The following is a 72,089-nucleotide window of genomic DNA, read 5'->3' as shown; positions in this document are numbered from 1 at the left end:
AGGTTAAAAATAAGAGGATGGAAAAAAGATACAAAGTATAAGAAATCAGGAATGTCTATATTAATATCAGAGAGAGTAGATTTCAGAATAAGGAATATTATCAGGGATGAAGAGAGACATTTCATAAAGTAGATCAGTCCATTAAGAAAACATAACAATACAAAATGTATAATGAACCCAATAGCAAAGTTTCACAATTCATGAAGCAAAAACTTATAGAAATGAAAGGAAAAACAAACCCATGTAATTGGCTATTTCAACACTTCTTTCTTAGTAGTTGATAGAACAAGTAGACAGAAAATCAGAAAGGGTATAGAAGACTTGAGCAACACTACTGACCAACTACACCTATTGACATTTATAGAACCCTTCATACAGCAATAGAAAATTTTGACTTTTTAGATGTTTTTAGAATGTCTTCAAGGAAAATGAAGACAATAATGTATTAAGATGTCTCATCTGGAAAGACTACAAACCTGAAATTAAAAAATAAATAAATAAAACCCCACATACATCTGAATTGAAGACAATATTTCTCAAATTTGGCTGAATATTAGAATCAGCTGGGAAACTTTTTAAAACTTGATGCCTAGAACATATCTCAGACCAATTAAATCAGAATCAAATAAGAGAAGTGGTGACTGCAAGAGCCTTTGGACTTGTTCTAGACCAAATTGTTAGATAGTAAAGTTTCTCTTGGGAGGCCTCGACTTTCCTTTTTTCTTGCTTAACCCCTTTCATGAAGGCTTTCTCTCACTGCATCTCATCCCATTAGGTCATAAAAGTTAGTGGGATTGGCCACAGTGTAGGAGAGCACAGGTGCACAGGTGACTACCAACCATCTGTGAACTAATACAATGGCTGCACCCCAAAAGGATGCATGAAAATTGACAGGGACCAGAAGAGAATAAGATAACAGCTGAGGTATTAAAGGCAATCTAATTGTGGCCAATTTGCTTCCCTTTTTAAAATATTTTTACTTCTGTTACAATGTTGTAACTAAAGATTAAAATAAAGTAAAATTTTAAAAGCCCACCCTTATTTTGGATTATAACTTCTATCCATAATATCCACTGAGGTCCTCTTGAGCCCTAAAAACAAAGCCTGATATCCTCTCGGCTGTGGTCTGAATATTTGTTTGCCCGCCCAAAATGCACTTGTCGAAATCCTAACTTCCAAAGATTCTGATGGGGCCTTTGGGAGATGCTCAAGTCACAAGGCTGGAACCCTAGTGAATGGGATTAGTGTCTTATAAAAAAGGCTCGAGGGGCTTCCCTGGTGGCGCAGTGGTTGAGAATCCGCCTGCCGATGCAGGGGACGCGGGTTTGTGCCCCAGTCCGGGAAGATCCCACATGCTGCGGAGCGGCTGGGTCCGTGAGCCATGGGCGCTGAGCCTGCGCATCCGGAGCCTGTGCTCCGCCACGGGAGAAGCCACAACAGTGAGAGGCCCGCGTACCGCACAAAAAAAAAAAAAAGAAAAAAAAGGCTCGAGAGACCCCTAGCCACTTTCACCTGTGAGGATAAGGTCAGGATACCAAGAGAAGTCTGTAACCTGGAAGGAGGCCCTCACACAACCATGCTGGCACCATGATCCTGGACTTCCCAGACTCCAGAATTGTGAGATGGAAGTTTCTGTCGTTTGTTGCCACCCAGTCTGTGGTATTCTGTTTACAGCAACCTGAATAGACTAAGACACTCTCCCTTGTCAGAACACTTTACATCTGTTAATTCTGCTTTGTTTCTGCCATTTGAAGGAGAATTTTCTAGGTAAAAGCCTCCTACTTTTATGTTTTTAAGTGTAATTTATTAATATAAAAATATCATGTTACTAATTATTCTTCATATACTGTAAATTCTTCAAGTAAATTTTTATAGCTTCCTACCACATCGTGGTTTGCTTCTGAGCCCCTGTTGTTGGACATTTAAGTTACTTCCATTTTTCACTCACAAATAAAATGCCAGTGAACATTTGTTGATAAATTTGTGGGTTCATTTCTGATTATTTCCTCCAGATACTAGGCCACTTGTCTGGAAGACCATGTTATCAGTACCCTGGATGACATCAGCATTTGGGGCAGCAACCTGAACACACTGCTTATTCATATCAAGCTTTCAGCCAACCCAGAGAGCCCTCTTTTCACACACTTGTTGCTGTTTAACCACATCTCCTCTACCCAGAGCCCAACACATTTTGTTATCAACCCATTCATTCTGAGCCTATCAAAATTAAGTTTTTATTTCCTAGTTTCCAAAGCAGTACAAGTTGAATGTAGGAAATGGGGAAAAACAGACAAGCTCACAGATACCAATAAAAAATATTTGCCACAGACATAGAAAACAAATGTATGGTTACCAAAGGCCAGGGGAGGGGAGGGATTAATTAGGAGTAATGGATTAACAGATACATACACGCCAAAAAAAATTTTTTTTTGCTAGTCCACAGCCAAAAAAATTTTTTTTCACAGAATTAAGACCACACAGTTTTTCTAGTTGCCTGGAATCCACACCTTATTAGAAGGAGGCTCTGTTGAGATATCTCCTCCTGCACATCTCCTACCCACTCCGATGCCTCACAAAGTAGGACTCACTTCATGACTCACTCCAGAAGCCTGGGTGCTATCAGCCTTGCCTACTCTAGAACTTCCTGGCTTTCTCCCAATTCAGAAGGTTCACAGCCTTTTGGGGATGCCTTACATGCCACCTCCCTAGGTCCATTCCCAGCCTATATTTCATGTCTAGCTGCCTCCTTAATGTGGAATCATCAGAGGAATGAGCTCTATTTCTGGCAATACTGAATGAGGCAGCCCTTGTTAGGCAGCTATTAATGTCAATGCAACTTCTAAGTTCAGCAAATATTTATTATGGGCTTGCTCTATGCCCAGCTTCAAGCTGAGACACCCTAATTCACTGAAGCACAAAAAGCTCCTTCCTTCAAAGAGCTCAGAAGATGGGGTAGAAACATCCCTCAGGGAGTAATTCACATACCCGAGTGTCAATATCCCTAGCAGAGCGCTTATTTTATCTTTGGACTTATGTATTTAAGAGTCTGTATCCCCCACCAAACATAGTGCCCCAATTCCTCGCTGGGTGCCCAGGATCAACGCAGTACTGAACAAAGTAGACCATCAGCAAATGCTCACAGAAGGTACAGTTTTCATCTGTATGTGATTGCCACAGGGAAAACTGCTTTTAAAATAACAAATACCACACACTTTAAAATCTGCCACTACACTATACATCTTAGAAAATATAGTCTTTAAGCTTAAAACAGTTTGTCATTATTGTAATTAATATTATTCCAATTTCTTGAACAATATTTTAATACCTTTAATTTTTCTATTTGAAAAAAAAGTTTCAATATTTTCTTCTTTGCATTTTTGTTGTCTAATACATGGTGAATATTTAGGTGCTTACATGATCTAAAAATGTATGTTTTCCTATTGTGTACCACAGGTTCATTATATACCAACTAGGTCAAATTTATTACATTGTTTTTCAAAATAAAGAATTTTTGATATTAAAAAAAAATCTGCCACTAACTCTTTTGAAATAGTCATTAAGGATAGTGGGGAGGAGAAAATGAAAATTATTTTGATATCTCAAGGCTAAAATGTCATTCCCACTATTTTACAACTTTGCAACCACATTATGGATTTCCCCGAAAAGTACTTGTATCTGGGTGGTGAAACCCATGGGAGGAAAATGTAAATGCCAAGAAATCTGGGCAATGTCTCCACATCAGATTGCAGAAGAGAAAGAATAAAAGCTCACAAGTGTTAATCTAACCCCAAACTGACAAAATTAATGTAGGCTTTCTGGAAAGTCTGGGCTGAGTAAGTTCTAGTGCTTGGAAAAAATAGGTAAACAGTCCCTTCTTCTGGTCATTATCTTCTGAAGTGCACGAGACATTAAATAAACAGTCATATTATGTTCAAAATACTTCTAAGATGAAAAAGACTGTCAGCCAAGCATTTGCAGAAGATAATGGCAAAGAAAAGGCAACGTTGTAGAACTAAGACATCCGGAAAATAAAAATCATTTAGCAGGCTTTCAGAACTGACAGGTTTTGAAGAAGGCAGGTTTCTTCCTACCTAAATTTTTTTTAAGAAAAAAATGTTTTAAAAAATAATGTTTTGTTGTTTAGTTATTTATTTTGGTGGCTTAAGGGCCGGAAAGGATTTTGGACATGCTTAAGCCCAACTCGGCCTTTTCCCCACTGACAGGTGAAGAAACTGAGGCCCTGAGGACTTTTCAAAGTCAAGAGCAGAACAGAGCCTGGGGTCTCAGTATGGAACTCCGGTACCCCTGATCACAACAAACAAATGCACCCTCATCCCCTGAACTTGATGCAGGAGGCCGTGCTCAAAGGGTTCAGGGGCTTTTAAAAAACCAGACAATACAACAAGTAAACGCACTAGACTGGATCCTGAATTGGAGGCAAATTCTATAAAGCACTTTACTGAGATAATTTTTTAAATTTCATTATCAATAATAGTATTTAATAAATGTTACAGTTCCAAAATTTGCTAACTCCCATGGTTACATAAGAAAATGTCCTTGTTCTTAGGAAATACGACCTGAAGTATTAGCAGTAAAGTGGCATACAAAGGGTGGAGCTTTTTTTTTTTTTTAATATTTAATTTCATTTATTTATTTATTTGGCTGCGTAGGGTCTTAGTTGCGGCACACGGGATCTTTCGTCGTGGTGCGCGGGCTTCTCTCCACTTGTGGCTCATAGGCTCTAGAGCGCGCAGGCTTAGTATCCCCACTACATGCGGGGCCTTAGTTCCCTGAACAGGGATTGAACCTGAGTCCTCTGCATTGGAAGGCGGATTCTTAACCACTGGACCACCAGGGAAGTCCCAGCTGGAGCTTACTCTTGAATGGTTCAGAAAAAACACATTTTTTAAAGAGTCAGAAATAAAACAAATTTGGCAAAATATTAACAATCGGTGAAACTGTGTGAGGGGTATAAGGCATTCTTCATACGAGTCTTGCAACTCTTCTGTAAGTTGAAAGTTTTTCAAAATAAAAGGTTGAAAACATTTTAAAAACTAGATATTCTGTATATTTATTCTGGTCCACTGAGCAAAAGTACTTGGTGACTCCATCTAGACTGGGCCTGCTCTGAAGGGGAAGGTGACAAGCATCTACCTGGCACAGATTTCAGGACACAGAGTCTCCATCAGACAGAATGCTGAGCCACTGAGTAGGCCAAGCACTCCATTCGAGTCAAGATCAACTGGAAACAGCAGAGGCAGAGCCGTGAGGCAGGTGAGTCACTTTAGGGCACAAGCTCTGGGACCAGACAAGCTTACAGTTCTTGCTTTGTCGCTCACTGGCTTTGTGACTGAGGGCAAGGAGCTCAACTTCTCTGCATCTCAGCATCTCCAGTAAATGGTGCTAACAATACCTACTTCACAGAGCGATAGTAAGGATTAGATTGTGCAATGCATACAAACCTCTAAGCCTGGCACAAATACATGTCATGATCAAAGTATGGCTGCCAGAAAACATCTTATTCACTCATTCATTCATTTGTCCCTTCACTCAAATTCAATAAGAGCCGTGCCAGGCACAGGGTGTCCAGCAATGTGCGTAACCGTTTCCTCCCTCAGAGGGTTTACATTCTAGGAGAAGCTGGCAGGTAAATAGACAATTACACGAAAAGTGTGACCAGGGATGTGAATGGCCAGCGTGAGAGGAGGTTTAGCGCTGCGTGGGAACACTGGGATAGGCACCTAAGCCAACCTGAGGGGGCCAAGGAGGAGCTGCCATCTCAGCTGAGATACGGAGGATGGGTAGGAGTTAGACAGGCAAAGGGGGGTCAGAGGGAAGGACATTCCAGTCGGTGGGAGCAGAAAATATAAAGAGAGACAGGTTGCAGAAGCTTTCAGAAAACAGCAGCCCAGGTATGTATCAGCAGAGGTGCCAGTGATGCTAGAGATAGCATGTAGTGAGACATGTTTCTTGGTGATGAGGTTAAACAGAAACGTTAGAGCCACAGAGAGATCCTCCAAGTGTTAAGGAGCTGGGGTTTGTCCTGAAGAAACTTCTGATAGAAGATAAGCAGAGGACAGATGAAAAATCATGCTGGCTGCAACCCACTCCTCTAAGACCAAGGCTGTGCATGAAGCTCTGGCTGGAGATGATGATGATGATGGTGATAAGAACTAGGCTAGATTCCAGAAGAATCTAGAGAGAGCATAAAAGGATTTGGTACTTGCCTGAGGATAATTTAGAAGAGGGAGGAGTCTAGGAAAACTTGGGTTTCTAAGTCACGAGGGATATTTCCTTGGCTGGACAGTGTCCCCATTAACTGAAACAGGAACTATGTGGAAGGTGGTATACGACACACGGGGAAGGAATGTTCTTCTGCTACTAGAAATTGCTAAGTTTAACAGTCATATGGGGTGGGGTAGGGTGCATCTGGGTGGGATGGGAGGGATAGAGAGAAGGTGGGGCAGGAGAGTATAATCTAAAGGGGTCAAACGTGACATAGAGATAAAGTTCCCGCTGCTCACAGTTTTGCCAAGGGCCAGGTTGACAAATTCAACATCTTGAGAACTTGTAATCCTCCCACTAAGAATTATGTGGAGAAATAGCTGACAACTGAAAAAATTTTAAGATGCATACATTCTATGAGCCAGCAATTCCACTTCTAGAAACCTGTCCTGCAACTCTACTGGCATTTGTGAACACAAGATGAACATACAAAGTCTTCCAATGGGGAATTAATAAGTCAACCATGGTACAGCCTTCCTATGGAATACAAATAGCTATTAAAAGAATGAGGTAGTAGGGGTAAATCTACATGGGAAGTGGAAAAAACTCTGAAATGTATTGAATAAAAAAGCAGACATAAGCAGTAGAACATCCCCTCTAATATTATCCCATTTCTGTTTACTAAAACAGTCATGTGGGTTTGGGAGCCAGGACTGTATTAGGTATGTGTGTGTGTAGGTGCATGCAGTATAAAGAAATGGAAAGATATATATTGAACAGTTAACATCCCAGGCATGAGAGTAGAATAGGGGAGAGAAGGTTAGGGGTAGGATAAAAGAGAACCTGTAATTGCATTCACATGTTCTGTTTTGTTTGAATTTCTTTTACAATAAACATGTCTTCACATTACATGTGTATATATTTTTATTTTTATTTTTTTTTTGTGTGTGTGTATATATTTTTAAACCATCTAAAAGTTGGAGGAGGACTTTGGGAGATGTAAAGAGAGATCATTCAATAAATATTCTTTCAGTTTTTACCGTGCATCAGGCACTAATTAGACACTGGGGATACCGCAGTGAACAACAATAGCAGTGGTACTTCCCACATAGATCTTATAGTCTAGCAGTGAAGGCAGACCATTAAACATGGTTATAATAAGGAATGACAACACCTTGACCAAGAGTGGTTAGGTCTTATTGGGGTACATAGGAGCCCTAAAAGAAATCAAGGGTGGCTTCCTGGAGGGGGTGCCATCTAAACTGAGACCTGGAAGATTAGCAGGAGTTAGGAGAGAGAGTTTCCAGCAGATGATACTGCAGAAGTCACCGAAGCTGAAGAGACTGTTGGTGAGCAGCTGGGTAGAGCTGGGACCTAGTGAGAGAGGCAGAGTGAGACACGAGGCTGAGGTTTAAAGCAGGTCTAGGTTATGAAAGGGCAAGTGTGCGCCAGGCCATAGCATTTGGATTTTATCTTCACTGTGCCAAGCACTGACAAGTTTTAAGCAAGGCAGTGAAATCTGCAGGTTTGCCCTTCAGAAAGATCACTCTGTCAGCAGCTCTTCTCAATTGTGTACTCAGACATACGGATGGGATCAGTTGGAGGGAAAAAGGTAGAAGATTCAGGATCCCTGGTTTAAAAGAGAGACTGTAGAAGAGCAAGTCTGGCTGCTCTAGACCAGTTGAATTAATACAGGCAAGCAAAGCAAGTGACAGAGGTGGGAAGCAAGCAGCTGACCATCTAATAGAGAAGGAAAGCAGATAATCAGTAAGTACAAATAACCATATTAAATATTAAGGGTGAGGTAAATGCTAGAAGTCTAAACACTAACCCTGCAGCTTGGAGAAAGGAGTAGCTGATGGCGAGTGTGGGATCAAAAAGGATCCTGGACGAGGTGGTGTTTGAAATGGGTGGTGAAGGATGCATAGAACCTTCAAGAAGCAAAAGTACACAGTAGCGTATTTTGTTAGAGGGAACTGCGTGGACACAGACAGAAAGACAGAAAAGTCCAGAAAGAAGTTCCGCGGAGCTGGAGGGCATTGGTGCTTGTGAGTATGTCATGGGAAAGCAAGATGGAAAAGTGAGTTGGGATCTGATATCGATGACAATACTAGCTCACAGGAATGGCGCTTGTGCCAAGCTCTGTTTCTCATGACCCCTGGCATAACATGTATGTGCTTCCTTGTCTATTGTCTGAATCTGCACTAGAGTGAAAGTTCCATGAGGGTCAGTCTCATTTACCACTATCCCCCAACGCCCACTTCAGAGGCTGGCTTCTAGTAAGTGCTCAACCAGTATTTGTTGAATGAGTACGTGAATGAGTACATGTAAAGTGGGAGAAATAATATGTAAAGCCCTTCATACAGGAGATTGCATAAAATACCAAGGTATTTAATAAATTGTAACTACTATTCATAGTTATATGAATAATAGCTATTGTAACTATTACTCATAGTTATATGAATAATAGTTACAATAATAGTCATTATTATCATCATGCCTTGGGAAGAATTAGAAGAAAATTCAATTCTTCCAATTGGGTTAGGGAGGTTGGCCAATTATCTTGTCAAAACATCTTGATTAAAATATTTCATTACTCCTGAAAGTTCTTTGACTATACCGTAAACTTAAAATCTTTAGCAAGGTTTTCAAAGTCTTTCATTCTTTAATTCCAGCCTAATTCTAAGAAGTTCAAGGTTCACTCACTAGAGGCTATTCTTCTTCCCTGATCACTACCCCCATATAGCCAACAGTTTCATTCCTCTCAGTTCACTGGCAAACTCTAAAGCCTTGGGTGGTGGTGGGGGAGATGGATATTAACATAAAGGCGTTAAATAAATAATAATAACAATATCCAGCGTTGGCCCGTTCCCCAGAACTATGCTAAAGCAAATTACTCATTAACAACCTACCCGTAGGCATTATTCTTGTTCCCACTCCCCTGGGTGAGTAATTTACCCAAGGTTGTGTGGTTCCTAGTAGGGGACCTGGGACTTGAACTGCCCCGAAGTCCACGTGATTAACCTCTCTACCATTTTCTCTGTTCTGGCAGCAGAGTTTCAAAGAAAGGCAGTGAATCCAAAATTTGGATTTTATTCTGAGTCAGGCTGTAGCTTGGAGGGAGGATCCTGACTCTATTCAGGGATTGGCTCCCAGTCACATGTCTCCCTATGTTTAGGGAGACAAGTCAAGAGGAAACAGGGAAGTTAGCTGGAACCTGATCCCAGGAAATTGTCTTTTACTTGGAAAGAAATGGAGAAACAAAGGGAGTTTGAGCAAAGTGACACAGCTGGTTAAGTATCTGTGTGACACCTCTGAGAAAGCACTACTCAAGGTACTCAGCAATATAATAATAGTTGTTTACCGGCTGAACGCGATTAGTCCTGCCCACAGGGAGTTTACGGTCTAGTGAGGGTAAAGCACACACACACACTTGGGCACAAAGTGAGGAGAGCCTGACAGGCGCCCAACCAGCCTCGAAACGTGTCAAGTTCCCGTTAGTAGGCAGGAAGGTGACGTGACGGGCTTGGAGACCCGGAGCTGAAGGATCTGTGATTCAGTTCCCAGCCCGCAGGCTTTCGTCCTTTTGCTAAGTACTAATTGAAGGTAATGCCTAAGGCCTTTATCACCTCCTCACCAGAAATCTGCATTCCCATTCATATTAATTACTCCCTGGAACAAGAAATCTCTAGTTCAAAATATTCCCCTCAAACCAAGCTAGCCTTTTGCATTAAATTAATCCTAACTACCTCAAGCCGGCCTCCCCCAGATTCTGGCTGCTCTAATGTAATTTGTCATATGCAAAATGTTGAAAAAAAGAGGAAATCTCCAAGGCGTTGCCTGGGTATAAAACCTGAACTGGAGAAATGGTCTTTTTTTTTTTTTTTTTTTTTTTAATACTTATTTCTATATTTATTTGGTTGCACCAGGTCTTAGTTGTGGCAGGCGGGCTCCTTAGTTGCAGTTCGTCGTCTCCTTAGTTGTAGCATGTGAACTCTTAGTTGTGGCATGCATATGGGGTCTAGTTCCTTAACCAGGGGTTGAAATTGGGCCCCTTGCATTTGAAGAGCAGTCTTAACCATTGCGCTACCAGGGAAGTCCTGTCTTTTTTTTTTGGTCAGGCCATGTGGCTTCCAGGATCTTAGTTCCCAGACCAGGGATTGAATCTGGGCCCTGGCAGCGAAAGTGCCAAGTCCTAACCACTGGACCGCCAGGGAATTCCCTCTTGTTTTTTCTTTTAATATAAGAAATCACTCTTGGGACTTCCCTGGTGGCGCAGTGGTTAAGAATCTACCTGCCAATGCAGGGGACACAGGTTCGAGCCCTGGTCTGGGAAGATCCCACATGCCACGGAGCAACTAAGCTCGTGTGCCACAACTACTGAGTCTGTGCTCTAGAGCCCGTGCGCCACAACTACTGAGCCCACATGCCTAGAGCCCGTGCTCCACAACAGAGAAGCCACCATAATGAGGAGCCTGCGCACCGCAACAAAGAGTAGCCCCCGCTCGCCACAACTAGAGAAATGCCGTGTGCAGCAACAAAGACCCAATGCAGCCAAAAAGAAATAAATAAATTTATTTATTTAAAAAAAAAAGAAATCACTCTTTAAGAACATATGCTTCACTAGTTTTATTTTTCACATGATTACAAAAGTTATAAATGCAATGAACAACTGTAAACAGTATTACAGAGACTAAATCCTCCATAACCCCACCTGTGAAAGATAACCACAGTTAGCAATGTGGTTATGTTATCACCTCCAATTTCTGATTAACTTTTAGACTACTAGATAAGAAATAGATAGGCAGATAGATAATATTAATCCACACATACATAAACAAATAAGCAATATATGCTGTTTTGCATCTTTTTTGGAGCTTTTATTTATTAAAGTATAGATGATGTACAATATTAAATTAGTTTCAGGTGTACAACATAGTGATTCGACGTTTAAATACATTATGAAATGACCACCACAATAAATCTAGCAACCGTCTGTCACCAATCATTATAATATTATTGACTGTATCACTTATGCTGTATATTACATCCCCGTGGCACATCACTGCTTACCCTTTTTGTCCCCCAGGAAAAATAAAGACAGAAACAGCTATATCATTTACAGCGCATAGATTCAGATCGTGGAAATATTAGTCAGAATCCAGACATCAGACTCCGAATGAACTGTGGAAGATTGATAAAGGCCTTTAGTTTTAGGCAGGAGATTGAAGAAGCAAAAGACCTTGATCGATGGAGAAATGTTTTTCTATGGGAAAGGATAATGTTCTAGTTTGGAAAGATTAATTTGGAAATCTCTAGTGTTCAGCTGGAAATTTTACAGTGCTTTAAAAACTTATCTTGGGGCCACTACATCGAATACATTGTTATCAGACAAAATAAGTACTTTTGTGGTTAGGTAAGGCAGCATGAGAAACTCTGAAGGACAGCTTTTCTCTGGGAAATCACACTTGCTTCAAACACAAGAGCTGGTGGCTCTGTGCCACCAATACTCAACAGTCACATAGACACTCCTGCACCTAGAGGACCAAAACAGCAGAGAGGAGGGTGCAACACGTTGGTCAATCCAGATGAAAGATCTGGGACTTGGGTGATGGCTCAGGCACTGGCTGGCTGTGCAACCCCGGGCAAGCGACTTAACATAGCTACACCTCCGTCCCCTTCCTTATAAAGTGAAGGCATCCATAGGATGCTTTCCAAGGTATTTTTCAGCTCTGTAAACTGTCAGATTGTGAGTAAGCTAAAAGTTACTAATTCTCAGTGCTGGGGTGTATCAGATCGACCTGGAGAGCCAGTAAAGAGCACTGAGGGTAGGACCTGGCCCTGGGATGTTTATCAAGTTCCTGGGCGATTGTCATACTCACCAAAGTTTGAGAACCACTGAGTTAGGGAAAGGATGAGAGTCAGACCAGAGTTTTCTAAAAACATGTAGCTATTGTGAGAATTAGTGGGATGATACAGTAAGGTGTTAAGTGGTACTAAAATATTTTTTTTATCATAAGGGCCTTATTTATTGAATGACTTTACTTCTGGGAAGGATAAATTCTTAATTGGTCTTAATAGGTCCTTGTTGACTGGTAAAAATGTCTCCTGCATTGGGAAAACCCCCCGCAGTGGACACTTTGCCCATCTGGCCCTTAGCAATCCCTCTTAGGTGCTACTGTTTCCTTTTTTCAGATGTGTTTTAGGTCTCTCCATTGCTGAGAACACTAATACCAACTCTTCCAACATGTGTCTTACTTTGAAGCTTTCAAAGCACTTGCAGATTCATTTCATTTGATTTCTCACTCCTCCAGTGAGGTAGTGGGACAAGTATCACTACATCTGTTTGATGCTGCCAATTTCCCCGGGCCCCCAAATGCTTTGTTAGAGACACTGGACAATGTGCCCATTTAGAGTAAGGGAGGATGTTTTGTTCCCTGTTGTATTCTAATCAGCTAGAATAGATATACTCACATATATCTCAAAAGAGTAGATGTTCAGGAGAATCAAATATAAATACTAATTTTTGCTACTCTGATTTCCTAAAGATGCTATATTTTGATCTCAGTAAGGACTATCTCTTGTTCATCTCCACCAGAACTTAAACTCTGAGAAGGCAGAGATTTTTGTCTGGTCTTTTGATTGCTATAAACCAAATGCCTAGAACACTGTTTGGCACATACTAAACATACAGTAATTTTCTAAAATAAACAAACACATTTTATTGTTAATGCCTAAACTAGACCAGATATATGCTTACTAAGTACGTGATGAATGAAATACTATGAGAGAAAAAAAACTTAAATATTAAAGCTAATAAAATCAAATTATCTCATCTCTAATAGAATAATTATTGAATAAACATCCACTAGAAACTACTAAACCATCAATAAATGACTATGTGCTGTTTGATTTTTAAGCATATACACTGTATATGTATTTCTATGATAAAAAAATCAATTTAAAAATTACATGTATGTTTTTTCACAAGATAAGTGAAAAGGCAGCTTTGCAATATGATTAGAACTAAGTAAAATAAAATCCATGAATGCTAAAAAAGACTAGGAATCTTGATTATGTCAAGATAAATGAGTTAACGGCCGATTTTCATGTTCTTTTCTTATCCATATTTTCTGAATTTTCTATACTACACATGCATTGTTCTTGTAATAAGGAGAAAAAAGAGAAAATAGAAGAATAGATGGCAGGAAATATATTAAAATTCTAACAATGTAGTGTGGTGCTGAAAGTATGGGTTATACTTTTAAAAATTATTTTCTCTTCTTTCAATGTTTTTAAATTACTTATTCAACAAAAACAAAATTATTATAAGAAACTTGCAAAAATCTAATTTGCTATGCAGTCTGAGATACACTCTGCAAAGTCAAATATTTGTCAGTAACTTGAAGCACACACCGAACGTCAAATTTGGAAAAAGGAAACTTTTACAGGTTATCAGTAAAAGTCATAGTTGTGGCTTCCCTGAAAATCCCAGGAACTTTTAGCTATGGGCACCCAAATATGCCCAGAGTGCTGATGGTGGGGTGGTGAGCTGGGGTGGGAGGAATGGGGGAGCGTCTGTGGAATCCTTAATATTCCCATAGACCTTCTATGGCAGGAATGATTGATGGATGATATATAATTAATTTCACTTGACAAGCATAAAGGAAAAATTTCCCTGAGCCACTGTAACCTGAGCTAATGAAACCCTATTTAACCAAGGGTGTGTATTTAGACTGGATCTTACCTTAGTGACTTAGCCATTAGTAGGAATTCACTGTTTACCTTTAGGATTCTTATCAGTACTTAGGCTCTGTTTGCATGTGATTTTCACCTGATTGCTCAACGTTATATGATTTGGGAAGAAATGAAAACTTTGCAAGATCACAAAAAGCTAATCTCAACTATCTAATCAGCTTAAAACTTTATGATTTTCTCTTCTCTTTCAGCATGCATTATGGCTTTCTCTGAAAAGATTCTGTGAACAAACAAGACACCTGTTTCAGGTCTTGTAAAATACCAGATCCTTCCAATTCCTTTAAGGCTTTTAGAGATGCAGGCCATGTTATCAGACATAAACACCCTGCCCCAATTGCTTCTCCAATCCCACTGGGGCAACACCTTTGAGAATCTCCCCTGGGGTCTGCTCTCCATGAGACTCCCTCTACAGAAAGTTCCAGAAAAAAAAAAAAGATGAGCTCTAAGAGCTCATAAAGAACTTTTGGGAACCCACAACTGGTTAACCCTGGACAGGTAACCAGGAGATCTGGATTCTGGTGGTACTTTACCCTGTCGTATGACCTTGGACAAATCGCCCAACTTTTAGAACCTCCATTTCCTATTTGTACAAGGAAAGAATTGAAGTAGATAACCTCTAAAATCTTTTTCAGTTCTAAAATTCTCTGACTCAAAAGAAATCCCCCATGAAGGTCAGTGGCAGGAAGGCCCAAGGTGGACTGATGGACCCTACTTCACAGTAAGACAAATGGGAACCTAACGCAGGGTCTAAGTCACAGGGAAAACGTAAGGTATTCCCATCTGGCTCTACTCTTGGAAAACTGGGAAGTAAGAGTGTAGATGCAACACTCCTTAAGCAGTCCTCGGAATAAAAGTCCTGGATGCATCGTGTGAGTTGGCATTTGTCTCTCTCTTGGATGGTTGGAGCTGTGTTTTTATTTCTATGGCAAAGAAACAAGCTCATAGCTGTGCCATGCGGAAGTGTTCATGAATAATTAGGGGACAGTGACAGCTGAACACCAAAACGATTGGTTCTGTGAGCCCTTGGATTTGGGCAGCCTTGAGAACCCTCTACACGGAGACCTAGTCTAGGGCTGATTTAATGTCATCCAGCGCCTGGGGCGAGCTACAAGCTCCGGCACTGCCTTCACTTATCCCCACCCAAATGTCTAGCCTCTGCTGGGTGTGCTCACAGTGGCTGGCACAGATCCGTGGCGGGGGAGGAGGGTGTGCTCTGGGAGCAGCTTTCTCCCCCACTCCCCGCCCAGGAACCATGTGACGGCCTGCGAAGTTCTCCAGGCTGAAGAGGTTTTTTGATGTCTGCTTAGCCCTACACATCCCACCTTTGGTAGGTGCCTACATCACTTCCTTAGTCTTCCTTCGGAGCTCTGGCTCCTTGCCTTCTGCACTCTTGCTGCCACTTCAGGTTCCTCAGAACTCAGAGGGAAGCCCTGGAGTCAAGCCCTGTTACCCCTTCTCACGTCCTCCCTGCATCTGGTCTCACTTCCACATCAGTACTCGGTCAGTCTTCCCAAAGCATCACAGGATATCACTTACCAGTTCAAAAATCCAGTATCACCTATTTCCTAGCAAACTAAATCCAAATTTCTTATTCTAACCTTCAATGTTCTATTACCAAATTCTCTCTAGTATAAGCCAGGCATTCCAACTTAAATGGAAAATCCCCACAAAGCAGCCCAGACATACACATCTGCACATTTTGCCCACTCTACACACACACACACACACACACACACACACACACACACACACTCCACCTTTGTAGAGCTCACTCATCCTGCAAAGTCTAGCTTACATGACTCCTTTTTGGGGAAGCCTACCTAGCATCTCTCAACCTAAAATCTTCTGAACTCCCTTAACTTTCTGATTCACAGCTATTTGGAGACATTCAACACTTTCTAGTTAAAATCATAGTATGCTTTTTAAGGAACAAAGAATCACTAACAATTACAACCTTTTAATCTTTGTATATCTATAGCAGAATATATGCTACATAGAAGGTTCTCAATGAATGCTCAATGAACCAAGAGTAGAGGTCACCCAGATACTGCAAGCTAATTATTACACACCTCTGGGTTGCTAAGGTGAAAAGCAGTTGTGAGTACCAGAAATTGGAATCCATAAGTTGGAAATACAGTAGCCCCCCTTATCCACAGGATATATGTCCCAAGACCTCCAGAGGACGCCTGAAACTGCAGATAGTACTGAACCCTATATACTCTTGTTTTTTTCTATACATACATACCTATGATAAAGTTTAATTTATAAATTAGGCACAGAAAGAGATGAACAATAACTAATAATAAAATAGAAGTATAACAGTATACTGAAATAAAAGTTATGTGAATATAGACTCTTTCTCAAAATATCTTATTGTACAAATTTAATGTCTGCTCCATCTTAACTAAACACTTGTCATGCACTGTGACAGTAAGTTTTGCAATTTGAGGTGTGACAGCAAAACTAGCAGGAACTTCTTTTTCCCTCATAATTTCACAGACAGAATATTCATTCTTACTGTAGATCTTAGCAAACTCAACATACAGTTTTTTTCTTTCCTTATTAAGTCAAGGACTTTCACCTTTTCACCTACAGCAAGCACTTTACGGCTTCTCTTTGGCAGAACCCAACTGCCAGCATCTCTATTCTTTCACTTTGGGGCCTTTATAAAGTAAAATAAGGGTGCCTTGAACACAAGCAGTGCGGTATCTCCATAGTCGATCTGATAACCGAGATGTGGCTGCTAAGTGACTAACAGACAGGATATACTGGATAGAGGGATGATTCACGTCCTGGGTGGATGGAGCAGGATAGCGAGAAATTTTATCATGCTACTCAGAACAGCCCACAATTTAAAACTTAGAAATTGTTTATTTCTGGAATTTTCCATCTAATGTTTTTGGACTGCAGATGCTCACAGGTAATGGAAACTGAGGAATGGCAAACCGCTTATAAGGGAGACTACTGTACATGCTTCTTTCTCTTAAAGTTTCCAATGAAGGATAAACTGTTTTTCACAAATCAAGATGGTATATCTCAGCCACTTTTTTCTGTCACAGATTCTTACAAAATACTAAGAAAACTGATTTACCCTCTCCCCATAAAAAGGTACATATACACTTCCAGACACATATTCATGTACAGTTTTAAAATTTTTTATTTGGTAATAATTTCAAACTTATAAAAAGTTGAAAAAAATAAATATGTTATAGAAATATCCATATACTGTTTATCTAAATTCACCTGTTAACACCGTTTGCTTTATCATTTGATCCCTCTAGCTCATTCATTCTTGCTGCGTGTGTGTGTGTGTGTGTGTGTGTGTATAAATGAAATTTTTTCTAAACAATTTGAGGATTGGTTACGTACATCAAAGCCCTTTACCCCTAAATACTTCAGTGTGTGTTTCCTAAAACTACAGATATTCTCTTATGTAATCACAGTACAGTTTCCACTTTGTAAATTTGTATGTTTTAATCTAATTCACCTTCCCTATTCCAACTGTGTCAGTTGCTCTAATATTACCCTGTATAGCATTGTTTTTCCCTCCGGTACAGGATCCATTCTTGGGTCAGGTATTGCATTTAATTGCCATGTCTCATTAACCTCATTTAATCTGGAATATTTCCACAACCTTTCTTTGTCTTATTTTGATATTGACATTTTTGAAAAGTAAAGATCCTTCACCTTTTTAAAAAAATTAAATAGAACATTCTTTGTTTGGGGTTTGTCTGAGGTTTCTTCCTGGTTAGATCGAGGCTTTGCATTCTTGGGTGGCAAACTGCGTAGGGGATGCCGTGTCCTTCACTGGGAATATCCATCCATTCCTCATTGGTGAGGTTCATTTTGACCATCCAGAAAAGGTGTTGCCCAATTTCTCCACTGTATATTTGCTGTGCTTTGTTCTCTCTTGCAACTATAACAATCTGTGAGGAGACACTTCAAGATAATGCAAAGACCCTGCTCTCCATCGAATTTCCTTTAGGAATAACTTGAAGGCATCCACAGACCTCTGAGGGCCATCTGTGCACTCAGAGTTAAGAACAAAAGTTATGAGTTTGCTGTTTTTCTCTGGCAGGGGCAGTGACTTTGCATAAGGTCAATCACACATATGTTCCTAGCACTAGGTGGACACTGGAATAAGAAAAACTCCACCTCTTGGGACTTCTCTGGTGGTGCAGTGGTTAAGAATCCACCTGCCAATGCAGGAGACAAGAGTTCGAGCCCTGGTCCGGGAAGATCCCACATACCATGGAGCAACCAAGCCCGTGCACCACAACTACTGAGCCTGCGCTCTAGAGCCCGCGAGCTACAGCTACTGAGCCCACATGCCACAACTACTGAAGCCCCCGCGCCTAGAGCCGGTGTTCTGCAACAAGAGAAGCCACTGCAATAAGAAGCCTGCACACCGCAACGAAGAGTAGCGCCCGCTGGTCCAACTAAAGAAAGCCCAGGTGCAACAACAAAGATCCAATGCAGCCAAAAATAAATAAATAAATAAATTTATTTTTTTAAAAAAACAAAAACTCCACCTCTTTCCAGCCTTGCAATTTTTCACCCAGGTTGCTGTGAGCATTAAATGAGATTGGAATAGAGGGTTCCTAACTGAGTCCCCAGCATATGGCCTGTATTTAATCAGTGTTAGTCCCCTTTCCCTCCTTATGAATAAGTTAATGCTACTGAGGTAGAGTAATTTGTGCCCAAGAATCCAAAGGAAAGCAACGTCCTGTGAGAGGCACTCAGCCACAGTCTTTTTTGAGATCAGTATGAGTGGGACCTTGGGCAAACTTCTTAACCTCTCTGTGCATCAGTCCCTGCATCTGTAAACAGGAATAATAACACAACCTAACGTGTAATGTTGTTAGGGTTAAATGAATTAACACATGTAGAGTGCCAGGCACGGAGTAGGCACTGTGTAAATGTTAGCTCTTACAGGTAGATGTAAGCTCCATGAGGGCAAGGATTTTGTACCTTAATATATACCTGCCTAGAAGACAGCCCTGCACATAGTAAACAATGACACCCCCAAGAAATGACTCAGAAATGCTAAGAAATCAGAAAGGGCCTTGGATTCTCCTGTTGATGTATAGTTTCCTACTTGGCTTGCCATTGCCTGCAGCTGGCTGAGAGAACTTGTCAGACCCTGGGTAGGACAAAACTCTGAAGAATACTTTGCTCTTACCGACTCATGGCAGACAATTTCTTAGTTGGAAGCTTTGTTTGGTTTTGTTTTGATTTTTTGACTTCTTCAATTCCTTTATTTCTTATTTAATTTAATTTAATTTAATTTATTTATTTATGGCTGCATTGGGTCTTTATATATATATATATATATAAAAATTTATTTATTTATTTATTTATTTGGGCTGCATTGGGTCTTCGTTGCTGCGCTCGGGCTTTCTCTAATTGTGGCGAGCGGGTGCTACTCTTCATCACGGTGCGCAGGCTTCTCATTGTGGTGGCTTCTCTTGTTGTGGAGCAGGGGCTCTAGGCATACAGGCTTCAGTAGTTGTGGCATGCAGGCTCTAGAGCACAGGCTCTGTAGTTGTGGTGCACAGGCTTAGTTGCTCCGCGGCATGTGGGATCTTCCCGGACCAGGGCTTGAACTTGTGTCCCCTGCATTGGCAGGAGGATTCTTAACCGCTGCACTACCAGGGAAGTCCGGAAGCTTTGTTCTCTTATCACAGGACAGGAAAGCAAAGGCCAGAAGCAGGTGCAGCCAACCAGGGCAGGCTGAACAGTCTGGTTGGCAGAAAACTACCCCCAGTCCTCACCTCCAGTAGAAAAAGGGAAATAACTACACTGTAGGCCTGCCTAGTGCACTGCCTCCTTTCAAAACACTTTGTTCTCTGGTTTAAACAACTTAACTGCAAAGTAGGGATTCCCAAGCAGTAGGTGACTACGGGAGGTTGTGGTTAGCAAGTGCATATTGAGTGCAAGCATTGTCTGTAGACTGAATAAACAGTGTGTCTTTCAAAGGTGAGCTACATCCTCAGCAGGCTTGAAGGTGGTGATTAGGATATCTGAAAGCACAGTTTCCCATCCCTCATCAAAATTGTTGAAAATGCAGATTACAAGGCCTCACTTCCAAACAGCTAAATCAGCATTGGTGGGGGAAGGGTGGCTGGAAGTGGCGATGAGGGTGAAATGGAGATGGCGGGAGGTGGAAGAGTGGCGGTGGTGAGGTGTAACAAAGCAGGAATCTGCCTTTTATAAAAATTAATTAATGAAGTTTACTTTTTAGACCAGTTTTAGGTTCAGAGCAAAACTGAGCAGAAAGTACAGAGTTCCCAAATACCTTCTGTCCCCACACACACTCACAACCTCTCCCACTACCAACATTCTCCGCCACAGTAGTCCATTTGTTACAAATAATGAACCTACCTTGACACATCATTATCACCCAAAGTCCATAGCTCACATTATGGTTCACTCTTGATGCTGTACATTCTGTGAGTTTGGCCAAATGTGTCATGATGTTTATCCACCATTATAGTATCATATAGAGTAGTTTCACTGCCGTAAAAATCCTCTGTGCTCCACCTATTCATCCCTCCCTCCTCTCTAACTTCTACAACCATTGATATTTTTAGTATCTCCATAGTTTTGCCTTTTCCAGAATGTCAGATAGTTATTTATAAGCCCGTGCACCACATCTACTGAGCCTATGCTCTAGAGCCTGCATGCCACAACTACTGAAGCCTGTATGCCTAGAGCCCCTGCTCCACAACAAGAGAAACCACCACAATGAGAAGCCTGCGCACCGCGATGAAGAGTAGCCCCCGCTCGCCACAACTAGAGAAAGCCCGAGCACAGCAACGAAGACCCAATGCAGCCAAAATAAATAAATAAATAAATAAAATTAATTTATATATATATATATATATAAAGACCCAATGCAGCCATAAATAAATAAATTAAATTAAATTAAATAAGAAATAAAGGAATTGAAGAAGTCAAAATCATACAGTATGTAGTCTTTTCAGATTGGCTTCTTTTACTTACTAATACGCCTTTAAGATTCCTCCATGTCTTTTCATGGCTTGATAGCTCGTTTCTTTTCAGTACTGAATAGTGTTCCACTGTCTGGATGTACCACAGTTTGTTTATCCTTTCACCTACTGAAGAACATCTTGGTGGCTTCCAGGTTTTGGCAGTTATAAAGCTGCTATAAACACCTCTATGTAGGTCTTTGTGAGAACATAAGTTTCAACTCATTTGGGTAAATACCCAAGGAGCGTGATTGCTAGATTGTATGGTAAAAGTATGTTTAGTTTTGTAAAAAACTGCCAAGCTGCCTTCCAAAGTGGCTGTACCATTTTGCATTCCTATCAGCAGTGAATGAGAGTTCTGTTGCTCCACATCCCTGCCAGCATTTAGTGGCGTTAGTGTTTTCGATTTTGGCATTCTAATATGTAGACAGAGGTATCTCATTGTTTTTCGTATTTTTAAAATGTATTTTAATTTTATTTATTTTTATTTTTGGCTGCATTGGGTCTTCATTGCTGTGTGTGGGCTTTCTCTAGTTGTGGCGAGCGGGGACTACTCTTCCTTGCAGTGCATGGGCTTCTCGTTGCAGTGGCTTTTCTTGTTGTGGAGCACGGGCTCTAGGCACGTGGGCTTCAGCAGTTGTGGCACGTGGGTGCAGTAGTTGTGGCTCGTGGGCTCTAGAGCACAGGCTCAATAGTGTGGCGCATAGGCTTAGTTGCTCTGCGGCCTGTGGGATCTTCCCGGACCAGGGCTCGAACCCGTGTCCCCTGCATTGGCAGGTGGATTCTTAACCATTGTGCCACCAGGGAAGCCCTTGTTGTTTTAACTTGCAATTCCCTAATGGCATATAATGCAGAGCATCTTTTCATAAGCTTACTTACCATCTGTTTATTTTCTTTGATGAGGTGTCTGTCCAGGTCTTTTGCCCATTTTTTATTTCAGTTGTTCATTTTCTTATTGTTGGGTTTTAAGAGTTCTTTGCATATTTTGAATAACAGTCCTTTATCAGATGTGTCTTTTGTAAACATTTGCTCCCAGTTTGTGGCTTGTCTTCTCATTCTCTTGAGGAATCTGCCTTTTTAACCAGCTCATTCATATATGCAATAAAGTTCATGCTCTGTGCTCTCTGCTCAAACTGAAGAGTGAGGAAATCTTTCCTTCAGCCATCAAAGCATAACAATGCACTTTAATAATTTTGCTTTTAAGCACAATTCCATAAACACTCAAAGTTATAAGTGTATGATGAATGTAATTCAAATGTGCATTTGGGAACATCCCCAAATGTATCTTTAATAGTTTTGGGGGTTTTTTTGCTTTTTTGTTTTTTCGGTACTCGGGCCTCTCACTGTTGCAGCCCCTCCTGTTGCAGAGCACAGGCTCCGGACGCACAGGCTCAGTAGCCATGGCTCACAGGCCCAGCCACTCCGTGGCACGTGGGACCCTCCCAGACCAGGGCATGAACCCGTGTGCCCTGCATTGGCAGGCGGACTCTCAACCACTGCGCCACCAGGGAAGCCCTCTTTAATAGTTTGTAATCCAGTTTTATGAAGAAGTCAAGAGACCTGGGTTCTAAAAGGAATTTGGCTACTAATTAGCTATATGACCTTGGATGAGTCTCTGTCCACCTCTAGACTCCAGCTTCCTTACATATAAAATGAAGGGGATGAATTAGATGAGCTTTAAATTTCCCTCTGGCCCCGTGGTTCTGTCTATTCCATCAAAGCCAAGGCAAGGAGCATATTACTATCAATGAAACTTCTGAGTAAACATGGGTGGGCACATATTAATGAGAAATGCCTTTGACTTGGCATCCCCTAGACTGTGGGTAACAGTCTTCAAAGTCAGGATTTAATGCAGATTTGACTAATGCATAGATGAAACAAGGTTAGTGTCCCCACAAAAGTGCCACTGTGGTCGGTAAAACAAACCCAAATTGATAATGGCTAAATTTAAATGAGAAACTCTGTGTGTACATATACACAATTACATATAGGGCAGAACATAGGAAATTTCAGACTCAACAGAGTTTGTGAATGCAAAGAGAAACAAAAATAGAAACCATCAAATAGCCAGATGGCTGAGCTTTCTATTTTTAAATATATCATGAGTTCTGTGGGAGTATGTCAATGAGTAGCACTAAGAAAAATGTGGTAACCTTGAGCGTTTCTGTTTTCTAAACAAAACAATATCACACAGGGTGTCAAATAGCAAAGAAATTATATAATGAAATGAAAGAAATGAATGCTTTTAAGTTCATGAAGCCCAGCCTTTAATATTACACCATGATTCAAAGCACTAATCAAATGTTTTTCCTACTTGAAGCGGCGAGTTATTTACAGTGACTGTAATATTTCCAAGGAATACCTAAATTAGTAGGTAAAGTTACCTTTTTTTCCTGCTCTCAAATTTCTACACTCAACTTCTTTTCAAATGTCCTCATATAGTCATGGCGTAGCCACAAAACGTGACAGAATAAACACATCCACAGGTCATCGATGAGCCGAACTCTGTGAAACATCTAAGAAAATGTGTTTGGAAAAGGTCTGCACAGTTTAGAAGAATTTTAGAGTAACTCACGAATCAGCTAGCGCAGTCAACAGATTACTCACTTAAGAATGATATAATTACTTTCAGTTTGCTTAAAGCCAGGGAAAAGTTGACACAGCGATTAAAGGAAAATGGGTGAAAAAAATAGAGTTACTTTATGCCGACTAAATTCATGCTGTTCCAAGGAGTAGGCCCAAGGCTTATTTGAGGAAAGATTATCTTGACAAATTGGATAAACATTTTCTGCATGACAGGACGCTGATGGAGAGTCTGTTCTGCAAGCACACCTGGTGGTGGTTTGCTTAGTGTTTGACCAAGGTGTTCAGCTTGCCCGAGTTCTCCCAGGGGCTTTGTTTACCGTTTGGCAGGTAGAGGCAGAGCCGAGGTAGGCCTTGGTAACGGTTGTTGGGCTCTGCAGATGTCTTACTGCACCCCGGCCCCACCCCCATCTCCCCATTTGGGCTAAAACAACTCTTGACTAGACCAGTCCACAAAAGCCAACACCAGACTTTAACAAACAGTCCATGCTTAAGGAGACCTGCAGTCTAATGTTCCCGAGGCAAATAAAAATGGCAAATGCAAACAAATGCACCAACACCCACTCTCCCTCTTTGGCTTCCTTCCATAGTCAACTGGGATGGAGAGGTCAGGTCCCACATAGGGCATTGCTATGGATGCAAATTTTCCAGCACACAAGTCATCCCAGTACCAGGATGGAGAAGGTGTGAGTTCCACTCAAAGCCATGCTTATCTGGGCCCAAGTGACTATAGATATGGGAGGTTGGTGGCCTCTTCTAAGGCCTTTGCGAGGACTCTCATGTCTCAAGTTACCTAAATATCTGTAGGCAGAACTCCAATTGTCTTTGCTATGGCTTGACATCCTTGAGAAGCCTTCACTTTCTGGAGACAGTAATTTGCAGAATGACTTCCTAGGCTTGGCCATTCAGTACTTACTAGTGCTGCTTTATCATTCAGGGAAGCACTAATTTGGGGAGTAGCATTCCCAGAGAGGTCATTAGACAGTGTAGGGGATCCCACTGCATTCAGGCCCCTCAAAGGGAAATGAATGAACAGCCCCACTTCTAGAATGAGTTTGCATTTTGCTAGGTCAATTTGGTTCATCCAAAATTGCTTTGTGTCAACTAATTTATGTCAATTTGTAGCCCATCCAGTGGTTCCAAGCATAATGGCCTCATATTACCATGTAGGATATGCTGGTTAGAAATGACATTAGGGGGCTTCCCTGGTGGCACAGTGGTTGAGAATCTGCCTGCCGATGCAGGGGACATGGGTTCGTGCCCTGGTCTGGGAAGATCCTACATGCCGCGGAGCGGCTGGGCCCGTGAACCATGGCCGCTGAGCCTGCGCGTCTGGAGCCTGTGCTCTGCAACGGGAGAGGCCACAACAGTGAGAGGCCCATGTACCACAAAAAAAAAAAAAAAAAGAAAGAAAAAGAAAGAAATGACATTAGGGGTAACAGTGGTTTTAATTTGCTGAGTCTGTAAATCCTTGGGAAGTCAACCCCAGGTGCCAGGACTTGAAGCACCATTGAGCTCCATCCTCAAGCAGCGTTCACTTTGCAGTCCTAAAGCTAAAACTTGAGTTTTATAGATCACAATCCATAATCCCCTCAATAACATGAATGCACCTCATTTCTTTCCCAACCTTCTGCTTCATCTCTCTGTCCATTTCCTTAAATTTTAAACAAGTAATTTTTTAAACAAACCAAATAAAGTAAAATAAAATCCTGGGGAAAAGCCAGAACAATGAAAAGTGTTTAATTCAAAATTATCCAACATTTAATATGTGTCTACATTCCCTATCTTGTATAATCCTTACCTTAAAGTAAGTATTATTCACCTGTCCCTTAAAGATGTGAGATCTCAGGACTTCCCTGGTGGCACAGTGCTTGGGAATCTGCCTGCCAATGCAGGGGAGGCGGGTTCGGGCCCTGGTCCAGGAGGATCCTGCATGCCGCGGAGCAGCTGAGCCCGTGCGCCACAACAGCTGAGCTTGTGCTCTAGAGCCCACGAGCCACAACTACTGAAGCCCACGTGCCCTAGTACCGCAACAAGAGAGACCACCGCAGTGAGAAGCCTGCACACCACAACGAAGAGTGGCCCCTGCTCGCCGCGGCTGGAGAGGGTCCACACACAGCAGTGAAGACCCAACACAGCCAAAAATAAAAACAAATAAATAAATTTAAAAAGATGTGAGATCTCAAGTCTAGAAGACATTATGTGACAAGTTCATGTTCACACAGCTAAAATGTCCAGAAGCCAGGAATGAATTTCAGTGACTTTCTGCCTGACTCAGTCAAAGTGCTCAGTTTATAAGACTCCAACTCCCATGTCTTTTAAAGATTGATCAAGTCAAAGCTGATGATTTTTTTCTGCTAGTAATTTAGGGTACAACAAAAACAAAACATTTTTAATGATATATGTTAATTATACCTTATTTTCTAAGCCTCACATCTGAAATAAATTTTACAATGTATTTTTCTGGTAGAGTTTTGGGTTTTGTTTGTTTGTTTGTTTTTCCTAATGGGAGATGTTTTGGTGTGATTTGGAGCTGAGTTGAAATCTAGGTTCTCACTCTGATGAATTCATGAATTCATCACTTAACCTCTGGTGGCCTCAGTTTCTGAATCTGCAAGCTGGGAATAAAGATACTTACCTCCAAGGAGTGTTAAGCTTTACTACATATTACTTATTCTGCTCTATCTCCTTAGACATTATCTGTCTCCCTCAGTAGACTATGAACTCATTTTAAGCATGAACTTTGTCCTCATCATCTATGTATCCTCCATTCATTTCATCAGATTGTGCATAAATTATTTGTTGAGTCAATAAATGATTTATGTGAGGGCACTTGTCACATAGTAGGACCCCAGTAATTGTTCATTTATTTTCCCTTTGGCCTTATTTCTTATTGAGAACTGAAAATCTGTCTACCATAGAAGACAGGAAATTGTTCAAGTAATTAACTGTAGGCACTGTAGACGAAAATGGAAGAGATATGCAACTGAGATCCTTTGTCATGGAGCAAAGGATTCTCTCCAGGTGACCCATGGGAGCAGAGGCAGGTATATGAACAGGCTGCACTGCAACCTGCTTGCCACAAGGCCGGGTCACATAAAGGGAGACTCAGTGTCCAAATTATCAGAGAATTAAGAGAACACAACCAATTATCTTGTGTGTTTCAGAAACTATGAAGAAGCAGCGAAGAATTGGTCTCGTCATTCACCAGGCATTGGGTTCCAGTGTAATTCATCTGGTTGCAGCCTCTCCACCTCTGTTAAAGTATCAAGACCGCATAGGCACAAAAGAAGCCAAAGGAACATGGTTTAAGGTAAAATGTCTGTACACATTTTATACATGAGTAATACAGGGAACCCCATTCCTTGCTGATATCAGTCTGGGTCCCAAAGCAGGTCTGATTTCAGAGTGTGCTAAAGCATTTGCCTGCAGCCTTGGATTGTTCTGATAGAAGGTACTAAGAGGAGACATACAAATTGGGGAAAGAATACTAATCTTTTGTATTTTTTGTTTTTGGGGGTTGTTTTTGGCCGCGCTGCATGGCTTGCTTGATCTTAGTTCCCTGACCAGGAATCGAACCTGAGCCCCAGCAGTGAAAGGGCCAAGTCCGAACCACTGGACCTCCAGGGAATTCCAAGAATACTAATCTTGAGGGAACAAAATGCCAATAATCACATGATTATACCAGTGGATACAGAAAAATCATTTGACAAAATTCAACACCCACTTTTGATTTTTAAAAAACGTTTCAGAAAAAGAGGATTAGAGGGAAGCTTCCTCAACTTGACAAAGAACATCTACAAAGAACATACAGGTAACATTATACTTAATGGAAAAAGACTAAACGTTTTTCTTCGAAGATGGGGAACAAGAGAAGGATGATTACTCTTACCACTCTTATTCAGTATAGTGCTAGAAGTGTTACTCAGAGCCAAGAGTCAAGAAATGAAAATAAAAGACATACAGATAAGAAAGGAAAAGGTAAAATCATCCCTATTTGAAGAGGACGTGACTGTCTTCATTGAAAAGCAAAAAAACCCACCAAAAAAACCCTCCTAGAACTAATAATTGAGTTCAGCAAGATTACAGGACATAAGATAAACTACAAAAATTAATTGTATTTCTTTGTACTAGCAACAGACATATGGACAAGAAAAAAGAAATATTTATATGTCAAGCTAACAAAATATGTATAAGATTTGTATACTGAAGCTTACAAAACAAATCAAAGATTATCTAAACAAATGAAGAGACATATCATGCTGATGGATTGAAAAGACTCAACATAGTAAAGATGTTGATTCTCCTCAAATTGATTTATGGGCTTAACACACTTCCTATCAAAATCCCAGCAAGATATTTTTGTAGATATAAACAAGATTATTCTAGAATTTATACGGAGAGGTAATTTGCTGGACAGTTACCATGTGCCAAACACTGTGCCAGGTAATTTATAAAGGCACGCTGTCAAGGCCTCCCCTTGTTAATACCAGTTTATCATCATTTTTTAAAAATAAATAAATTTATTTATTTATTGCAGCGAGCAGGGGCTACTCTTCACTGCGGTGCGCGGGCTTCTCATTGTGGTGGCTTCTCTTGTTGCGGAGCATGGGCTCTAGGCCTGACGGCTTCAGCAGTTGCAGCACACAGGTTCAGTAGTTGCAGCACACAAGCCCTAGAGTGTGCGGGCTTCAGTAGTTGTGGCTTGCAGGCTCTAGAGCACAAGCTCAGTAGTTGTGGCACATGGGCTTTGTTGCTCCACGGCATGTGGGATCTTCCTGGACCAGGGATCAAACCCGTGTCCCCAGCATTGGCAGGTGGATTCTTAACCACTGCACCACAGAGAAGTCTGTTAATACCAGTTAAAAGAAAAAAAAAAGGACAAAAATGTTCACTTACTTCAACTCCCTGTGACTTTTGTACATGCCAAGTGGCAGAAGTCTCATCAACCCAGCCCCTAATTGTAAGAGGGTTCAGCATCACGAAGCAGTAAAAGCAGTAGATCTTGTGTTAGAATACTCAGCCAACTAGCTAAAGGCACATCATTCAATCTTTCTGTTTCCTCATCTCTAAAACAAGGAGAGTGACATTATAGAGCTATTGTGAGGCTCAAATGAGATAATGAAGGAAAAAGTACTTAAAATTTATATAATTGTTATTTGTTATTAATAAATCAAAAATAACAAAACAGGATAATTAAAGGCTCTGGTGACGTCTAAGTTTGTTAAGAGCTCAAGATTCCCTGGAATCTCATTCTGTTGGCATTTCTTCTCTCTCTCTTTCTCAAACACACACACACACACACCACTCAACGCACATTACTTTCACTGCTATGGCTTCTCTTCTTTACCATCATTTCTTACCAAAAGAAAACAAAAATCTTAGTAGATGAAAACAAATCTTGGTTTACTTGGCTCATGCAGGTGAATAAATGTAAAATAAGTTGTGGCCCATGAGCCACAACTACTGAGCCTGCATGTCTGGAGCCTGTGCTCCACAACAAGAGAGGCCACGATAGTGAGAGGCCCACGCACCGCGATGAAGAGTGGCCCCTGCTTGCCACAACTAGAGAAAGCCCTCTCACAAAAACAAAGACCCAACACAGCAAAAATTAATTAATTAATTAATTAATTTTTTAAAAAACTGATAAGACTTTGCAATTGATTGAACATGGGGATAGAGGCAGAAATGAAGCAAAGGAAGTAGTCCATAGTGTCTCCTAAGTTTCTGTCTTGGATAACCAGGCAGGTAAGGTGAGGGTAGCGGTTGGGGGTTCGTTTGAGAGCATTTGCATTTGGAGCACTAGATTGGGTCAAGGAAATGGCCATGATCCATCCATTCAGGTGTGCCTGGGGTGATAAAGGGAGCGAAGTAAACAAGAGGAGTACCTCAGAGGTTTCTTCCCATCAAAATAGTTGGTGAGTGACAGCTAGCTTGGGTTTATTTACAGAAGAAATACTCAAATACTAGAATCCACACAGACACTGACGGTAAATACCAAGAAAGCCAAAATCTTAAGGCTTGCCCCCAGAATGCTATCATTCCATCATTCAAACACATCAGCATTCAAGAGACCAGCAAAAAGGAGACAGTGACAGTTCCAACTCAGAACGGCCAAAAGCAGAATAAGGATGCCAGTGTGCTTGCTGTGCTCTCGCCTCACACCTGCCCCTCAAGAGCCGAGAACAGTTGCACACAGGCCACTGCCCTCCTACTTTCTCATCTGAATAAGGAACAAGGAAATACCACATATACGATGTGACGGTGCCAGCAGAGAAGCCTCAGAGTCACTTGTGTAAAATAAACACAACCCTGTTCTGTTAGGTCCATGTGGTCCTGTAACCCTTGCGACTTTCTGCCCCCTAACTTCTTCCTCCTCCCATCACCCTCCATCTCCCTTAGAGCCCTGGACCCTATTCCTCTTGTTGCCACTCTGTCACCGGTTGGGTTGCTTATTGTGTTTCTATTTGAGGATTACAGAGGCAAAGGTCCCTTAAAAAAAACTCTGTTCCTCTTATTGCAGGTGCCCCTTACCTATCAAATAACTTTCATTTGCCCCCATGCTCCAAACAACTCTGTGCTTTCCCTGTGCTGTTTGCAGTCTTAGTCACAGTCCCATGGAAGGATTAGGTGCAAATGTCACTCTGCCGTTTCCTTCAGTAGATTGTGCAAGTGTAAGCTGGATTGTGTAAGTGAATATTAGCTCTTTCCCTCCAGTGCTAGTACATCAAGCCGTGTTTGAGGTCTTTTTTTTGTTTGTTTTTTCTTCCTTGCAGAGGGATAGAATGAGCAAGCAAGGAGTCGTAACTTTCTTTCCCTTGGCAGGCAGGAGTAGTGAACTGAGAAGCCTGCCAAACTGCCAGCCCACATATGGAAAGTGTCCAACAACCTAGGGAGATTCAGGATGGCCACTAACTGTTCTGGCAGGTTTACTGGAAATGATTTCTTTACGAAGAACATCCTTTAAGGGGGGCCCCTTTCAATGCAGTTGTGACAGTAAGACCTCCCTTGCACTAGAGGGAGCAGTGCAAAGAACACTTTTCCTAGAGATTAGTAATTGGTAAACTGGACAGGTGGCAACTTTCTCTGTGGTAGCCCAGCAGATCTAACTCAACTTTGTTTAGTCTCATCACTGTTGTAAACCCAGATTCCACTGCTCCTTCAGAACTGTGTGGACCAGAGATCTCAAATTTTGCCTGGGAACAAGTGCTCGTTTGCCATCTGATTGACCTGTGGGTTAGCAGTAAGTATAGAAACTGGGAGTTAGCCTTTAGAAACATTTATAATAATTCAACAGGGTAGTTTGGTACCTAATAATTCAAAAATTTAAAAACAAAAAAAAATTTGTTTTTTTTTAATATCGTTTTTCTAATAATTCATTTTTATTTTATTTTATAAAAGTATAAATCAGGGCTTCCCTGGTGGTGCAGTGGTTGAGAGTCCGCCTGCCGATGCAGGGGACACGGGTTCGTGCCCCGGTCCGGGAAGATCCCACATGCCGCGGAGCGGCTGGGCCCGTGAGCCATGGCCGTTGAGCCTGTGCGTCTGGAGCCTGTGCTCCGCAACGGGAGAGGCCACGGCGGTGAGAGGCCCGCGTACCGCAAAAAAGAAAAAAAAAAAAACTTCAGTGACACATTAAAAAAATATAGGAATCAAGATTTTAAAGGACTTCCCTGGTGGTCCAGTGGTTAAGACTCTGTGCTTCCAATGCACGAGGCGTGGGTTTGATCCCTGGGGAACTAAGATCCCACATGTCACATGGCCAAAAAAAAAAAGGATTTTAAATGTTTTTCCCTCAAAGGAGACTATCAAGAGAGGGAAAAGAACCCACAGAATTGGAGAAATTATTTGCAAATCATTTATCTGATAAGGGTCCAGTATTCAGAATAGATACAGAACATTTATATATAACTCAACAACAAAAAGACAAACAATCTAATTTAAAAATGGGCAAAGGACTTGAGTAGACATTTCTCCAAAGAAGAGATACAAATGGCCAACAGGTGTATTAAAAGACACTCACCATCATTAGTCATTAGAGAAATGCAAATCAACCACGATAAAATACCACTTCACACCCACTAGGATGGTCATAATTTTAAAAAGAAGGAAAGAAAGAGAGAGAAGAAGAGAGATGACCCAGAAATTCCACTCCAAAGTATATGTCCAAAAGCATATAAAAACAAAAACTTGTACACAAATGTTCATAGCATCTCTAGTCATAATAACTGACATAATCCAAATGTCCATCAACTGATGAATAGGTAGACAAAAAGTGGTAAATCCATAATATGGAATATTATTCAGCCATAAAAGGAATGGAGTACTGATGCATGCTACAACAGGATGAACCTTGAAAACATTATGCTAAGTGAAAGAAGTTGGATACAAAAAGCCACACATTGTATGATTCCATTTATACAAAATATCCAGAATAGGAATAGAAGAAGAGCTAACCATTGAGCTCTCACCACATGTCAGTTACTGTGCAAACACCTTTTGCATGCATAAACTTATTTCATCTTTATAAAAACTGTATGAGGTATGTACAGTTATTACCTCCAATTTTACATATTAAAAAATTGAGGCACAAACCTAGGATTTAAATCTGAAGAGTTGAGTTATAGAGTATACTCTTATAACCACTATATAACCATAAGTAAAGACATTCAGATTTTAATTAAAAAAAAAAACCACGAAAACTTAGTGCTGGTTAATCATGTCTTGCCATTAAACTTGTGCTGACCACACAAGTCACCAGTCTGCAACCACTGTCAGGACGAAGACTTTTCTCCTTCTCTCAGCCTTGAATGCCTCTTTTTGGAGTATGATAGGCATGCGTTCCACACATGATTTGTTTGTGTCCTTTTTCTTTACCCATAAAATAGGCATAAATAGACCTACTTTGCAAGCGTGTATAAATATACAAAATGAACTATATAGAGCTCTATCTAGCACAATAGCTAGAACCTCACAGGCAAGAAATAAATTAGAATATGAACTATTTTTTAAGTTTTTCCTGTTGTGTCCATCTCTTTCCTACAGAGCTGGGTGTAGGCCCCCTTCTCTGCCAGCACAATGCACAGCACCTAGCAGGAACCAGATAAATAAAGGATTTGCTTTGGTTGATGTTTGATCTATTTTTATACCATTTTTTCCTAATTGAAAAATTAGTGAATGTTCATTTTAAAACAAAACCTTAGCAGAAGACAAAAGCTGGGAAAATGTTAAGTTATATTGACTATATTATTACATCTAGAAATAATGTCATTTTTATGTTTAGCATTTATCTTTCCAAACTTACTTTTATGGATATTTATAATAATTCCCATATGGGATTATTCAAAACATATTCCTCTATGCAATGATTTTTTTCCTTTTTCTTTTCTTTTTTTTTTTTGGCTACACCACAGGCATGCAGGATCTTAGTTCCCCGACCAGGGATTGAACTCATACCCTCTCAGTGGAAGTTTGGAGTCTTAACCACAGGACTGTCAGGGAAGTCTAAACAATGCTTTTTTCTTTAAAAAAAAAAAAATACATACAGATGCACACACGTATTTTTCATGTGAAGACACACATATTTACACCAAGTTTTTAAGTACTAATTATATTTTTAAAACAAATTTTGTCTACAATATCTCCCTTTCTTATGGAACTAACATCCAACTGATTTATATTGAGTAACATATATTTTCAACATTTATTGAGAACCATTTATTGAACCAGCAATGGCTCCACACAGACCTCTGCCTCTACCCTCGTGCCAAGGTAAACCTTCTTTACACCTTGTGATCTCAGACAGAGAGGGTGCAGCAAGATGCAAATATTGAAAAAAATTTAAATAAGCAGCCAACCCCCAAGCAAGTACATCCTGTGAAGCAAATGTATGTGTCTGGTTTCATCTCTGACTCATTGATAGAAGTGAGTACTGGGGACCCAGGGTATTATTTAGCCTAGCGAAGTCCTGACCAATTTAGTCTAGGTCCTAGTCTGCTACTGAATCTATTCTCACTCCTACAATGGGTGAGAGGCAGGCTGGTGAGGTAGAAAAAGGATGGACTTCACATTTCTTGATTCCACTTACTTCCTAGCAGGGTGTCCTTGAACAAGTTGCTTAAATTCTCTGAGGCCCATTTCCTTATCAGTAAAATAGAGATAGGAATAACTATCTCATCAAGTTGTTAAGAGCATTAAATGAGATCTTTCTGGATCACAAATCCAGTAGAAGCCTGATTTACTGCTCAAAGACCCCCAGGGCTCTCCTGTGCCTTCCCGGTAAAATCCAATTCCCTTGGGAAGCCTCTCCAGACCACCTCTCACAGGTTCCCTCACTCACCAGCCACAGAATGCTGCTTCCCGAGATACAGTCGTCCCTTCAATCCTTCACTCACCCAACACATTTTTTTTGAGTCCCTGTTATGAGTGAGGCCCTGGATTAAACATTAGTGATACACTGTGGAACCAGACTGACCTGAGGTTTGGTGAGACCTCAAGGGAGTAAAGTGGCCATTACAATCCTGTGCACTGACTGATTCAAGAGGGAAGGGCAAGGTGCTCTAGGAGTGCATATGAAAGGCACCTTACCTAGACTTGAAAGGCCTTGGAAAACTGTCTGAAGAAGTAGGATTGTATTTAGAGAGTGCCTCTAAAGGGATGTAGTGTGTGATCTGGCACAAATCACATCTCTGCATTTTTTTTTTTTTTTTTCTTTTTGTAGGTGAGGGGTAAGACTAGAAGAGGTCATATTTACCAAAAGGAATAGTCTTCATCCCTTTGGATATACTTTCCAAAGGTTTAGCAAATCTCCCTCCCAGCACATTCTCCTTTCCCTTACAACCTTCTCATGAGAGAGTCTTTTGCTGTTCACAGCCCATGGGTGAAATATCCCAGCAATGGGCTAGTAGAAGAGGGAGGTGCCCAGGGAAACTTTCCCTGAGAGCAACACAGGAATTTAGAAGAAGAAGGCAGGGGGCAGGGCAGGAACAGGGGAATGATGGAATTTTTTAAAAATCACCATTCAGCAATCCAGACTGAGATAATTGATTCAGTCTAGGATCATAAACGGATGCTAAAACTATTAGGTGAAAAGTTGAGAAACAGGATGCTCAAAAATCCCTTAAGTACTCGCTTCGGCAGCACATATACTAAAATTGTAACAATACAGAGAAGATAGCATAGTCCCTGCACGAGGATGACATGCAAATTCGTGAACCTTTCCATATTTTTATATGGGGATATATGTATACGTATAGCTGATTCACTTTGTTATACAGCAGCAACTAACACAACAATGTAAAGCAATTATACTCCAATAAAGAGGTTAAAAATATTATTTTTAATTAAAAAAAAAATCCCTTAAAATGGAAAGATCTGATGATCATCACCTTACCCAAATGATCAAACTCAGAGCTTTCCTCTGAAGCATTTGGCAGGGTTCTTCTCCCATGTCTTTGATATTTCATTTCAAACTTTATTCTAAGTCTTCTTTTGCCTGTTTCTCAATACGTGTGTCTCTACAGTTTAGTCTCCTGCCCTCTTTCCTTTTTATGCTACACGTTCTTCCTGGGCAAGCTCAGCCACTCCCAAGATCTTAACCAAAAAGCTATTTGCTGATAACTTCCGAATCTGTTTCCATTCCAGATCTCTTTCCACAGTTCTAAATTCATACCAACTGCCTGCTGGCCTTCCTCACTGGGACTTCCTCAACTGCAACTTTCTTAGCACTTAACTTCTCCTCTTTTCCTGGCCCTATTCAGGAATATTTCTCATCTTGCATTCCTTAACTTAATTAATGACCTCATGATCAATCAGTTATCCAAGCCAGAAATCTGGTGTTCTTTCCTTATTCATATTGTCAGCCAGGATATATTTATTATCTACTAATGGCAAGGTACTATGTTTATTGTTAGACATGCAATAGGGGCAAAACTAATTTAAAAACCTATTTACCAGAGGAAATAAACATCAATTAAATGATCATAAAAATATATGCATAATTATAAATTGAGATAAATGTTTTGAGAAAAAAGAATAAGAAGCTGAGAAAATAAAACAGAGAACCTACCCCAGCGGAGGGGTAGGGTGGGAAAAGTAAGGAAATCAATTTCAGAAAATTCTTCTCTGAGAAAATATTTGAATTCAGATAAGAATTTGGAATTTAACTAAGCAGGGGAGGAAAGAAGTGGGTGGATAAAGAGGTGGCGGTCTCTAGGAAGAGGGAAGGACACAAAAACCTGGAGGTGGCAATTCTGAAGAAGTGAGAGAATGGTGGTGTGGATGGAGCACAGAGAACAATAGGAAGAGTTCAAAATCAGGCTGGAGCAATCACTGGGGCCAAAACTTGCTGAGCACTGAAAACCATATATAGTGTTTTGAACGCTATCTTAAAAATAATGGGGGACTTCCCTGGCGGCACAGTGGTTAAGAATCCCACTGCCGATGCGGGGGACACGGGTTCGATCCCTGGTCCCAGAAGATCCCACGTGCCACAGAGCAACTAAGCCTGTTCGCCATAACTACTGAGCATGCGCTCTAGAGCACGCGAGCCACAACTACTGAAGCCCACGTGCCACAACTACTGAAGCCTGTGCGCCTAGAGCTCATACTCCGCAACAAGAGAAGCCACCGCATTGAGAAGCCTGCGCACCCAAATGACGAGTAGCCCACACAGCAACGAAGATCCAAAGCAGCCTAAATAAATAAATAGAAAAAGGGAAAGGCATTGAAAAGTTTTTGTGGGGTTTTTTGTTTTTTAATTTTTATTTATTTTATTTTTGGCTGCGTTGGGTCTTCATTGCTTTGGGCGGGCCTTCTCTAGTTGCAGTGAACGGGGGCTATTTTTCATTGAGGTGCGCAGACTTCTCATTGTGGTGGCTTCTCTTCTTGTGGAACACGGGCTCTAGGCATGCAGGCTTCAGTAGTTGTGGCATGCGGGCTCAGTAGTTGTGGCTCACGGGCTCTAGAGCTCAGACTCAGTAGTTGTGGTACATGGGCTTAGTTGCTCCGCGGCATGTAGGATCTTCCCAGACCAGGGCTCAAACCCGTGTCCCCTGCATTGGCAGGCGGATTCTTAACCACTGTCCCATCAGGGAAGTACCTTCTTTTTTGTTTAATAACTGATTATCAATTAATTTAAAATGTTGATTTAAGCATCTGCAATGGTGACTTCAACCTCGACTCCTGGCTCAATACTGATGGAAGTGATCTCAGCTTGACGATCTCAGAAGGACTGTGCAGGTCAATGAGTCACCTGTGGATCCTCGTCTGGAAACAATCCCAAGTCTTAGAACCTTCACCACAAGGAGTTTTCCTTGTAGTTATTCTGAGTCTTGGTAGGCATCCGAACCGGTCCTTTCGCTTTGAGATTCTTTTCCTTCGCGCCTCTGATCAGGTCAGCACATACCTTCTGCAAAGACTTCAGGCTGCGGCTGGGGAGGGTGATTCTAATCCGGTGAATCGCCACCTCGGGCTTTCCGGTATCTTTAAAAGCCATAGCTGCGGCGCGGCTTCCTGACCGACTTGTTCCTCGGTGAGAGCCAACCGTGGTGAGTCAGGAGCAGGAGCGGGTGGCCAGAGGCTCTGCTGCAGCGAAGACGGCGTCTTCCTCCAAGAGAGCCTTTGAACAGTTTTAAATGGGGTCGGGTGGCGATGGCAGTGTTCTTTACAACAGGCAAAAGTGGAAACAACCCAAAATGTTTATCAATTGACTAATGGGTAAATATAATGTGGCATATCCATACAATGGAGTATTTTCATCTATAAAAAGCAATCAGAACTGATACATGCTACAACGTGGATGAAAACGCATCCATAAATGTGCTTTCACACATGGATGGTCAAAGAAAGAAACCAGTCATTAAAAAAAATATATATATATATATATATATATACACATTATGATTTTTATAACCATAAAATGTGCAGAATAGACAAATCTATAGACAGAAAGTAATTAGTGTTTGCCTGGGTCTGGGGAAGTGAGTGGTGGTTGGGCAATGACGCTAATAGGTGCAGGGTTTCTTTTGGGGGTGAGAAGAAGATGTAAAATTAGATTCTGGTGATAGTTGTACAACTCTGTGAATATATTACAAACCATTGAAACGTACACTTTATTTTTTAATATTTTGAAAAATTTTATTCATTTATTTTTTGCCCATGTGCTGCGTGGCCTGCAGCATTTCAGTTCCCTGACCACGGATTAAACCCGGGCCACCACAGTGAAAGCACTGAGTCCTAACCACTAGACCACCAGGGAACTCCCTGAAACATACATTTTAAATGGGTGAATTGTATGGTATGTGAATTTTACCTCAATAAAACTGTTTTAAATTAGGAAAGAAAGAAACAGAGATTTAAGCCAGATGACAACATGCCATTTTTAAATAGATGTTACTCCTGTTCATTGATTCCAAGGTCCTCTTATTCAAGATATCAAGATAGCTTGGAAACTGGTCATCAGAAGTTCATTTGGTGTAGACAGAATCAAAACAAAAGGAATTTAATGGTTTTGAGTGCGGTCTCTCAAATCAGCTAAAGACAACATGATCAACTAGTGACTGATGTGTTTATATATCTAACATCCTGAGAATGCTGTAGATACTCTGACAAAACTCTGAGGATTCAATTCATTCATTCATTCGTTCATTCAACATCTGTTTATTGAGAACCTGTATGTGGTACATAATAATGCATGGTTTAGGGACTTCCCTGGTTGTCCAGTGGGTAAGACTCCACCCTCCCAATGCAGGGGGTCAAGGTTCCATCCCTGGTCCGGAAACTAGATCCCACAAGCATGCCACAACTAAGAGTTTGCGCACTGCAACTAAGAAGTCTGCACACTGCAACAAAGATCCTGTGTGCCGCAACTGAGACCCAGCACAGCCAAAATAAATATTTTTTTAAAAAAAATACATGCTTTAAGCAGTAGTCATCTTTTTGAAATATTAAATTGACACCCACGGTCTGACAATAGCACTGAATATTAGAAGTAGAGGCTGTTCCTTAAATCTGAATATAAGCTCTCCTAGTGCATGATTCAATTCTGGATAGTGGGAAGGTGGAAGCAGGAAACTGACATTTACTGAATGTCTACAATTTGTCAAGTACTGTGCTAAGTAATTCAAAAGTATGATCTCATTTAATCCTCACAATAACACTTTGAGGTGAGTATTATCTGCAGATGAATAAACTATTCAAAGAGGTTGTGTAACTTACCCAAAGTCACACAACCTGTAAGTTAGAGAGAAGATACTTGAAACGAGGTCTTCTGATTCTAAAAACAGCGTTTTGCTTTGTTTTGGGTTTGGTTTTGTGTCTGCTGGTTCCCAAGAGAACATTTTCATAAATTATTAATTTATTCAACAAAGATTTATGTAGCATCACCATATGCCAGGCACTGTGCTGGACCCTGCAGATACGGAAGACAACCACTGACCTCATAGTGCTCACAGTCTAGCTAGGAAGACAAATCTTTTCACAAAGACAGTTTGAATCATCAACATATTGTAAGATTAAACTGCCCTTATTGAATTTCACTGTGCTATGTGCTTCTGCATTCAACAAGAATCACATAGCCCCAGCTTTCCTTCCCAACTGCATCTCCTGCCACTTCATCCAGGATCCTCTGTGCCAGACACACTGAAATCTTCCCAGCAATGCCCTAACCCACTGCTCTTTCTTTTCACTTTCATTCTCCCTCTACTTTTTGTGTATGCTTCCCTTTCTGCCTTTTCCTACCTCTTAGGAAAAATGGATTTCAAAAGTTCAAGAGAGTGAAGGACTTTGGTTTCATTCTGAATTAGCCTCTTTGTATCACAGTGGCAAGTTACTTAATCTCCCAGCTTCAGGACCCCATCTATAAACTGAGAATGATAATAACCACCTCATATGGTATTTGTGAAGATTAGAGTGATAAACAAGCAGAGTGTTGGCACAAAGTAGTTTCAAAAATGATTCTTGAATATGAGAATGAAGACAAGAAACGCTATGCATTAATAAAGGAAGAAATCCTTGAGAGTCAGGGATGCTTCACGAAGAAGGTAAGACTTAAATTACTCCTTGAAAGATGAGTAGATTCTGAACAGTCACAATTGCAGGAGAGAGGCTGGATAAAGACTTGCTCTTTTTCTGTGTTTTAAATATTCTTTTATGAGACACACTGTAGAGCAGCACCAGGAACTGGCTGTAATAAGAAGGTTAAGCCTCCTTTCTTGAATAGTTAGTACACTGTATTCATAAGAATGTGGAGATTCCTCCACCCTTTTTACTCTCCTGACCCAAAAATTGCTTAAGAACTTCTCTAGTTATCCATCCACCAACTCAACTTCTGAGCCTGACTGCAGATACATCCTCCACAGATGTCTCCTTTTTGCCATAAGCTCACAACCATTCACTGATCCTTTTTAACAATTATTTATTGAGATGCATTAAAATCGTAAATTTTTGTTGAACTTTGACTCAGCAGTTACATTATTAGGAATTTATTCCAAGGAAATAGTCATAGATGTACACAGATACCCAACTATAAGAATGTTTATCACAAAGACAAAAAGCCAGGGCTTCCCTGGTGGCGCAGTGGTTAAGAATCCACCTGCCAATGCAGGGGACACAGGTTCGAGCCCTGATCCAAGAAGACCCCACATGCCACAAAGCAACAAAGCCCATGCACCACAACTACTGAGCTTGTGCCCTAGAGCCTGTGAGCCACAACCACTGAGCCCGTGTACCACAACTACTAAGCCCATGTGCCTAGAGCCCATGCTCTGCAACAAGAGAAGCCACTGCAATGAGAAGCCTGCACACCCCAATGAAGAGTAGCCCCCGCTCGCCACAACTAGAGAAAGCCCGCACACAGCAACGAAGACCCAATGCAGCCAAAAATAAATAAATAAAATTTACTTTAAAAAAAAAAAAAAAAGACAAAAAGCTAGAGGCAATCTAAATATCCAGCAATAGGGGATTAATTATATAAATCCTTATAAATTCATGAAAGGCGATACCATACAGCCATTAGTGATGTATAAAAGAATATAGCATACATGTAAAAATACTGATGTGATTTCACACCAATATGTTAACAACGATTGTCTCTGGGGTGGCCTTATAAGTGTTTTATTTTTCTTTTCTATAATGAACATCTATTACTCCTGTATTAAGAAAGAAATAGGTGGTTTTTTTGTTTTTATGTTTTTTCCCAGAGGCGCATGGCTTGCAGGATCTTAGTTCCCTGACCAGGGACTGAACTGGGGCCGTGGCAGTGAAAGCCCAGAATCCTAACCACTAGGCCACCAGGGAACTCCTTAGGTTTATTTTTTTAAGTTTATTGAGTTTGGTCTATGGAATTTCATATTAAAAGGAAAAGGCAAAAAATTATGGGAAGAAGCCATAAAAGATATGTGAGAAGTGCCATACCCGTTTTTCTGTAATGTTTTTTTTTGTTTTTTGGTTTTTTTTTTTGCGGTATGCGGGCCTCTCACTGTTGCGGCCTCTCCCGTTGCAGACCGCAGGCTCCGGACGCGCAGGCGCAGGGGCCATGGCTCACGGGCCCAGCCGCTCCGCGGCATGTGGGATCTTCCCGGACCGGGGCACGAACCCGTGTCCCCTGCATCGGCAGGCGGACTCTCAACCACTGCGCCACCAGGGAAGCCCTTCTGTAATGTTTTTTAATACAAGAAAGTGGTGAAAGATTAGCTCTCTTTCTTAAGAAAGTTACCTTTTCTCAACTTTCTCTTTTTTATCTTAATAAATGCTCAATAAATATTAGTAGTATTTTAGTAGAAAAAGTCAAACGTTTCACAAATATTTTGATACGGTGGCAGAATTGTCACAGTTTTCATCTGAATTGGAAAGTTGCTCAATTTTGAAGTAATTTCAAGGTCCTTTTTATGGCTTTGAAAACCGTGTTTCTTCAGACTAGGCGAAGGTAGACTTGAATGAAAAGCAGTTTTTTTTCTTCCTCTCTCTTTTTATCTTTCTTTCTGTTGAAAGATCTCAGAGCACTTATTATTTTAACAATTAATAAAAAATTTTTCTCTTTTTTAAAATGTATTTTTTTTAATGTATTTATTGTTTTTGGCTGCATTGGGTTTCGTTGCTGCGCATGGGCTTTCTCCAGTTGCAACAAGCGGAGCCACTCTTCCCTGCGATGCGTGGGTTTCTCATTGTAGTGGCCTCTCCTGCTGCAGAGCATGGGCTCTAGGCATGTGGGCTTCAGCAGTTGCAGCACGAAGGCTCAGCAGTTGTGGCTCGCAGGCTTAGTTGCTCCATGGCATGTGGGATCTTCCTGGACCAGAGATCGAACCAGTGTCCCCTGCATTGGCAGGTGGACTCCAAACCACTGTGCCACCAGGGAAGTCCCAATAAGAATCTTAAAATAAAATCATGTGAAAACTTAAAATACAATCAAAAGTCATAAAGTAAAATTAAAAGATTTCTCTGCCCCTCCTTGCTAGGTCATCCATAATCACTTACCAAAAGTAACTTTATATTTCTTTAAAAAAAATTTTTTTTGACACACAAATGGGATCACATTACCTATACTGCGCTATAATTTATTATCGTGGCATATTTCTAGATTACATATAGGGTTTATTCACTTTTTTTGTTTCATATATACATAATTTTAATGCACTTTTTCATATTCAATAAGTCAATGTTCCATCCAATTAATTAAACTAAATTAAAACTGAGAGATAATCACCTTCAACATCTTGGAATATCATCTTGCAATATCATTTCTGATTTCTTTCTATTCCTGATACATATGAGTCTTAGAAAAGCAACTACCATTTATTAAATATTACATATGTACTAAGTGCTTTACATATGTTATTTAACACAAGATAAAAATATTAGCTTTGCATTTTAGCAATGAGGAAACCAAAGTTCAGAGAGGTGAGAGACTTGTCCAATGTCACATAGATGGTATGTGACACAGCCTGGATTCAAACCCAGATCAGTCTGACTCCAAGACCATGTTCTCAACCAGGTAGACTGACTCACTACTAAACCATGTGCATATATATGTATGAAAAAGGAACCATAGTATACATATGACTTGGTAACCTTTTATTTTCACTTGAAAGTATATCATAGACATTTTTATCACAATAAATTATAATTTCATCATCATTTCTAACGACTGCCTTGCCCTTCATTATATATAGAAGATCATAAAATATTGAAGCCAATTCCCCATTGTTAGATATAGGATGGATTCCAATATTTTACTATTATAATAAAACTGACATAAATATTTTTATTTGATGTATGTTTTAAAGCATTCTTTCATATAGAAAATGTCTTTACTATGTGTCCTTTACCTATTTCATGCAATAATTTCCTGTAGAATTTCAAAGAGTTCTGCATTAAAATGAGTGCAAGGGACTTCCCTGGTGGCACAGTGGTTAAGAATCCACCTGCCAATGCAGGGGACACAGGTTCGAGCCCTGGCCCGGGAAGATCCCACACGCCGTGGAGCAACTAAGCCCATGAGCCACAACTACTGAGCCTGTACCCTAGAGCTCGAGTGCCACAACTACTGAGCCCGCGTGCCACACTGCTGAAACTCACACGCCTAGAGCCCGTGCTCCGCAACAAGAGAAGCCACTGCAATGAGAAGCCCGCACACCACAACGAAAAATAGTCCCCGCTCACAGCAACTAGAGAAAGCCAGCATGCAGCAACTAAGACCCAGCGCAGCCAAAAAAAAAAGTAGTCGATAAATATCTGATGAATAAGTAAATGAATAAATTTTTTTTTTTTTAAAGAATCCACCTGCTAATGCAGGGGACACGGTTTGAGCCCTGGTCCAGGAAGATCCCACATGCCACAGAGCAACTAAGCCTGTGCACCACAAATACTGAGCCTGCGCTTTAGAGCCCGTGAGCTGCAACTACTGAGCTGGCACGCCTCGAGCCAGTGCTCCACAACAAGAGAAGCCACCGTAATGAGAAGCCTGCACACCACAACCAAGAGTAGCCCCTGCTCACCGCAACTAGAGAAAGCCCGCACACAGCAATGAAGACCCAACGCAGCCAAAAATAAATAAATAAATAAATTTATATTTTTAAAAAATGAGTGCAAGCTTCTCAAGAAATAATACATATAAGAAGGCAAAAATAATTCCTTTTTGCTCTAATGCTTTACTTAGTTGACAACACTTAGTTTTTTCTTTTTTTGAATTTTATTTTATTTTTTTATACAGCAGGTTCTTATTAGTTATCCATTTTATACATATTAGTGTATATATGTCAATCCCAATCTCCCAATTCATCACACACACACACACACCACTTTTCCCCCTTGGTGTCCATATGTTTGTTCTCTACATCTGGACAACACTGAGTTTTAAGGGGAAATTGGAAACAATCTAAATGACTAGCAAACAATTTTTTTTAAAGCTATTGTATTTTTCATTTTATTTATTTATTTATTTTTGGCTGCATTGGGTCTTTGTTGATGCACAAAGGCTTACTCTAGTTGTGGAGAGCAGGGGCTACTCTTCATTGTGGTGCATGGGCTTCTTATTGCAGTGGCTTCTCTTGTTGTGGAGCATGGGTTCTAGGTACGTGGGCTTTAGTAGTTGTGGCTCACAGGCTCTAGAGCACAGGCTCAGTAGTTGTGGCGCATGGGCTTAGTTGCTCCACAGCATGTAGGATCTTTCTGGACCAGGGCTCAAACCCGTGTCCCCTGCATTGACAGGCAGATTCTTAACCACTGCACCACCAGGGAAGTCCCAATTTTTTTTTTTTTTTTTTTTTGGCTGTGTGGCTTGTGGGATCTTTGTTCCCTGACCAGGGATTGAACCCAGCCCTCAGCAGTGAAAGCACGGAGTCCGCCAGGGAATTCCCACAAACAATTTTAATATAAAGTATAAATCTCCACTGTCTAATATGGCAACCACCAGCCACATATGGTTATTTAAATTTAAATTAAATAAAATTTAAAATTCAGTTCTCCAGTTTCACTAGCCATATTTTAAGTGCTCAGTTGCCCCATGGGACAAGTGATGACCATATTGGATGGGGTAGATATAGAACATTTCCATCATTACAGAAAATTCTATTGAAATGTGCTCATATAGACCACTCATACTGTGAAATACTATACAATATTTTAAAGGAATTCAGAAGACCTATATATACTGACATGGGAGGATACAATTTTTTATTTGTTTTTAACTTTTTATGTAAGTGGTTATTGACTCATAGGGCCATGAGATTTTTATAATAAATATAGAAGAATGTAGTCATGTGCAGTGTGAATTTTTAAAAATAACTAGATTTTTAAAAAAACTTCCTATAAAATTAAATTTATAGAGTAGTGAAGGGACACAGTGAGGAGATGAGGTCACTTCAACTTAACTCATTGGGGAAAGTTTTCATGGAAGAGACAACGCTGAGCTGTCTCAAAAAGTTAGCAAGTAAAGGGATACAAGGCAGAGAAAAGAGGAAACTTATCTATGCGGCTGGATGGAAGAGTAAAGCCACAGATGAGGATTTAAAGTCCAAAGTACTTTGACCAGTTTAATATTTGGGGAGTGTTATGAGAATTAAGTAACATAATATATAATGAAAGCACTTTGTAAACTATAAGGTACTGTCTAAACTAAAAAGATTGTTTTAGGAGTCAAAAAGCACAATCTGTATGCTTTGAAAATTGGTGTGCTTTGAAAACAAAATACATGTAAGATAACCTTCTTTATATGAAAATAAATGAATTACTGATAAATGCAATTACACAAATAAATGCCTATATATGCATTAAGACTGAATTAATAGAATATTTAGTTGTTTCATATATCTAAAGAGTCACTATTATAAATTGTATTCTCATTATTATGTGAAAAAAAAGAAAAGCAAAAACATCTACCCAGAAATATCATTCTACCTCACGATGACTTCGTTTTTCTTTTGCATAAGCCTGGGTCTTTCAAATAATCCACAAGCAAATAGCTCCATTCTGTAGATGAGAAATTATAAAAGACCATGTAATCAGCTGACAAAGGAACTGAAAACAAGCCCAGAGGAAATGCATGGCTGTTCTTACAAAGTCACAATGTACTGTTCTGTTTGCCTCCCACTCTCAAAGTGTATATTCCTGACATTTCTTGTCTTATAATTGGACTTTATGAATGAGAGCTGTAGGATGCTGTCTGGTGAATGATCTGAAAAGGATATGCTGAAACACAGTGGAGGTGCTGCAAACACTGAATGTTAGGTTTTGTGTGGGAACTTGAATAAGAGGCATGAATTAGAAACTTAGAACCCCAAATTTTATTCTATATAAAATAAGGGCTATTTTCTCAGTCCTTAATGGAGACTTTGAGTAGGTTTAGGTGACATATAATGTGGAAACCAAATGTATAGGCTTGGATTTCAGAATAGTCTGGAGTCCCATGGCTTCCCATAGTTTACCCTTTACAAGTGCTTGGGCAAGAAAACAGGAGTTCAATAACTTTTCATCTTCTTTAATTTCGTTTCTGCATCCCAACTGCTGAGCTACTATTAAAACACATACTTATTAACATTTCTATAGCATGTTGTTCTTTCTAACGTGCATTCAATTTCATATCTCACGTGGTCCAGCTGATGAATGCCACCAGTTACTCAAGAATTAGTTCACTGGGACTCTGGAAATAATCAGTCATATTCAGTAAACTTTTCCTGTGTGCCTACTATGTGCCACATGAGAGCCAGCAGCTGGACAGTTTTATTTATTCACATTCAGATGGACCACAACAAGGATTCTCTTTTGTTGGCAAAAAACTGGGGAAAGAAAAAGCATTTCCGAAGCAGGGCAGGCAGGAATCAAAAAGTAGGCTTGAAAAAATTCTCCAAGGAAACAGGCCAATATGTTAATGGTCTCTGTTTTTCTCTGGGTGGTAACCTTGTGGGGTTTTTCCCTTCATTATGCTTTTTTTTATACTTTCTAATTTTTTTCTACAATAGGCATATATAATGTATAAACAGAAAATAATAAAGTAAAAATCTTAAAAGAAAAAGAGTCTCCAAAAGACTACACAAAACAAGGAAGAGATTCAAATGTAAATAAGTCCATTGATTGGTATAGTTGACTGCCAATCATATTGATGGACAGCATGACTCCAGCTACTTAATTGATTGTTTTTTCTAAATCAAGCATTGGGCCTCAGCCTTTGCTAAGAAGGAAGTATACTATTCACCTTATGAAGGTATTAACTCTTCCTGGACTGCCCTTCGGAAAGAAGAATTCATGTAACACCTCTCCCCCAAAGCCCTAAAATCACTTGAACTTTTCATCTGTTTTTATCAAAGGTAAGCATGAGACCCTAAGGAGAATAATATTGTATCGTGGATTAATATACGGCATTTACAGGTTAAAAACAACCACCGCATCAACAGCAACAACAAAAAGTAGAAAATTCAGCCACTGCCTTTTGTTTTTACATTTGTGTGAACCTTTCTGCCATTAGAAAATTCTAGGCCCAGCTAAGTTCTGGCTAGTGAGAAAATCAGAGGGAACCCCCCAGTGTATGAAAGGGTCATTCATTGAGGGCTGAGCACGAAAGTCCTCGGTCCACAGTGAGTTATCCTGTGCACATACCCTCCAAGTACAGATGGCTCCCCAGGGCAGGAATGAAAGATGAAGAGAGAAACGGCACTCCAACAGAATACAGTATGTTAATTCACTTAGAAGGCACAAGGGTGTGTCTGCTTTACTGACTTTTCCAAAGGCGCAGAATTTGGCCCTATTTCTAGTTATAGTAAATATGTTTACTCCATAAAACGTGTCTCTAAATTTCCCCTAAGTGAAGGCCATGGCTTATCACCAGATTCTAAGAGAGCTGCTTGCTGATTTGAAAACACTTGAGGCCACTTGGGTCTCAGAGACACTGGAGGCCCAGACGTCACCTTTGTCTTCACCCTCCCCCCAGAGCTCCCAAGAGCAGGCAAGGCCTTTCACTCATGAGTTCTGGCAGTTGGCTGAGGCCTCCCTGATGAGAAAAGAAAGGGGGGAAACTGTGCTGGGTGAGGTTGGCCTCTCCTAACGCTTATTAATAGAGAACATGTGGGCTGAGGCAGGGGCGGGGTCTGGGGTTGCTGAGTAAACAGGATGGGATGAGAAAGAGAATGATGCTTTTATATTCTTGTCTATTATAGATCCAGGGAGGCTCTTTAATGGAGATAAAAGGGAGAGACAGATTTAAAGGAGGTCGCTTCCAAAGCTAAACGTGCCAACAACTGATGTCTGCTTTCCCATTTCCCATGAAAGGGAGCTGTGTGGTCAACCAGCATTGCTTACCAACCTGCTAACCAGATTTCACTAAAGTTTTCCTGATCTGTGGCTCTGTTACACCTCTATCATTTGAGAATTCTATTTTAGACCTTTCATTTATTTATTCCTTCCACTAATGTTAATTGAGTGCTACTATTGCCAGGCACAGTTTGGGGCACTGTGAACACAGCAGTGAACAAAACAGCCTTCATGGACAGTCTAGAGAGAAAGTTGAGGAATAAAGAATTAGCATACACAAGTGCAGACCGTGACACCAACCAGACACAGGTGCCAGGGGAGCCAGGAGATACTAATCCAGACTTTGTCCGGGGAGGAGTGGTCAGAGAGCGCACCCCTGAAAAGGAATCCATGACACCTGAATTGGGCCTGGAGGTAGCCAGCTGGAGGAGGGAAGGGAGGGCTTAAAGCTTGACAGGACCAGAACATTGCAAATGGGGGTAACAGCACCATTGCTTTAAAAAGTCATGTTCTTCTCAGGGATGAGAGAGAAGACAGAGGTACCCCAAGGACTTTAAGGAAGGATGCTATAGAAACTACATAAAAAGTATGCTGGTGTTTCAGAGAACATCCAGGTGAGATGCCACACTTAGAGGAGGAATGAGAAACAGGGCTGTTTGCATTTGAAACTTTTTTCCACATGCTGACCTATTTTTTGACTTGAGCCCATAAATGCCTTTTTATAGAAAGGGAATTAAAGACTATGAGGCAGGCAGATATGGAAGGGAGTTTTTCCTGTCCTTATTGAAAAATGCTGATGTTTCTACAAATATACTGTTTAAAGTGTCTTCTTAAGTATGTTTGCCCCTGTGGTCTTAGAAGCAGCATTGCTAAGATAAAGAATCACATTTTAAATTTTGTGTTGACATCTGAATGTCAGGAAGGTTTCTTATCATTAAAATTTAATTTTTAATGTTATCTATGTATCGCTCTCTCTATATATCATATATACTGAGTATTTGGAAGATTGCTATATAAACTTGAATCTTCCCCAAAATTTTAAAAAATACACAGGAAAGTATATATGATAAAGTTTCAACCACAGAAAACATAGCTAGTGTTGGAGAACTGAACTGTTACAGATTTTTTTAAATTTATCAATTTTATTTCAGACAATATAAAAGAATGAGAACTTTGTCAGTATAAAAAAACTGCTTTATTTCATGCCATTATTTCTTTTCAATCTGCTAGCTAAAAACATGTCCATATCAAGCTTTTGTTTCTTGATACTTATTATGGTCTCCATAAAAATCATTAGAAATACACTGTCTCAAAAAGAGAAGCTGATTCCTCTCCTGTCCAAATTGTTAGTTTTCTGATTGACTTTGAAAACCAAAACTTTACTCTCTTTGAGGGAAAATAATCTATTTTTCTAGAGAATTTCAATCTGTCAGTCACTCTGATAGACGCATAGCTCCTACTGTATTATTTTTTGCTTCAGCTAACATATGTTAAAACAAAATCATTTTTAAAGCTGAAGACAATTCAACATTCTGATTAGCTCCAAAAGTTCTGTAGTCAACCGACAACTGCCAAGTTTCCCCAGTGTAAAACATTATCCTGACTCATTTTCTTCAAGGATCAGGCAAGTGCGTGTGTGATCTGCCCCAGAAATAAGCGTTGCATCCAAACATTCTGTCTTAGCAAAGAAGTTAGAGCTGCTAAATTTGTAACGCGTATATTTTTCATTTTAAATCTCACAGAAAGATACTTTAGCTCCAAGACATGAGATGATTAAGAAGGGAAAAAAGTTCAGGAAGTCTTCACTTTTCATCATTTTTAGTCAATGATCCATTTGTATGTTGGCCAAAAAGTACTGCTACAATGAATTACTATATGCAGGCAGAGGCTACAGTTTTCACTGATATTTCTTCTTGGGGACTAGAGAATTCAGTGCTTTGGTCAAAAGTATAGATTGAGTTTAGGTAGTTGGGGATATTTTTCAGCAATTCTTTTTCATGGAAATACTGCTATGAAAAATTATTTTGGTTTACGTTGAAACAAGTTATTGTGCACACCAAGTGTTATAAGTCAGTCATCCAAAAGAACCAAGACACCAGGAAACATGGCTAAGGTCACTAAGTTGCTATCCTGAAGGTAGAAACCTGATTAAAATGTTAAACAAGGGACTTCACTGGTGGCTCAGTGGTTAAGAATCTGCCTGCCAATGCAGGGGACACGGGTTCGAACCCCGGTCAGGGAAGATCTCACATGCCATGGAACAACAAAGCCCGTGCGCCACAACTACTGAGCCTGAGCTCTAGAGCCTGAGAGCCACAACTACGGCAGCCCCTGTGCCTAGAGCCGGGGCTCCACAACAAGAGAAGCCACCACAATGAGAAGCCCGCGCACCGCAACAAAGAGTAGCCCCCGCTCACCGTAACTAGAGAAAGCCCCCCGCACAGCAACGAAGACCCAACACAGCCAAAAAAAAAAAAAAAAAAAAAAAAAAAAAAAAGTGTTAAACAAGTCAGTGGAATAAAATGAGGGAACTAGCTTACTTGCTTGCTTTTTCTGCCTTCTTTCCTTCCTCCCTCCCTCCCCGCCTCCATCCTTCCTTCCCCCCTCCTGTCTCTGTCACTCTCTCTCTTTTCCTTTCTCTTTTTTTTAAAATCCAGATATCTTTAGCCTGAAGCCTGTTTGTTACATGTTTCTATGACTCATCGGCATTAAACCACACTTCTGTCAGCCAGAATAGTTATAGCATACCAATTATTTAAATTGTCAGAACCCTCAGGTAAAAATGCTTCAGGGGTCAAAAAGCAGCAAGTCTCTTCAGCATGTGAAGTTGCTTCTCCCCAGGGTTGAACGGGTCTTTCCTCTGAATCAGAGGGAGAAACACAACACACTTCGACTTCGAGCTGGAGCTTCTTCCCTGCCATCTGGAAATGGACGTTCTGAAAGACAACATTGTCACTGACCCACCACTCCTTGGAGGTGAGCCAGGGCTTCAGGGAGACTAAGCAACAGGAAAAAGCAGACGCTAAACCTCTGGTTCTCAAAAGTAGCTGCTCAGCAGAGTCACCTGGCAAGTTTCTTAAAACTGTTTGGATGCCTGGGTTTCGATACAATGGCTTTGGTATTTTTAAAAGCAGCAAAGCTTGAGGATCGCTGTAATAAAGTATATGAATTTCATATTAAGCCCTTAGATAAATTAAGGTTAAAAGAAACTCTCCCTCATCTGAGCTGGAAAATGAATCCCTCCCCCACAAAAAGAGGAAACAGTTCTTCCTACAGCATTCCTCATAATTATTCTGTGGTCATGGCCACCTATAAATCCATTAAGATTATTAATCAGTTTACTGGGCCCCTCTTCAGAAGCTCTATGTCAGAAACTTTACATCTAAGCAACTTTAAACCCCTGTTAGTACAAACACCTTGTTTCTTTGCTTCTCAGGCCTCCTTGCTAGAGAGAAATAGAAAACTAGGTTGCCAGGTACAATACTAATGAGCTGTTCTTTTCAGAGGGGCCGCCCTTACCCAGGTCCAGCAACTGTGGTCTGGCAGGACTGTGGGACTCCAGATCTTCCTATTTTTCAAGAGAAGCCAGAAATCTTTGTATTTATGTGAAGTCTTCCAGTCTCTACATGTTGGCAAGTAATTGAATTGTGAATAATCGAAACACACCTGCCAACCAAAATCAAGCTGCCAGTTGAAACCTCTGGCCTGGAAGGCCTTTATCTCACCATCTCACCTTCATGTGGCTAACTCATACTCAGCTTTCAATACTCTCTTCTGGAGACAGTTCTTTTGAACTGCCCACACCCCCAGCCTGTCCTTTACCCCCAATCTCTTCAGCATACCTCGCCTCCAAAGCTTATCTCCCTACAATGTATCTCTCTCCCCTAGTAACTATCCACCCCCTGAGGGCAGAGATAGTGCCTTAGTCTTTATTTTAGGAGTTAACTTTATTTTAGTATGTTAATCCCAAATTGGATTCTGACTCGGCAAACAAATGTTTATTAAATGCTTACTATGCGTACATGTAAAAATTTAACAAATTCAAATCACGGTCCCTCCAAAATATACATGAAGAAAGTACACACTAGGAAAAGAAGTTTCCTTCTCCAAATAGATGCCTTTACCTTTGTGATTTGTATTTTTTCCCAGATCTAACTCCCTTGTAAGCATCCTCAGAACATCTCCAAATGGCACATTTATCCTTAGAGTGTTGCTTAGTGGTTAAGAGAGCAGCCTTTGAAAGCCAGTATGGGTTCAGATTTGGGCTCTGCCACCTGGGTGACCTTGGGCAAGTTACTTGACTTTATTATTCTAAATTTTCCTGCAGTATTTAAACTAGGGGGAATAATAGAACCTGCCTTAAAGGGTTGTTGTGAGGATTAATTATGCCAACAACTACCTACTGTGCTGGGCCATTACTATTACCAGTGATTGAACGCAGTGCCTTCCAAGAACCCTGCAGAGTAAGCATTAATATCCCCATTTTGTAGATGAGGGACCAATGAGACTCATGTCAACTGCCCAAGGTCTCTCTGCTAGTACATCACAGAACTGGGATGTGAGCACAGACCTGCCACCAAGCCCATTGCTTTTCCAGTTATATTAGAGAAGATTCAACCCAGTCTTCCCAAATGTTTACTTGACTGCCAGCACTTAAAACCCGCTCCCAGGGCTTCCCAGGCTTACCACCCTGGCATTCGAGTTTCCTCCTCCGAGTTCAGATGATTCCAGGCCTAATTGTGGAGCAATTATCCTGGCTCTGAAGGAAGGAATAAGTAGGAGAAATATAGTCAAAGAGAAGAAGTGATGAAGTGAAAGGGCTACAGGTAACCCGGTGGGGAAGGACAAGGGAAAACTGCAGCAGGAAGGCAAGGGTGGAGACAACGTTTCCACCAGTTCACATAGAAAAGTTAAAAGAGTGTCTGGTCCTTTTCATAAAGTTAAATGTGTTTAATTGTTTTATTCTGAGATTATGAACTCTCCATGGTTTTTGTGCTAGCATGTTCGTTCCTTTTTTTTTTTTTTTTTTTTTTTTGTGGTACGCGGGCCTCTCACTGTTGTGGCCTCTCCCGTTGCGGAGCACAGGCTCCGGACGTGCAGGCTCAGCGGCCATGGCTCACGGGCCCAGCCGCTCCGCGGCATGTGGGATCTTCCCGGACCGGGGCACGAACCCGTGTCCCCTGCATCGGCAGGCGGATTCTCAACCACTGCGCCACCAGGGAAGCCCGTTCGTTCCTTTTTGAGTTGATGGAATTGAAATAAGGAGTTGGTAAGTGGGTTTGTAATTTTATTATTATGATTATTATTATTATTTTTTAATGAAATTGTATTGATCTGGGAAATCCCAGTGCCTGGCGGAGAGGTTAATGACCCTTAATGACTTTAGAGTCTGGGCTTAAACACTACTTTGTGTCCTTGGGCAAGTGACTTTACTTTCTGTGTTTCAATGTTCTCATCTGAAAATAATAATCAGTGCCTCACAGAGATTAAAGAAGACAATGAAAGACACTTGTTAGCACAACACAGAGCTCAACAGTGTTAGCTCTTATTATTATTAATATAATGATAAAAGAAATTTACTTGTACTTGGGTACTTGTTACGGTGAACTGGGCTAGCTTAATGTGTGGGAGCGGGGGTTTTTTTGTGGTTTTTTTTTGGTATGCAGGCCTCTCACTGTTGTGTGATAAGTGGGTTGGTCCAACCAAGGCCATGGGGAAATGGCCCAGCTGCCAGGACTTAGATGGTCCTGTGTGCAGAGCAAGTGGTCGTGGAGGGAGGCCATGGTGCACCACGGCACGCAATGCACAGCCCAAGAAAAGGGAGCATGAAAAAGGGCAGGAAGGGGGTAACCCCACCTTCTTAACCCCTACACAGAGGGAGGGATGAGTCTGTGACAAGAAGAAGGCCCAGTGACAAAGAATGTTCAAGTTGCCCTGCCAACCGACCCACAGGGCGTCCTAAGTGGGTTCCTCCCACAGACTCCCCCAAATATCAATAGGTAGTTGTGCTTCATATGACTAATACCCAGAAGGATATTTAACCTGCACTGTCTATTTTGGTGAGTTCTTCTACTGACAGATTAGCAAACAAGGTTTCGTTCTTTTGGGTGTGTGCAGGGCTGGGGGAAAGGGATAAATGAAGGGAGACGGATTCACCAAATCAAACAAGAAGTCAAAACCTGCCACCCCCACCCCTTGTGTCAGGAAATGTGTACTTCTTTTATGCCCAATCTGTTCTGACCCTGTTTGACTTAGGTCAATGCAAGTATTGATAGCATGTGACCTGCTGAAGTTAATTCTACAGAACAGTGGAATTGAGTTAGCAAGGCCTCATCTTATTACCTTTTGATAACAAATTAATTTTTTTCCCCCTCTCACGGTGAGTTCCTGACACTTTCAACTCTTGGTGTTGCTAGTGAAAAGGGCTGAATTAAAGATGCAACCAAGTGCATTTCCTAAAACTCTTTGGTGGGTTTAAGGACATTTTACTTCTTTTCATTGAATGTTTCCCTTTCCCTACTAACTAACTTAAAAGGATAAAATGTGTACATGGGGGCGTGGGCAGGATTTGACCTCTAAATTCAGGAGATGGCTTACTAATTCAATCATGCTTGCCATTAGATTCCAAGAGGCATTTGCCAACAGAAGGCTGATATTCTTTAAAAGCTATTCCTGAAATATCTCCTATGATATATTTGTAAGTAGAAAACAATTAGGAAGTAATATTCATTTTATCATCAGAATTTTACTTGAAAAATAAAACAAGCAAACATACGTAAATGCACACACAAGTAAAAAGATTAGAAGGAACTATTCCAAACAGTTAGCAGTGGTTATCTCTGAACATTGAAATTAGGAGTAGTTATATTTTCTTCTTTTTTGCCTGGGTCTACTTTATAATTTTTCTACTTTTAGTAAATATTTGTCTTTTATTAGGAAAAAGAGTGTGTGTGTGTGTGTGTGTGTGTGTGTGTGTGTGTGTGTGTTTTAAAGCTATTTTGTTTCTCCTAGAGAACTCCAGATTCCTCCCTGCATCCTGCATAGCTGGGTGTCAATTCCTCCCCATCCCTGCAAAAGACTGAAGATTTATTTTCTGAGAGTAAAACAGAGGGTTTCTGGGCTGGGGAGACCAGGCGCATCTGAGGACAGAAGTGCTGTAGTGAGTCGAAAGGTGAAGATGCAGAGACACTCCACACGCACACCGCACCAGCACACACCCTGCCAGTGCTCTTTCTATGCTCAGATCCTGCCACACACCTTCACCTGATAACCAAAATATGGAAACATCTTCTCAGACAACCCCAAAGGGAAAAATCTAAAGATACTGACCCTAGAGTTTCCCAGCTAGAAGGTTTAGCCACCTTGCCTCCTAGTGAACCTCTATCTACAAATCCCCAACAGCTTAGATATGAGCAGACAGGCAAGACTGATAGACTGCTCAGAAAAGCCTCTAACATTAAAATAGTATAAAACTAATGGGTGGAAAATAGGAATTTGAATCAAACAAAGATTATACAATGAGAAGAAAACTAAAAAAAAGGAAAATCAGTACTATCAGATAAAGCATAGCAATTATGAAACAAGAATAGAATTTTTTTTCGTGAACATTCAGAAAACAAAAAAAGAATTACTGGAAATCAAAAATATGAAAAACACAGTAGGGTTGGAAGATAAAACTATTCCAGAAAATAAAGCAAAATGACCCAAAGACAAAAGAAATAGAAAATAGGAAAGAAAAGATAGAAGTACAATATCCAAAGAATAGGAGTTCCAGAAAGAACAGATAAAATGGAAGGTAGGAACTTACAATGAAATAATTTTCATATTTTTCTAGAGAGAACAGGGGTTTTCAGATTCAAAAGGACTTACTGAGTATGCAGCAAAAAGGATGAAAACAATCCCACACTAAAGCATATTATAGAAAAATGGAATACCATTGGGATGAAGAAAGATCTTACAAGATTCTAAAGAAAAAAAAAAAAACAGGTCACAAGTATGTCAGAAGGAGAAAAACAAATACCGTATGCTAACACATATATATGGAATCTAAGAAAAAAGAAATGTCATGAAGAGCCTAGGGATAGGACGGGAATAAAACACAGACCTACTAGAGCATGGACTTGAGGATATGGGGAGGGGAAAGGGTAAGCTGTGACGAAGAGAGAGAGTGGCATGGACATATATACACTACCAAACGTAGGGTAGATAGCTAGTGGGAAGCAGCCGCATGGCACAGGGAGATCAGCTAGGTGCTTTGTGACCACCTAGACGGGTGGGATAGGGAGGGAGACGCAAGAGGGAAGAGATATGGGAACATATGTATACGTATAACTGATTCACTTTCTTGTAAAGCAGAAACTAACACACCATTGTAAAGCAATTATACTCCAATAAAGATGTTTAAAAAAACAAACAAAAAAACCCCATATCACAATAAAAGATCTTCAGATTTCTTGATAGCAACACTGGAAACTAGAAAGCAATGGAGTAAAGCCCTCAAAATTCTAAAGGAAAATGGTTATTAATGTGGAATTTTATATCTAACCAAAACTTCACCACGTATGATGGTAGAAAAAAAGACATTTTTAGAATTACAAGTTTTCAAAACAGTTACCTCTCCTCCATACTTTCTCAGGAAGCTAGAGAGTTTGGTCAGTAAACCAGAGAGAGGAAGCCATGGATATAGGAAGCAGCATTTCACCCAGGGGAGTGGTGACAGGAAACCGCAGGGTGATGATGCTGTGAATCTACGAGGGAAACCAGTCCAAATTGGTGTGAATCATAACGCCCCTGGCAAGAATCTGTGCAGAGATAAAATTGGTAGAACATGTGATATCTACACATCTTGAGGGAAGACAAATACCAAAGATTGAATTGATTAAAAGAAAACAAAACAAAATACATAGAAAATAAAGCAAATGGGAAGGTAAGATAATTATCAGGGAAAACAAAACTTGTACAGAAAAAAAAAAAAAGCAATATCATGGTTTACAAAATGACTCAGCTGTGAATAGTCATTGTAATGTAAACCCTGGTGCTGACCAAACAAAAATTAGAACATAATTAAATTGGGATGAGAGGGGGATATGAAGGGTGGTATGTGAGTGAGTGGAGTGGGGATAGGGGGAGAGGACCTCATCTTCTAGGGCGGAAAGTTATTAGTTGGCACCTACAACTGAAAAAGCAGGAAGTTAGCAATTTACGCATGTTATATGGAAACATGGAGGTAAATATAAAATGCAGCAGCTGAGGGCTTCCCTGGTGGCCCAGTGGTTGAGAATCCACCTGCCAATGCAGGGGACACGGGTTCAAGCTTTGGTCCAGGATGATCCCACATGCCGTGGAGCAACTAAGCCCATGCACCACAACTACTGAGCCTGCGCTCTAGAGCCCGCGAGCCACAACTACTGACCCCATGTGCCACAACTACTGAGACTGCATGCCACAACTACTGAAGCCTGTGCACCTAGAGCCTGTGCTCCGCAAAAAGAGAAGCCACCTCAATGAGAAGCCCATGCACTGCAACGAAGAGTAGCCCCCAGTCGCCACAACTAGAGAAAGCCCGTGCACAGCAATGAAGACCCAACACAGCCAAAAAAAATAAATAAATAAAGCAGCAGCTGATACATGAAAGTGATTCCCTCTGGGGAGAGGGAGAGGGAAGTGGGGGACCAGGAAGTACAGAACTATTGCTTTTTCTTATAAACCGTATGAAACCATTGTATTCTATAAGCTATGGGCATGTATAACCGTGAAACAAGAATAAAAACAAAAAATAAAAATTTAAATGGGAAAGGTGGAACTGGTTTTATGGCTATACATGTTTGGATTATAGCACTTCTCTAGATCTGACCATGCTTAACTTCCTTAACCTCTCTGAGCCTATTTATTTCCATCTGTAAAATCAGGACAGTAGTGGTTGTGAAGATTAAATGAGGTTTTGGGGACTTCCCTGGTGGTGCAGTGGTTAAGAATCCACCTGCCAATGCAGGGGACATGGGTTCGAGCCCTGGTCCAGGAAGATCCCACATGCCGTGGAGCAACTAAGCCCATGTGCCACAACTACTGAGCCTGCACTCTAGAGAACGCGAGCCACAACTACTGAGCCCACGTGCCACAACTACTGAAGCCTGCACACCTAGAGCCTGTGCTTCATAACAAGAGAAGCCACCGCAATGAGAAGCCAGCACACCGCAACAAAGAGTAGCCCCTGCTCAATGCAACTAGAGAAAGCCCGCACACAGCGATGAAGACGCAATGCAGCCAAAAACTTAATTAATTAATTAATTAATTTTTAAAAAATAGATTAAATGAGATTTAATGTGTAAGGCTCTTTGTCCGTATTGGACAATTACCGTCAGCTCCCATGTCAAATGGCCAAGGATCCCACCTCTCACGTGACCATCATAGGAGTCTAGCAGCCAGAATCTTTCTGCCCTTAGAGCAGAGTTCTAATTACACCAGTGCCCAATTGTTTCAAGAGAGACTTTAGATCAATGTTTCTCAGTCAAGGTACAAACCGCTTTCAAAGGAGAAACAAAATAAAACACCAAACTCTTGGGGATCCAGCGTTGACTTGGATTATTTTTATTACAATGTTATTTAAATATTATTATTTGTGTATCTATTAACTCCTTCTATACATAGAACTTAAGCAACAACAAAGTATAAATAAATTTAAATGAAAACCAAATCACGAAAGCAGTAGAATTCAAATGAACACTAATATAATGCGACACAGGTGACACTTTGCTGAAAACAAATCACGGCTCTTTGAGAGCACATGCTATCACAGGTTCTCATGGGTCTTCACGACCAGGCCACTGGGTGCTGGGTGATGACCCAGTTTCTCCCTGCTTTTCTGTAAATCCTTCCATAGCTGGCTGGAACTCTTTAGCCTTTGCATGGTATGTGTCTCTTATGTGGTCTTTTCTTGTTAGCTGGATACAATGAAAGTTAACACAATTTGGCACTAATTCAATCATAAACAGAGACTCAGGCTCAAAAATTGAGGAAAACCCTAAATTTAAAATCATCATGGGGCTTCCATGGTAGCACAGTGGTTAAGAATCTGCCTGCCAATGCAGGGGACACGGGTTTGAGCCCTGGTCCGGGAAGATCCCACATGCCTTGGAGCAACTAAGCCCGTGCACCACAACTACTGAGCCTGTGCTCTAGAGCCCAAGAGCCACAACTACTGAGCCCACACTCCTAGAGCCCATGTTCTGCAACAAGAGAAGCCACTGCAATGAGAAGCCCGCACACCGCAACGAAGAGTAGCCCCTGCTCACCGCAACTAGAGAAAGCCCGTGCAGAGCAACAAAGACCCAATGCGGCCAAAAATAAATAAATAAAATAAATAAATTTGTTTTTTAAAAAATAACAAAAATAAAATAAAATAATCATGGAGGGAATTCCCTGGCGGCCCAGTGGTTAGGACTCCACCCTCTCACTGCTGAGGACCCGGGTTCAATCCCTGGTCCAGGAACTGGACCCACAAGCCAGAGTACGGCCAACAGCCATAGGGTGCAGCCAAAAAAAAAAAAAATAATAATAATAATCAAGGAAAGCTAGAAAATACTTGAAAAAAATTTTTTTAAATATTTATTTTCTTATTTATTTCTTTGCTCCAGGTCTTATTTGCGATATGCATGTGGGATCTTGTTTCCCGACCAGGGATTGAACCCAGGACCCCTGCATTGGGAGAGAGAGTTAACCGCTCCACCACCAGGGAAGTCCCCCCAAAATTCTTATTTTTTGCGGTACGCGGGCCTCTCCCCGTTGTGGCCTCTCCCGTTGTGGAGCGCAGGCTCCAGACGCACAGGCTCAGCGGCCATGGCTCATGGGCCCAGCCGCTCCGCGGCATGTGGGATCTTCCTGGACCAGGACACGAACCCGTGTCCCCTGCATCGGTAGGCGGACTCTCAACCCCTGCACCACCAGGGAAGCACCCCTCCCCGAAAATTCTTGAATGAAACTCCCTGGTGGTTAATTAAGGTCTCCTGGGAAGCCTTAACCCAAAGTCAAGGCTAAGGCCTTTGCAGTCAGCAGGCACCATCCTCCCTGCCCCCACCCCTCCCCTGCACAGTGCCCAGTCAAAACTGCTGGTTTCATTATGCTTTTATCACACCCATGGGATATCTATTAAGCCCTCATGAAGATTTCCTTCTTTCTTTTTTAATGTATTTATAAATACATTCATTACATTTTTTAAAAAATAAATTTATTTATGTTTGGCTGCGTTGGGTCTTCGTTGCTGTGTGCAGGCTTTCTCTAGTTGTGGCGAGCTGGGGCTACTCTTCATTGGGGTGTGCAGGCTTCTCATTGTGGTGGCTTCTCTCATTGCAGAGCACGAGCTCTAGGCACGTGGGCTTCAGTAGTTGTGGCACATGGGCTCGGTAGTTGTGGCTCGAGGGCTCTAGAGCGCAGGCTCAGTAGTTGTGGCGCACGGAGCTTAGTTGCTCCATGGCATGTGGGATCTTCCCTGACTAGGGCTCCAACCCATGTCCCCTGAATTGGTAGGTGGGTTCTTTTTTTTTTTTTTTAATTTATTTAATTTATTTTAGTTTTGACTGCATTGGATCTTCGTTGCTGCACATGGGCTTTCTCTAGTTGCGGCGAGCGGGGGCTACTCTTCATTGCTGTGCGCGGGCTTCTCATTGCTGTGGCTTCTCTTGTTGCGGAGCATGGGCTCTAGGTGCACGGGCTTCAGTAGTTGTGGCACGCGGGCTTCAGTAGTTGTGGCTTGCAGGCTCTAGAGCACAGGCTGGCTCAGTAGTTGTGGCGCCATGTGAGCTTCCCTGGTGGCACAATGGTTAAGAATTCATCTGCCAATGCAGGGGACACGGGTTCGAGCCCTGGCCCAGGAAGATCCCACATGTCGCCGAGCAACTTAGTTCGTGTGCCACAAGTAGTCAGCTTACACACCACAACTACTGAAGCCCACATGCCTAGAGCCCCTGCTCTGCAACAAGAGAAGCCACCACAATGAGAAGCCCGTGCACCGCAAGAAGAGTAGCCCCTGCTTGCCGCAACTAGAGAAAGCCCACACACAGCAACGAAGACCCAAAGCAGCCAAAAAATAAAATAAAATAACTAAAGTTTTTTAAAAAATATTTGTGTATTCTGTAATTAGAAGCAAATATTTACTGCTGGTATGATTGAGGTGATGAAGATAGCCTATGCAAAATATGATTTGTCCTAGACCATATACACCCGGAAGCATATCCTGGGTAAATTTTATCTATGTAATAATTCATCAAATATTTGAAATTGTTCTCTACATACATTGAAGTGGGTTCAGTGCTTTGAGGGGGCAGGGCTAGGGAGGTAGCAAGGATGGGGAAGAAAGGCCCAGAAATTCCCTGCCACTTCCATATACCTGCCCAGCTTTCAAGATTCAAATACTGTCTCAAGGATCCAGTTCCCACAACCTGAACTCATCTCTTTGTCCTCTAAACCCCACCCCAGTTCCTTCATCTACTTACATATGTGGGTACAGGTCTCAGCCCTCTTCCCACACTACCTCCACTCCACTCCACTTTTGTCTTTCCCCAAACCCATCAGTGACCTGCATACTTAGCTCTCAGTACTCGATGATTGTTGAAGGAAATGCTTCCAGCTCTGCCTCAGAGGTCTGAGAATGATCTTCTACTCTCCACTGTAATTACTGCTCAGTGAAAGTCACTTAGTCTTCTCTCCCCTCACATTCTCACCCCATCTCTCCCTCCTCCTCACTGCTGTTTACAATTCTTGCAATAAGAAACATATGTTTTCATGACATAACTAAAGCTGAGTTTCAAAATTCAAACTCCCCCCATCTCCAGGTTGCCTCCCATCTTTCTCAGAGCACAGGATGGGCAGGAGGGGGAGGAAAGGGAATAAAAGGTGAGGGGCAGGGGTGAGGAATAGAAACTCTGTTGATTCCTTACAAAGGAAAAGCAGGCCAAAAAAGGGGGCTTTGTTCATACGTCTGCTGCATCAGTCACACACAACCACTCCCACTCCTGATCTCCATAGCTATCCTAATAAGAACAATCTTGACATGAGACAGCTTATTTCAAGGCCTTCCTCTTGAAGTCAGTCCACCCATGGAGATGGAGAACATCATTTGACGGTGTCGCCCTTCAATTATGTCATGAGTGTCTCGCTTGGAAGCAAGGCTGAGGACACTCTCCAAGAAGCTATATGTCTCCATATGGTTCCAGACTAGCAGCCTCAACAACACAGACCAGCCATTGTTCTTTACACAAATCGTATGCTCTGGAATGTCATGTCTTTCGGCATTAGTGCCATGATATCTTTACCCTAGCCTCCCCCGCAAACACATTGATTGTATTACTTATTTAAGTTATGTATCAGTTCAGGGCCTGGCAGGAAACATTTGGTACCTCAAATTGGGTAACTGAGGGAAAGGTAACGAAAGGACTGTTCGTAAACAATAAGAGATGGTCCCATACCTTGGTACTTTCACCCCAAGAGAGGGAGGGCTCACTGATCCCAGGGAGAGAGAGCTGTGTGAAAAAGTTGCCCGGCAGGGACTGGGATCTTCCATCAGGGGAATACATACCCCAATCTTAGTCTTCTTCCTTTTGATTTCTTCCCTGTGTCCCTTGGCCAAAGCCTACTGGAAGCTGGAGGGCAAGGGAGCCTGTTGATGTGGTCCACAGCCAGTCAGTCCCTAGGTCATGAGCAGACAGAGGTGAGCGGAGGGTGAATCTGGAGGGGCAGATGGAGGGTGTCCAGCACAACTTCATTGTCTGCCTCTTGCTCAAGACACCGAGACCAGTGGCATTTGGGTGGACAGCACGGCCTTTCCGCCTACTCTCCCACCATTCTTTCTTATTTATTTATTTATTTATTTATTTATTTATTTATTTATTTATGGCTGTGTTGGGTCTTCGTTTCTGTGCGAGGGCTTTCTCTAGTTGTGGCAAGCGGGGGCCACTTTTCATCACGGTGCGCGGGCCTCTCACTATCGCAGCCTCTCTTGTTGCGGAGCACAGGCTCCAGACGCGCAGGCTCAGTAGTTGTGGCTCACGGGCCTAGTTGCTTCACGGCATGTGGGATCTTCCCAGACCAGGGCTTGAACCCGTGTCCCCAGCATTGGCAGGCAGATTCTCAACCACTGCGCCACCAGGGAAGCCCTCTCCCACCATTCTTAACCACGAGACAGTGCTATGCTCAAGACACGGGATGACATCCCTGCCCAAGTCTCAGACTTTGTGTCCACCTTGTGTTTCCTCCTCTGTCTGGACTGCCCTCCCTCCCTTTCCTCTTGGAGAATTTCTACCCCAGTTTCAAGATGAGGCTCCAGTATTTCTCTTTGAAGCCTTGCCTGATTGTGTCCTCTTCACATGGGCTTCATCGCTCATACCTTCCTCATACTGAAGGACTGTGAGCACATACTTTTATTCAGGACTTTATTAATAGACATTTTCCCTGCTGCTATGATGAGCATGCCTCAAAGATGAAGCCTGCATCTCATCATTACTAACAACAACCATTATCATCATCTTCTGAGGACCTAATATGTTCCTGGCCCAGGCCCTTTAATTCATGTTCTCAGTTCATTATTATTATTTTGTGTGTGTGTGTGTGGTATGCGGGCCTCTCACTGTTGTGGCCTCTCCCGTTACGGAGCACAGGCTCCGGACGCTCAGGCTCAGTGGCCATGGCTCATGGGACCAGCCTCTCTGTGGCATGTGGGATCTTCCCGGACCGGGGCACGACCACGTGTCCCCTGCATTGGCAGGCGGATTTTCAACCACTGCACCACCAGGGAAGCCTGTCAGTTCTTTCTTTTGTCAACAAAACAGACACTTTGTTTTTATCCAAGTTACCAGTGTAAAAACTGATGTTCAGCGAGATTGATCAGCTAGCACAACGTCACTCAGCTGGTAAGCAGTGGTCACTTAAGCTGTTAAACTGGGATTCAAACCCATGTCTCTCTAACTCCCAACCTGAAAGTTGAAACTGAAAATAACCACAGTGAACAATGCCCCTCAGCTTTGCATCCCCAGAGCTGGCCCAGGTCTGGATAACGCATGATACGTGTCCAAGATACATTTTTGAACAAACAACCGAAAGCATAACATGCTGACAGAAATCTTTTGACTATGTGTATATTTCTCCTGATACGAGCTGGCACATGCTCTTGACTTTCTTTAGTCTATCTCTAGGCTGATGGTTTATAGTCAAGTCCCATGTTGCTGATAAACTTTGTCTTGACTATATTTAAGTGCCTTTTCAGGAGAGAATCACCAGCGAACAGAATCCCTTAGAAGACTAAGGTATTGGCTTTGCTCCTAGACTCCTGAGTTAGAAAGTTTTCCCCAGGACTGGAACAGCTGTGTATCAGGATCTTCTAAGCAACATGTCCTTGTATTTTTATATATCATCTGTGAGAGTGAAGCTGAAGGAGAATATTTTTTAAATTGATCCTGTTATAACAGTAACAGCCACCGTAGATTGGGTACTTATTGTGTGGCCAACTCAGTGCTTGGTGCTTTACATACATTATTCCTGATTTTTTAGCAGCCTTGCAAGGTAGATCTTACTATCCCCATTTTACAGAACAGGAAACTGATGCTCAGTGAGCCTAAGTTACTTGTCCAAGGCGTCCCAAACACACATAATATCTGATTCCAAATTCATGCCTACATTTGCATGGCTTTACCCTGACTAGAGAAAGAAAGAAATTAAACACCATCAGCTGTAACAGAACCAACATTATCATGAGAATAATCCCTTAGAAACTTGGAAATTCTATGGCTAATCAAAGTAATTCTAATTGTCAAATATAATTACAATACACAACGTCTCAGAATCTTTAAATAACATTTTTTCACATAATTACTTCATTTAAACTTTCCTTTTACATCTTTGCAAAATAAAGTAGGTAAGAGCAGAGTTATGATCCCATTTATGGATGAGGAGATTAAAGCTCAGGGAAACTAAGCAGCAGGTAGCAAAGGGATTGGAACACAGACCTTTTAACTTTCTAACCTAGTAAACTTAAATGCAAAAGCATTTTTACTGTGAGTTTTTCGAACTCGAAAGCTGAAAGTCTGCCACTTACAGAACTGCTTGTTTCTAAAGAGTTGGCTTTTGCCCACTCCCTCTTCCTCATCCGCCCCTCTCCATTGTCACCTTTTTTCCTTACTATTTTCACTGGTTGCACAAATATTATAACAAGAATAAGGGAAATAATTAGAAGAAAGTTGTTCATAATTTCAATACCCAAACATACTAATTAATTTTAGGTTTCTGTTATTGCTTTGTAGTCCTTACCCAAATATTACAAAAAAAAAGCATACACACACAAATAAATATTTCAGCTCCTCTGGAGCAGTGGTCCCTAACCTTTTTGGCACCAGGGACCAGTTTCATGGAAGACAACTTTTCCATGGACGGTGAGAGGGGTGGGGTGGTGTGTGCTGGTTCAGGCAGTAATGTGAGCAACGGGGAGTGGTGGGGAGCGACGGGGAGCGATGGGGAGCGACCGGGAGTGATGGGGAGCGATGGGGAGTGATGGGGAGTGATGGGGAGCGACCGGGAGTGATGGGGAGCAATGGGGAGTGATGGGGAGTGATGGGGAGCGACCGGGAGTGGTGGGGAGCGATGGGGAGTGATGGGAAGCCGTGGGGAGCGATGGGGAGTGGTGGGGAGTCATGGGGGCGACAGGGAGTGATGGGGAGTGATGGGGAACGGCAGATGAAGCTTCGCTTGCTCACCCGCCACTCACCTCCTGCTGTGCAGCCCAGTTCCTAACAGGAGTTGGGGACCCCTGCTCTAGTGGACTTCCCTGCCTATCCAGTGGTTAAGAGTCTCTGCTTCTAATGTAGGGGGCACGGGTTTGATCCCTGATCAGGGAACTAGGATCCCGAATGCCACGTGGGGCAGCCAAAAGAATTTTTTTAATTAAAAAAAAAAAAAAAGCTCCTCTAGGAAATTTTGAAACTTGGTGGTCACAAGCTCATGATTCACAGAATCCAGAAAGCACCTTACATGTAGTTTCCTCTGAGATGGCACAGATCTCCATATCACAAACCAGGGAGTTAGAAAGAAGAGATAGCAATGAGCAAAAGACTTAAAGTTAGCGAGCATTCTTCAAAAGACTTTTAAAAGAGTCACCACTACCACATCCAAATTCTGATTGTGACAATCATTCCTCAACAGGAAGCAGTGCCTGGTTCTCTGAGGTTAAAACCTTCCTTTGAATGTTATCTTAGTCAGAGTGATATTGACCAAAATGTTAACAGTGGTTATCTCTGGACTGTGAGATTACAAGTGATGTTTATTTCCTTCATGATTCCTTTTTGCACTTTCTGCAATGAACATGTACTATGTTTTCAGTAAGATTAAAATGAATAATAATACTGATGCTGAATAAGATGTGAAGCTGATCTAAAAAAAAGAGTCTATAAAAATTAGAGTCAAGGGTATAGATCATATAGTCCCTACCACTGGAGGGACAACCAGCCCCTCCCTGAGATCAGAGAGCCTAGAACACAGGAAGTACGATTTCTAGTCCAGTTCTCTTTCTAATATAACATCTGCTAACAAGCTTGGGGTTTTTTTGTTGTTGTTTGCATTTTTGTTTTTGTTTTTTTTTTGTTGTTGTTGTTTTTTATTTTTGTTCCTTAACCATTTGTCAACAGAGTAGATTCGATTCTGAGAACATGTTATGGATTTTCTGTAGCAATGGTTCAATATAATTTTGTAGACAATAACACCCATAGAAATGTGTGGGAGCTTTGTTGTCAAGTCCCGTAGTGTTTTAATAAAGGTACATGTCATTTTTCTTCAGCTAAATTTCAGCTAGCAATAATATTAGATGAGTTCTCATTGCCATTCATTCCATAGCCTTTCTGCAATTTGGACACCTTAATGATTTCATGCAAAATTCACTGTCTAAAGAGTCTTGGTGGCTTCTGTCTGATCCTGGTTTTTCCTTTTGATGCGGATTACTTACACGCATCCATCATGGTAAAAACAGCAGAGTTTGGGCAAACACTGCTCTCTCAGACCCCTGCTCCCTTTTAGGCCTGGAGATCCTTCATCTAACCCAGTTCCATTCTTGTGCCTCTTCCCGCTGACTTCCCCAGTGCCATTTTTATTAAAGCTCCAGCTCATCCCACATTCAGCTGCATGACTTCTTACAGGCTTCAGAATAAATCACCACGTTGCTCCGATCTTGGCTTCTCTGCCCTCGGCTTTCAATTAAATTTAGAATTGACTTTAAAGGTACAACCTCAATGTACATGGTTGAAAATGACCTTGTTTCCCCTTTCCCACCACCTGCGACTTCCTGCGCGGGGCTCTTATACTCCAGCTCCTGGTTCAAAAAGTAGAAACAGGAATTTGCTACATGCTCCTGTGGCAAACTATAAGTCTCAAGCTGTTTAAAGTCTTTAAAGTCCCATCCAAAAGGTAAAGTACACTCTGCAGAGAGAAATCTGGGGGCCTGAATCTCTGGCTGCCTGTGTTCAGGAAGAGACACAGAAGGAGAGGAAGAAGAAGAGAAGAAAAAAAAAAAAAAACAACCTTTGAGCTAAACACTTAATTTGTTTAATTTCTACAGTTTACATTCAGGAGGATTAGTCTATTTATAATATGCATCACTATTAAAGTAATTATGTTAAGTTAATATAAATGATCTATGTCAAGATTACAAGGACACCAAAGCAGACTTGAACATCAAAACTGACTTTCATCTTTTGTCTTGTCATTTGGCTTTCTACTCTTAGCAAGGAACAGAACATAGTAAGCTGCAGATTTGGGCTATTTAGAATTGGGCATGCTCCTGCCAATTTCTCCCTCCTCCCTTTGGAAGTCTTTACCAATCCGAACGAGTGAACTAGAAAACCCTTCTTCCTCAGTTCAAAACCCTTAATATTTTAAGACACTTAAGTTGTATCTAAAAGCAATAAGGTCCCTCCCAATTCAGAAGAGAAGGGAAGAATGATTTGATTGCCTGAAAAAAAAAGATAAAACAAGGTCCAGTATGTGAAGAGGATGTGTAAGTTGAAAGGGCTCTGCAAGTGTAACAGGCCAATTTATTAACTCAACCATCAATTAGTTATTGAGTACCTACTTTGCATCAGGTTACAAGGAGGCTGTACAGTGTTTAAAGAGTTTGAGCCTTAGTTTTCTCACTCTAAAATGGAAATAGAAACCCTTTATTTCAGGGTGTGTAATAATTAAGTGAAAGAATAAATATAAATCACTTAAAACCAGTTCTTAGCACATAATAAATATTGAATGAATAGCCTTATATAAAAATGTGAAAGAAGTATTCCCAAATGCTAAGGGATTTGCAGACTAATGAACTATTATTCAAAACTTCTGGGACTTCCCTGGTGGCACAGTGGTTAAGAATCTGCTTGCTGATGCAGGGGACATGGGTTCGATCCCTGGTCCGGGAAGATCCCACATGCCGTGGAGCAACTAAGCTCGTGCGCCACAACTACTGAGCCCACACACTGCAACTACTGAAGCCCGCGTGCATAGAGCCCATGCTCCGCGACAAGAGAAGCCACTGCAATGAGAAGCCTGCGCACCGGAATGAAGAGGAGCCCCTGCTCGCCACAACTAGAGAAAGGCTGCACGGAGCAACGAAGACCCAACGCAGCCAAAAAATTTAAATTAATTAATTAAATAATTTAAAAAACAAAACTTCTGCCTGTTGCATTTGACCCTAAAATTTGGGAAACTTGGAAGATTAGCCATGCAAATCTCAGACCAAAATATTTTCCTACTGATTGCCCTTTAGAAAGATTTACTAAAAATTGTGGGTGCTTTGCCAAATAAGGAAGAAAGGGAAAAGGAATTAACACTTACTAACTCACTAAGTGTGAGACCTTAATGATTTTGCATCTTTTTTCTCATTGAAATCTTATTAAATCCCAATTAATAGACAGGCATGAATAGTCTTGTGTCCTAGATGGGGATACTAAGTCTCAAGGAGAATCAGTAACCTCCCCATGGTCACAGAGTGAGGAGGGAGAAGATAGAATTCAAACTAGGTGATGGGATTTCAGAGCCCACGCTCTTGGTTACATCATCAGTTGCCCCCTCCACCCTAGATCCCAGGGGGAAAGATCTTTAATCCTTATCTGAAAACACAAGAGATATTTGGGATCTTAAAGTAGAAGGGGAAATTTTGAAGAAGAAAAATGTTGCAATAATTAATTTCTTGATTAATCTTCTGAATAATAGTATTATAGTGAGATTCCTTCCTTTCCATTTAAACTCTCCAAGGTAGAACCTTCCTTTTTCAGTTCTAAAAGATTACTGTTGACAGGGACATGTTTGAAGACTTTGATTTTCCTTTCCTTTCTTTCAGTAACACACTTTTCTGGGGAAGGAAACCATATAAAAGTTTAAAACTGTGACTGGAAAAGTTAGAGAAGAGGTTACACCATACTGACCCTGTTCTGAAAGGCTACAGCCACCCCCTAGGTTAACTGATCTTTCCACAGCAGCTCTGCAACCACTCTTCCTAAATGAACTTTTTGGACTCTTAGCTGCCCTTCCTCCCTGGACGGCAGGAGCAATGGTGATGGCCAATACCAAGTTCAACCCAGGAGGCCAAGTGCCTAGAGAAGCTAAAGACTTCTCTGTTAGGCAGGCTAGGCAGGCCTCAATAGACATCTCCTTAAGATTAAGGATGTTAAGGAGTTGGGTTCTTCTATTCCATGCCTACCCCCCCAACTATAGCATGGTAGACCACAAATGGTCACAACCAGCTAATTAAACTGTCACTCCACAGAAGGCCAAATGGCCATGCATAAATAGAAATTTCTCTTTCTTACGTGCCCTGCAGTCTTCCTTCCTTTCCTTCTCTGTCTCTTTTTTAGTTTCCAGAAATAATTGTTCTTTTTCTAGTACCTAAAAAGAAGGCACCCCACAGTTCATCTTACTTGGCAGTAGCCTAAACAGCTTCTTATCCTCTCAATATAATCTTTAAAGTTCATGGATGAAAAAGACTGAAGGGTGAAAATGCCATTCACATTTCAAAGGTGTTAGCTACCATTTAGCTAACAGAGAGTTTACAGTTACTTACCACTCCAATAGTTGAGTGTGTGTATGTGTGTGTTTTAATATTCCAAACCTCAGAAATTGAACCCATCACTTACTAGGGCATTTTGTTAATAGCCAAATATATATATTTATAATAAATTTCTGGGAATTTAATAATTTCTTTTATGTGTATATCATTTTCCTTTTCAAAGCACTTTCACATGTACTTGATCTAGAGTTAAATTATAACACCCATTTTACAGATCCAGAAACTTGACTCAGGTGGACTCAGGGGCATACCAAGGTCACAGAGTTAATTAGTTGCAGCATCAGAATTAGAATCCTGGCTTTCTTCTTTATTGTGGGTTTTTATTTTGTTTTGTTTTTGTACTCCACTATATACAAGGTTTATATCCTAGTCTTTGAGATTTCTTCATGGAAAAAAAAGAAAGTGCTATTCCACAAATTGTGCCTTGGAGGTTCTGTCAGGAAGTGACTTTTAACTGGACTATACTGTTGGCATACCATATTTAATATCACTTATGGCTCCAAGGCATTGAAAGACATTTTGTGGAGAAAAGACCTGAAATCACCTCTTAATACAATATAACCATGGAAAAGTTCTTTCACATCTCTGAGTCAGTTTCTTCACCTGCAAGATGTCGACAGTATTGCCAATCTCATAGCGCTGGTACAAGGCTTAAATAAATGGCATTTGTAAAGCACTCTGCCAGTAGATTGTAGTGTTAGAGTTCTTTCTCTTGAAAAAGTGCTGTCAGAGTAACAGAGTTAGGAGAGTACGGTTAAGGAAATATGGTGTGTTAGGATTCCCTCACCCTCCTTGAGGACACTCCACTTGTAGACCACAGCTCCCTCCCAAACTGTAAAACTCAGATAGGAGGAAGGATAGATAGGTAAAGGCCAGATCATGTGAAGCCCTGCAGGCCTCGGGATGGAGTTGGGAGTGGCCTGATCCAAAAGCAGTTCGAGGTTCTTCTTTCTGTTCCTCCAAAGCACTAAGCTTATTCCTACCTCGGGACCTTTGCATTTCCTGTTTGCTCATTTGAACCTCAAATGATCACTCCCTCACTGCATTCACTGTCACTCCTTCAGGGAAGCTATCTCTATCAGAGTTTATTAAAATACCATCTTGTGGAGATATATGTATACGTGTAGCTGATTCACTTTTTTGTACAGCAGAAACCAACAGAACATTGTAAAGCAGTTATACTCCAATAAAGATTTTTTAAAAATAATAATAAAATAAAATAACATCTTCCCACCTACTAGTCACTCTTCAAGCCCCTAACCCTTTATCTTGATTGCATTTTTCCTCAACACTTACCAATACCTGAAATTATATTGCATATTTATTTAATTGTTGTCTATCTCTTCTGCTAGAAAGTAAGCTCCGTAAAGACAGGGACCTCATTCACTCTGCTTCCCCAGTACCTAGAGGAGTAAATGGTTAGTCTTAGGTGTTTAATAAATAATGAATGAATGAACATGATATTGTTATATAAATGAAATAATGTTATTCTAGGACCAGTTATTAGCATTGTGGATTCCTCAGACTGCCACCTTCACATTAATTTTAATCGCTAAGTACATTTTCAGCTTTACATTAGGATTCTTATAAAGATTAAAGCTAAATGACATATTCAAAGAAATTGTAGAAACATGAACCATTCTTTAAAATTGACACATTTCACTTAGAATAATGTTCTAAGGTCAAGACAGCTGGGAAAACTTTAAAGTGTAAACCTGATCTTGTCATCAGTCTGCCCTATTCTTCAATGGCTGCCATTGCCCTGGGCAATACTTAAACAGCTCCACTCTGAAGGACCCTCAGAATCTCTTCAGAGCTCTTGCTGCTCTTTAAGCATCATCTCCTGTTCCCCATACAATGATTTATAACACCTCGTTTCACTCTCAGAAGTGTCCTGGTTTGAGTAATGATATATATGGTCATACTACCTATATATCCTTCTCCGCAAGGCCTTCACTCCAACCAGACCCATCTAACCAGCAGGTCTCCAAACGCAGAGGCTCTTTCATATCTTTCTTTGAGCAATCTTCCTTCAGCCAAGGATACCCTTCATTCTTCCTGATGCCGGTTCTAATATCAGCTCCTCTAGAAAGGCTTTCCCCAGAATTTCCCTCCAGCCTAATTTAGATTAGTTAAACCCTCCAGGGCTACTTTGGAATTGCCTGAGGAGCTTTTTGAAAATACAGATTTCTGGGCCACCTGGATGGGTGGGGCCCAGG

General features: G+C 41.2%; 1 non-coding gene and 1 pseudogene across 1 annotated transcript; one reads left to right on the top strand and one right to left on the bottom strand.

Moving 5' to 3' along the window:
- Window positions 1-34,681: 34,681 nt before the first annotated feature.
- Window positions 34,682-34,787, top strand: LOC131757919 (U6 spliceosomal RNA). Its single transcript, XR_009336066.1, has one exon. It is a non-coding gene; the product is annotated as a U6 spliceosomal RNA (small nuclear RNA).
- A 1,918-nt stretch (window positions 34,788-36,705) lies between these two features.
- On the bottom strand, window positions 36,706-37,053 carry LOC131757346 (small ribosomal subunit protein uS10-like; annotated as a pseudogene).
- Window positions 37,054-72,089: the final 35,036 nt, after the last annotated feature.

The sequence above is a fragment of the Kogia breviceps genome, chromosome 5 (assembly GCF_026419965.1).
Source record: "Kogia breviceps isolate mKogBre1 chromosome 5, mKogBre1 haplotype 1, whole genome shotgun sequence".
In the NCBI taxonomy this organism is placed as follows: domain Eukaryota; kingdom Metazoa; phylum Chordata; class Mammalia; order Artiodactyla; family Physeteridae; genus Kogia; species Kogia breviceps.
The sequence above is the reverse complement of the archived record's forward strand: the minus strand, read 5'-3'. Positions and strand labels throughout refer to the sequence as shown.